At 35.6% G+C, this 66330-nt stretch overlaps 3 protein-coding genes across 7 annotated transcripts in view; 2 read left to right on the top strand and 1 right to left on the bottom strand.

Moving 5' to 3' along the window:
- The first annotated feature begins 6111 nt into the window (after positions 1–6111).
- LOC132054273 (uncharacterized) lies at positions 6112–35267 on the top strand. Of its 4 annotated transcripts, XM_059446317.1 has the most exons (24): positions 6114–6320; positions 22897–23027; positions 23926–24010; positions 24535–24588; positions 24945–25036; positions 25125–25228; positions 26337–26412; positions 26586–27039; positions 28386–28724; positions 28819–29028; positions 29168–29278; positions 29370–29442; positions 30899–31014; positions 31111–31399; positions 31553–31710; positions 31796–31920; positions 32151–32268; positions 32748–32803; positions 32954–33044; positions 33125–33302; positions 33398–33466; positions 33558–33661; positions 33744–33806; positions 35122–35267. In XM_059446317.1, exons 1-24 carry the CDS (start codon positions 6279–6281, stop codon positions 35227–35229), a joined length of 3246 nt encoding a protein of 1081 aa, XP_059302300.1. In that variant the 5' UTR covers positions 6114–6278; the 3' UTR covers positions 35230–35267. The 4 variants fall into 4 exon arrangements, with proteins under 4 accessions (XP_059302311.1, XP_059302300.1, XP_059302303.1 ...); XM_059446320.1 differs by lacking the exons at positions 6114–6320; positions 23926–24010 and having other exon boundaries at positions 22894–23027; XM_059446325.1 differs by lacking the exons at positions 6114–6320; positions 22897–23027; positions 23926–24010; positions 24535–24588 and having other exon boundaries at positions 24945–25044.
- A 21384-nt stretch (positions 35268–56651) lies between these two features.
- Positions 56652–59983, top strand: LOC132054258 (omega-3 fatty acid desaturase, chloroplastic-like). The gene is made up of 8 exons (XM_059446302.1): positions 56652–57560; positions 57872–57961; positions 58059–58125; positions 58528–58620; positions 58704–58889; positions 58983–59063; positions 59300–59437; positions 59521–59983. Exons 1-8 carry the CDS (start codon positions 57058–57060, stop codon positions 59698–59700), a joined length of 1338 nt encoding a protein of 445 aa, XP_059302285.1. The 5' UTR covers positions 56652–57057; the 3' UTR covers positions 59701–59983.
- An 891-nt stretch (positions 59984–60874) lies between these two features.
- The window catches only part of LOC132054263 (N-(5'-phosphoribosyl)anthranilate isomerase 1, chloroplastic-like), an 8528-nt gene continuing 3072 nt past the window's right edge, over positions 60875–66330 (bottom strand). Inside the window, exons 2-5 of one of the 2 annotated variants that reach the window (XM_059446307.1) lie at positions 63238–63294; positions 62288–62658; positions 62046–62209; positions 60875–61380 (exon numbers count right to left, since the gene is read on the bottom strand). In XM_059446307.1, the coding sequence (XP_059302290.1) occupies positions 61155–61380; positions 62046–62209; positions 62288–62658; positions 63238–63294 (818 nt within the window). In that variant the 3' untranslated portion in view covers positions 60875–61154. The remainder of the gene's footprint in view (positions 61381–62045; positions 62210–62287; positions 62659–63237; positions 63295–66330) is intronic. The other variant, XM_059446309.1, reaches the window with a different exon arrangement.

The following is a 66330-nucleotide window of genomic DNA, read 5'->3' as shown; positions in this document are numbered from 1 at the left end:
TTTCCTAAGTGTCAAAGCTATGATATACACTCGATATATACCAAGTATGCATTCGATGGAGAGCAAAACCTTAGTGGCATACCCTCCAACTATACTTGATATACATCCCAATGAATCATTTCAATTCCCAGAAATCAAAACTAGAACAGGACCCTCAGAAATTACATTTTTAACCCAAACTTTGGACTTCTAATTGGTTTTAAAAGCATAGGAGGTCTCTGAATGTTAACAAGGCTAATCGTTGATCCTGACACCGAAGAAGCTACTATAATTCATTTAGATTCAATCTAAGCTCTCAACACTAATCCCAGGATGCAAACAAAGGTCTAGAGAGGTGTCAAGTTACCAAGTCAAGTAAGGCAAAGTATTAGAAAGTTGCAAGTAACACAGAAGCCACAACAGCAGGAACATAGAAACCATAGAGGATTCATGGTGATAGGGGCAAACAACAACAATGTAGGAAAAGGATAGGAGAAGATCATGTCAAACCAAACCAAAGAAACAAACAAAACAGGGCATAGATCCTATACTGGTTCCCAGTTTTAGAAATCAAAAACCAATAAGTCAAAGTGAATGGCCAAGCTAGTTCTGAGGTACAAGGGTCAGGATACTCATTCCTAGGCTCAAAATGGACACAATAGACATGGTTCAGTTTCAATGAGCAAATATGGGCAAACAACACATGAGACAGTATTCAAATCAACAAGTAAATAGTAAAGGAAGTGACCATCTCAAAATAAGCATCACACTCAGTCTTCTAAAACAGTTTTGATCTTATTCTGGTCTTCCTCTACTTGGCTTTAATGGCCTATGTGAAGCAAAAAATCTCAAACACACTATGACCCTATATTAGTAAGAGCATAATCTACAAAGAGCAATTTTCATGGAAACTACAAATAAGTAGAATACAGAGAAATATCATAAATTCAGAGATAAGATCAACCTAGAAACTGTCCCCAGTCCCTCCTATTTCAATTTTGAGACAAAGCCAAGTTCTTTATACCCTTCTTATCCCTATTCTTTTTCCAGTTCCAAAAAAATGAAGCCAACAATTGCACACAAAATCCAGGACACTTAGACTCTTCTAGGATCAAAATGGACTACAAACCTTACAGTTTTCATGTTTTAACCAATTCTCCACCTAGACAGTCTCAGATTCATTATACAGGTTTAGGAAAGATCATTTTCTCTTCATGTGCTTAGCGAAGTTCAGAAATGACAAGACAAGGCAAATAGGGAAAACAAATAAGTGACTAGTCTAGTTTCAATCAGAGCAGATAATGTCAAATGATTTCCAGAAATTCATCTTTAGATCATTCTTAAGCTAACTAATGGTTAAAATCATTTTTTAGTTTCATTAATGTCGAAACAAAGTGTCACAGTATCAAGTAGCAGGTCTAAAGTTGTTTTTTTCTAAACCAATGTTAACTTAAGCAAGTCTAGGTCATATCACAGGTTTATTGCTATTTTCCAGGCTTCTAAACTCTAGTTTTAGTCCATTCTCAAGTTGCAAAGGTCACAAATAATCACTTAGGAACATCTCAGTACATATCCAATCTCATAGAGCATTAACTGGATCCCTAAATGAAGATTTATATTAAGACTTATTCAGAATTTACACACAGAAATCCAAAACAAGAAGTAAGAGTCTTGTTAAGTTACAAAAAGCTATTAAGACAAAATCAAACAGGTTCACAATAATCAGGGAGAGAATAAGTCTATCTTAAGTGTAAACATGTGTCAAATAGAGTCATAGTAAGTCATAGACAATAGGAAACTCTCATGGAAACACTTATGAGTCCAAAGGAAACTAAACTGTGGCCATAAATGTCATGATTCTATCCTAGGTCTTAAATGGCATCTAGGAAACAAGAATATATAAGCAAAATCGTCAAGTAATAGGAAAGGGGAAAAGGACAAATGCACAAGCAACTTATAACTATTGAACTCACCACTTCATTTTTATCCCTTCTTAACTCATCAATATTCCAAGTTAAACAGAATCCTTAAGGATTTTTCAAGTTCATATTACTTAAGTTTCAACAAACAATCAAGCCTAGTGGCAGCTAATGCTATGGATTCTAGGCTAACAAAATCAAGCAAGCATAGCAAATAACCATTCAGCCAGAGACAAGAAAGAGACAAACAATTTTAGACCAAGCAAATGCATGTAGACAGTATCCAGAACATAATGCACCCAACAGATTTTTTCTTTTTAGAGTCAATTTCTCACTTAGAGACCATGATTAATCTAGGCTAAGGCAAAGGCAACACTCAGTCAAATAAAGCTTTTCAAAGATTCAGTTTTAGGAGGTTGATACACAGTTTCCACAAATACAGTTCACAATTCCCACTTTAACAACCAATTCATTTGACTGATTGAGTGAACAAACAAACAGGACAGGATTTAGTATTTCAGATCCAATATCTATTCCAAGTTGCAAGGCAACAACTAACAAGGATCATATAAGAGCAACTCATGACACAAAAGTAGGTTCCATTTAGTTTCTAATTTCCAGACTTAGGAAAAACAATCAAAACTACAGATTACAATGTAACTCATGGTCACGGTTTAGCATTCTAGGGTCAAAACAGGTTCATTTTTTACAACTTAATCCTTAAAGGCCATGCTTGGCTAATACCAGTCTCAGTTTTCAAAAGACAAGTTCTGAGAAGTGTCAAACTATAAGTTGGAGCAAATAATAACATTCAGAGGCAATTTCCATCTTAAATGGATCACAATGGTCCCCAAGCAACATCTAAATGAACACAGTTTGGCCTAAATAGCTGATTTCAAGGTAAGTTTTCCATTTTAAGTCACATAATCAGATAATTTTCTACAAACATTATGCCAACTTACAGAAAATTTTAGGCAGAGGACTTAGAGGGTGTATGGTCTCTACTCTAGGTCATGAAGATGCACTAGGAGCAAAACACATAGCAGATTGTACAAAGATAGGTTAAACAAGCTCATATTTTAAGCTACTTTTTAAGTAAAAGAGATACAAGATTACAATTCAGTGAGGTTCTGCACCTTTAAAGTCATTTTCATGTTCTAATTATGCAAATCTCAGATGAGGCAAGCATAAATTCCCCATGGGATCGATGAAAATTCATTTTTTAGCAAACACGGAGACTTAACTTTAACCAACTTCTCATAACAATTCCAAAGTTTCAAAATTTCTATAAGACACACATTAAATCCATTTTTTATTCCCATTAAACTACCTAAACAAGATAGCAAGTCAATCAAAGCCATTCAGTTTTCACTTTCAAAACTGTATAGACACTTGAGCAGTTTTTCAAGCTTCAAATTAACAAACTAGATTCTAGTGATGATTTAAGATCTTTTCACCCAAAAAAAAAAAAAAAAAAACTATAAGTATACCAATCACAAATCAAGTTATCAAGCACTTAGCACTATTGTATATCATTTTTAGCATTTTGACAACAGAGAGAGTGACAAACCATAAACATCAAACCAAAAACAATTTCAAGATATTTAGTTTTTAAGAAAACTTCATTCAAGTTTTAACAAACAGCTTCATAACTCATTTTAAAGGAAAAGCTTACTAACTTAAGACAGTTTTCAACATATCAAACAAGTACTACTCCAAAATGAACTTAAGTGACTAATAGTGATCATATTTAACTAATTCAACAACTGGTATGGTCTAGTGACCAAATAAATCAAAGTAAGTCATTTTCAGACTTTGAAGAATAATTTTCCAATAATTATATGTTACAGTCTCAAAAACCACATATTTTCACAAAACACAGAACTGAGAAGTATAAGATTATAGCCTAAATATAGATTATTACCAACTAAGACTGCTTATCATAACCATCTAACTTGCTACCTTCAAACTAAAATTTAAAAGCCTCCCCATTTTAGCTATTTCTTCTCATTTTATTAAACTAACAAGGCATTGTATCTACTTGACAAGACATGATTTAAACTTAACTTATTTTATAAACTTGAATAACAAAAACAGAATAGAATAACAACATAAAGAGACATACTAATTATTTATGGCATTCTAAATATTGAACAAGCTTAAGACAGTAAATAATCAAAACTGAAATAAAACAAAGATTGAAAAAAAGGATTTACCTCTGGTTGGGGCAACCTAAAGACCAAAATGGGATTGAATCTTCAAACTTCAAACCACTAAACCCTTTTGATCTTCAAAATCACCTTTCTTTATATTTTCCTTCTTATATATTTCTTGTATATTGATTGTATATTTTCTATATTTGTAATAATTTTCTTGACTTTGTATATATATAGTAAATAGCTTTGTATATTTCTTGGCTTTTTAGGTATATATTCTAAATTTTCAAAAAAAAGAAAGATCCCCTTCTTCATATTTTCACTTACTATTTATAGACTTCCTATTCTAGGGAATCCTAGGAATGAGAATGGGACACCTACCCTTAGATTCCCCCCCCCCCCCAAGCCCAAATTTTTGTACCCTATCTTTAAAATTCGAAATTTATCAGATAAGACAACGCACAATAACAACTAATTGTACCCTAAAATCCACATAAAATCTAATAAAATCAGAAAATACTAGGATAGTACAAACATAACAAATTTTGTACCATTCTAACGGTACAATTGTACCAAATAGTACAATGAGGATAAAATTCCCAAATTTTGTACTCAACCATGAAGCATCTAGGAAGTTTCCCCTATATTCTTTATTTTAATGCATATGGTGCACAAGATGGCCAAGGGCTCGAAGAGCCGCCTCGCCTACATGGCAACCATAAACACATAAAGAAACCGAGTAACAGTCCTAATATGATTCAATTTAAGTATGAAAAAACAAAATTCGAATGAAAATAAACCTGGAAATCATGAGTATTCATGATTGGTCATAAAAGCCCTCAAGAATTTGGACAAAAATGGCCGAAAATTGCCATGAATTAGCCATGGTTAAGGAAACCCTAGAGAAATCGCAAATCGCCTTACGAAGGAGACGAGGGAGTCGGGTGACAGAGAAATGAGAGTGTGGGGTGTGAAGTTTGTTTCCCTTTTTTTAAAAACATTAACCCCCCCCCCCCCCCCTATTTTTAAAAATAACAAACAAGACCCCCCCCCCCCCTCCTTAAATTAAATCATTTTAAACCATATATCAAAAAATACTCATTTTACTAAGTAAAATAATTATTTAAGCAAATTAAAATTCAAAACTCGCAAATTAAAATATTAGCTTTAAAACAAGCTCAATATTGACGTAGTTCCGGGGGATATTTAAAATGTGAAAAAATGCGATCAAAATGAGCCGTAATTAATACGTTGTTTAAATTAACAATTTTTCGGACTAGACGGAGCGGGATGAAAATAAATAACTCGTATTTCTTATATTTGTCAGTTTTTCAGGAAATAATAATTAAATGTCATTTTTGCAATTTTCTCGGGATTTTTTAAAATTTGAAAATTGAAACAAAGTATCCTTACTCCGTCTTCGACTAGGGAAATTTGAAAATTAAAATGCGCATCTCATGAGGTGAAAATTAGGTGTCAATAATAAAAATATTTCTATAGAAACGGACTAAAACGGACAATAAATCACCTAAGATGGGACAGATGGAGTATAGAGTATTTCGGAAGCATATTCCACCAAGTTCAAAACAATTTCTTCCATTCAAAAAATCTAAGACCAAACTTGAAATAATAATTAAAAGATAAAAACTATGAAAAAGTTTAAGAAATATTTAAAAATTACATTACAATAAATATTCATATGCATAAAATATTTTTAAAACTTGTATACATGTAATGTCGGGTTTGTTTTCAGTTTGATTATTTTTAGTTAGAACCAAACCAAATTAATTACGATCATGATCTTTTTCTTAATACAAAACCAAATCATAGCCGTGTTATTTTTTCAATTTGGTACGGTTTGTCGGTTTTCTCTATATACTCGTAAGATGGAGTATAGAGTATTTTGGAAGCATATTCTCCCAAGTCCAAAACAATTTCCCCAAATAAAAGAAAATGAGCACGTAATTGTTTTCTGCACTAATTTTTAATTTTTTATTTTTTATTTTTGTACAAAAAAAAGCAAAAGAAAAAATTGATACTAGGATGACGTAATTGCTATTATTCACTTTTACACTGCTTGCGAAATCCTCATTTCCAACTGCCACGCCAAAGTTGAAGATGAACCATTTTACCCGCAAAATAACAGCAGCACCTGCACAACAACAACAATCAACAAATTGAGCCGAAACTCAACAAAAGATAACTCTGTGGATTCAACAGCGCCATGTTTGCTAAATTCTTTGAAAAGCTCAATCCCACCCTACAGGTCAATTGTGAATATTTGCATATTAATCTCTTTTCTCATTTTTACCACCGCCTGCTTTGCTTTCCCGATCTGTGTAAATGTTGGAATGATGCAATTATTATATTATTTTGTTCTGCTGAATTTGTTTGATTAGGAGAGGGGGAACCGGTGACAGACGTTTCTTGGCTTCTTTTTTTGATTAATGTTTGATCTTTTTATTCTTAGGGATTCTATGTTACCATTTATGTAGTTTGTCCAATCTTGTATAAATCTGACAAAAAAAGGAAGGAGAATCTGTTTTACTTCTTTAGAATTATGCATTAATAATTATTGCTGCAAGAGAAAAGAGATCCACCCACCGAAAGAATGATCATGAATTTCGACATAGGAGTATTTGGTTGAGTGGAAAGGATTAGAGCTTTTATTAGCTTTATGTTTAGTTCCATGAAATGGTCGATAAAATAGAGAAACCTATTGAATTACTTCCCTTAAGTGAAGTAATGGCTACTATTTTTGGTTGTTTGAGACGTAAAAGATACATTTTCCTCATCCTCGTCCAGTTTCAAACAGGAGAATAACTCTTTAAGATGCTCCGTTTTTTTACGAAGTTACTGTTTTATAGAGTTGGCCAGTCAAGAACTCCCATGTCCAGAAGATGAGAGTAGCAGAGATGAGGATGTTGAGATGGATGCGTGAGCATACCAGAAGAATGAAAATATTCGGGATAAGGTGGGATTGGCCGTCGTGGAGGACAAGATGCCCCGATAAGGAGATGTGAGAGGTTGGCCATAGTGAGCTTGAGGAGGGGTAGAGGTAGGCCGAAGAAGTATTGGGGTGAGGTGATTAGGCAGGACACGGCTCAACTTCAGCTCATCGAGGAGATGACCACTGATAGGAGAGTGTGGATGTCGAGGACTAGGGTAGAAGGTTAGTAGGTAATCGAGCGTAGTTCTTCCTATTCTCAGAGTATTAGTTTTATTCTTGTGTTTCCTTAGTTTAAAATACTATTATTACATGTTGTTTCCTTAGCCTCGATTATCTTATTATCTTGTTATTGTTTCTACCTATTGCGACTGCCTCTTTTTCACTGTTCTTTGAGCCGAGGGTCTATCGGAAACAGTCTCTCTACCTTTTCAAGGTAAGGATAAGATCTGCGTACACACTACCCTCCCCAGACCCCACTTGTGGGATTACACTGGGTTTGTTGTTGTTCTTTGTTGTTGTAGAGTTGTTAGCAAAACCTTGGTCAAGTGTATACTAAAATATAGAAAACTTATGTTTAATTTCCCTTAAATAGCATCCAGTTAGCAAAGCTAACTTGCATATAGTATACTAAAATTGTAAAGAAGTATATAATAACCAACTAAACTCCGGCACCCAAATAGTGGCTTCTTTTTTCTTGTCATCTCCTTTGCCTCATTCCTTTGCGGTAGCTCCCCTTTCTTCTACTTCTCGAATCTTTTAATAACCAAAAGTCCATCTTTTCGAATCATTTATGTCCTTAAGTTTGACGTACTCCATACCTCTCCTTTTTGTGTCCTCTCTCTCCCTACCTTATATATCTCATAAGGGCCATAGTTTATAGAATTCTCAAATACTTCAGCTCCCTCCTCACTTACTAGAATTTTGTCTTGCTATTGTTCCCATATCCTAGTCAGTGCTTGCTTCCCAACTACTTACCATCCTCTTTTACTCCTTATCATCTCAACCTTAGAGTCCTTTCATAGAATGACTACTGCCCCAAGAACTCACTCCTTTTCCTTTTATTTCTTAGCGTGGTACTAGTATGTAGAAATGTTGGGGTCAAGGGTTGTCGCATTTTACGAAAGTAAATCTATCTATATTATTAAAAAGGTATAGAACCCCAACACAAAATGTTCATCGACAGAAAGTAAAGCAGAAATCCAGCGACAAACCTGAGTACAACACAAAAGCAAGTTCAAATCAGTTGAATAGATGGATATGGAAGCTTCTCCGGTGCCAATCTCGACATCAACAAGCCGCTCCGACCACCGCCGCTTCTAGACCTAGTTTCCTAATCTATTTTAGCTCAAATTATTTTCATTTGGTTTTTGTTGTTTTGTTTTAGACCCTTCAGGCATATACCGTTTTTGTTGTTTTATTTAATAATAATAAAATAGCCCTACGTGATGAAAAGCCTAGTGACCTTTAATTTTTTTTTTAAAAAAAATGTTCATCGACGTAAGTGCATTCTGTGTTGGATAAAATTGTAATATAATATTTTATTCACATTGGAACGTAAAAATTATCTTTATACTTTAAAGACAATTCCGCTTTCTAAGAAAGATATTTTCTTCTTTAATTTAAGTTTAGGTATGTTATGTAGGATGGAAGACAATTTGATTCTTTCTTGAAAATGTATTTTTCTCTTTTATTAGAGTAAATGCATTTTTGGTACTAAAAATAAGTTGATTCCTTCTTGAAAAGGTATTTCCCTTTTATGTCCGTTAGTTGTTAGGAGTTGAAGACAATTTGATTCCTTATTGAAAATGTATTTTCCTCTTTTGTTCATATTAGGAATTTTAGGAATGCTTTTGCTTACGTTGAAGTTCAAAGTTTACGAATCTTTTGAGGGCAAACAAAGTGACCTACCGAAGTTTAAAATGAATTGTTTAGCTCTATACTATTTTTGGTGTAAACAAGAAAAAGTTTTAGGTCAAACTGAAGATATTTTTGATGTTTTAGATTACTTGTAAGGAAGAATATAGATAGGAGATCAAGCTGTAAGGTGTAACATTTTGAAAGGGGGACTACATTCTTTTTGATGTAGTATACCTGTGGATATAGTTAACTGTTACCATTATCAAAAAAAAGTTTACGTATCTTTTGATCATTTTTTTGCGCGGAGTGCCCTTCTTTTGGGGTGGTCTTTAAATTTTGCCCCTCATATTTGAAATCTTTAAAATTTGCCCTTCGGCTAACACCCATAGGTTCCGATTCGAACCCGCGCGCCGGTCAAAATTTTAAAAAAAAATTCGCAAGCGAGTTTAAATTTCGCTATGCCGGACCGGCATACTTTTTGTTGGAATTACCAAAGTTATGCGGACCGCGCGCGCGCGCCTTGTGGGCGGACTTGGTATAAGTATGCGGGTCCGTATCTTTGATAATTCCTTTCACAAAAATATGCGGGGTCCCGTATAAAAGTTTGCCCGTTAAAAGTATGCCCCGCGTAACTTTGTGAAGGAATTATCAAAGTTATGCGGACTGTGCATCTTATACCAGGTACGCCCCGTAAGGCATAAGTATTCAAAAAAGTGAGTTCTTCGCATAATTTTTAACTACATGCCCATCTAATTAAAATAAACGAATCAAACTTAACAATATTAACACGTACGCCACGATTGACAACCTCATCATGAATTGCATTTGCACTGTATCGTACCATTTCACTGACAAGAGCATGTTTATTCTGTCCGAGAAGTAAATCTTAGATAAAGCCGCACTGATAATTACGGTGTAAGTAAGCTAGCTATAGATGGTCGATCAAGCACACGAACGCCATCCTGATGTCGAAACTTTAGGTCCTCCACGTGATACACCTAGCAAGCTTCCACAAGAATGATGAATATTTTGAACCACTTTCTGGGATAACTGGTAACAAAACATGCTATGACTTATCACTCAAATATTTATTTCTGTTAGGACCCGGCATAACTTTGATAATTCCTTCACAAAGTTATGCCGGTGGGGGCATACTTTTAATGGGCAAACTTTTATGCCGGATCCGGCATAACTTTGTGAAGGAATTATCAAAGTTATGCGGACCGCATGCTTATGCTTAAGTCCGCCCACAAGGCATAAGTATGCGGGTCGGCATAACTTTTGTAATTCCTTCGCGAGTGTATGCCGGGCGGCATAGCGAAATTTAAACCGCCTTGCGAATTTTTTTTTTTTTAAATTTTGACTGCGCGTGGGTTCGAACCTGGAACCTATGAGTGTTAGCCGAAGGGCAAAATTTAAACATTTCAATTATGAGGGGCAAAATTTAAAGACCACCCCAAAAGAAGGGCAATTCTGCGAATTGCCCTCTTTTGATTCAAAGTTTGAACACAATTTAACCTTCTTGGAAAGTGCCAAGTTTATTTGATTCCAGGTCGGAAATGAATTATCTTTACTTCTTTATAAAAAGTTCCTGCTGTAAATTAGTCTCTTAGAGGGTGTCTGGATTGGCTTTTTTAAAGAAGCGTATAAGCTAAAAGCTAAAAGCCATAAGTTGGGGATACCCAACTTTTAGCTTTTAGCTTTTATCTTATTTTTGTACTTTTTTGGCCTAAAAGTAAGTGCTTAAAAGCACTTTTTACATTTCACAAATACCACAAAAGAGCTTAAAAGCTATTTTTGCCAAAAAACACTTAAAAAACCCAATCCAAACACCGTCTAAATATTATTATTTTTTTGAAACTGGTAACTGTAAAAAAAAAACACCGTCTAAATTTCAAAATCACTATTGAGAATAGATTAGCAGAGCTGCAATACTTAAGAGCACGATGGCTGTTAAAGAGGTTCAGGTTGTATGTTATGGGATATCAAAATTGGGAGAGAACTTGGTTACTAGTTCAAATGAAATATTTAAATTTTAGGCCTACTGAGCAATCATAGTTGCGGAAAGGATGCAATCCATGGTGATACAAATTTCAGAAGTTGTGAGTTGGGTGCTGAAGATATTGAGCTTATTAAGATATTGTAAGCTCGAGTGCAGAGAATGAGAGCTGCTCTAGCTCAGTCCCAGAGGATAGAAGCTGGTTCAGCTAAGTTGGAGTAATATAGCAGCAGTTATGCTACGTCAACAACACTCATATGAAGCAGTTACAACTGTTAGTTACATGAGATAGTTAGTTGTGAATAAGATTTCTGATGATTGAATTTTAGCTGATTGATGTACCTATAAAGCCCTTGTAGTTAGTTGATACTCAGCCAACACAATCCATACCTTTTCCTTATTAAATTCTCTTCAGTTCATCTCGTGATCCCTTTGGAAGCTTTTGGATCAATTGCAATCTTCGAGTTCTTTCCATTTATTGACATTTCAACTCCAATTATATCAATTGGTATCAGAGGGGCAGGCCACAATTTGGAACCTTTTCTGATAATAGGTGGCAAAGCAAGTAGGAAATAGGTAAACCTGACTAATGAGTGCCCTTTTTGCTCCACATTGGTCGGCTATATACATGTACAACCAAATCAAGATAAGATGGGACGGTCATTAAGAGCCGCAGTGGGACTACCATATTTAACCCTCCAAGAGAAATTGCTAGGCGCATGTGCTCCAAATTGTACAAGATTTTTCAAAGCATATGACTTTTTATGCCCATGACGTGTAGGTGTCAGATGAACTATTTCTCTCTTTGGCATTTTGGTTTAACACATTTAGGCAACTAGTACCTTTTCTATAACACAATCCAGTGAGGATGTGCTAGAAATGTTCAGAAGGATCATGACTGATCTACCAAACCTCATCAACAGACAGAATCAGGTCTGTTAGAAAGTAAGACAAAGGAAAAAAAAAAAAAAAAAAAAGAGAGAGGCTCAGTTTGATTGTTCCCTCAAGCTATTGGGGTTTAAATAGCTAAGTGTACATAATCGAAGAAAGGAAATCAAAATACATAATTACAGGAGTAAATCAAGCTATACTATAGTTACAAGATTCTAGAATATTCTAGAATATCTACGAGATTCTAACACTCTCCCTCAAGTTGGTGCATATAAATCATATGTACCAAGCTTGATATAATTATAGCTAATACGAGAACCAGTGAGGGATTTGATGAAAATATATGCAAGCGAATCATTTGACTTCACGAATTTTGTAACGATGTCTCCTAAGAGTATTTTTTTCTCTGATGAAGTAACAGTCGATCTCAATGTGTTTAGTTCTCTCATGAAACACCGGGGTTGATGTAATATGAAAAGCAACTTGGTTATCGCACACAAGTTTCATCTGACAGATTTCTCCAAAGCTCAATTCTCTGAGAAATTGTTTAATCACAAGTTGCCATAGCCGTATTCAGCTTATGCACTAGATCGAGCACCACATTTTGTTTCTTGCTTTTCCAAGACAACGAATTACTTCCTACCAAAACACAATATCCAGCTGTAGACCGTCTATCAGAAGGTGATCTTGCCATATGTGCATCCAAAATCTAGTCATGACTTTGATCCTCAAAAAACAATCCTTTGCCTGGTGCTGACTTAATGTATCGAACAAGACGAATAACTTCATCCAAGTGACTATCATATGGAGGGTCCGTAAATTGACTTACAACACTCACGGAAAGGCAATGTCAAGTCGAGTCATTGTGAGATAGTTCAACTTACCAATTAACCGCCAATACCTTCCAGGATCACTAAGGGGCTCCCCCTATAATGGTTGCAGTTTAAAATTCAGGACCATAGGAGTGTCAATGGGTCTACACCCTGTCTTCTCCAGAATGTCTAGGGCATACTTACACTGTGAGATGACAATTCTTGATTTAGACTGCCTCGAACTCAATGCTTAGGAAATACTTCAATCTGCCTAGGTCCTTCATCTGGAAGTGCTGAAAGAGATGTTACTTCATTTTAATTATACCATCCTCATCATTGTCCGTGATGACTATATCATCAACATAAACGACCAAATAAATGCACAAATTATGAGACTTACTTAGAGTATAGAATGTTCAATCTCACTGCGAGTCATACCAACCATGCTCGAGGAGACTTTCAAACCATATAGGGACCGACGCCGGCATACAAGGCCACTTGACTCCCCATAAGCAACAAAACCAGATAGTCGCTCCATACATACTCCATCATCAAGATCACCATGGAGAAAAGCATTCTTAATGTCCAAGTAATGGCGAACAACAACCATTACTTGGATTAATGGCTAGCTTAACAGGGAGGAAAAGTTGGTGTGGTACTGATAACCAGCTCAAAACAGAAGTTCATTTACTTATGGCTCAATACTGCTAGGGTGGATCATTCTGGTGATGAGACTACTATGCAAAGATTAAAGCAGCTTATTTTATTGGAAGTGGATATGGGATGGTGTTGCTGCATTCATCAAAGAGTGTGATATCTGTCAATGAAGTATGATGGAGCTACAAGCCTAGAATTGACGCGAGCCTTGTCTAATCCTAGCACAGTCTGAGCAGATGTTCCTATGGAGTTCATAGGGGGCCTTGTGAAGTCTAGCAGTAAAGTTGTGATTTGGCTATTAATGGATAGGCTGAGTAAATATGCCTATTTTGTTTCTCTTTCCCATCCTTGTTGTATGGTGGCTCACGCACTCCGTGACAACATTTTTGAACTACATGGCATGCCTTCCACAATAATTAGAGAAAGACTACTCTGTTTTTTTATAAGTCATCTGGTGCAATTCTTTGACTTTCAAGGCATCCAGTGATGTCATTCTATCGCCTATTATCCCCAAGCAAATGGCTATCAGAAGTTCTTAATAGATCCTTTGAAACATACTTAAGATGCCTCACCTGATTGGCTTAAATATCTACCCTCTCTGAATGATGGTATAATACGACTCATCATTCTGTCGTAAAATTTACTCCTTATGAAGTAATGTATGGAAACCTTCACCAATTCAGTTATCCTACCTATCTGGAGAGTCTTCCTCTGAAAACCGTTGACATGTGCTTGGATGTTGTGAAAGCTAAGCTTTTACTTATTAAATTTCATCTATCTAGAGCTCAGCAACGCATGAAAAACGTGGGCGATCTTTATAGGTCTGATAGAATCTTTGTTCTAGGTGATTGGGTCTATCTTAAGCTCCATCCCTATAGGCAGTTGTATTTAAATATCATAACATGTAACAAGCTGCACTCTATCTACTTTGTCCCTTATCAGATAGTGGCTAAAGCTGGTGCTGTTTCTTATACTTTATCTTGCTTCCTTTTGTCCGAATACATCCCACTTTCAATGCCTCATTAAACCTTATGATGTTCTACTTGCACAGCCTCACCATCCACCAACCACTCCTGCTTTTTTTTTTTTTTTTTTTTAAATTTAAGCCATCACCATTTGGTTGTGAGCCTAAGGTGTGGGGGGGTTTGGCTTGACCCCTACCATGTTATATTTAAGTCAAAAGAACTTACAATGATTAGAGGGGGACATGGAACCTTGCCTCTAATCTACAAAAGAGATTGACAATGCAATCTAAAGGGAAGGAAGTAGCCTATACAGTTTCCTTTCCATAGCAACAATGTAATTTAACTAACAAAAAATTTACTTTTCTCATATTTCCTCCAGAAAGTAGGTACCTGCCATTTATCTAGTTGAAAAAGTCCCTTTGCCTCTCTAGAGAGATCTTGAGGAGAATGATATAAAGTCCAGTTTCCACTAGTAGCTGCCAATTTTGCCAAAAAATCTGCCACCTGATTGGCTTCTCTAAAACAATGAGTGAATATGATGTTGAGTATTGTGTAGCAAACAGGAAGTACTGGTAATGATGTGCTTCAGTTGCTAGTATTCTTATTTTTAAACATGTTTGAGATGACAAGGGAGTCTAGTTCAATATGCAAATTGTTCAATCCATGCTGTATACACCAGTTGACACCATACTTAGCTGCAAGGGCCTCAGCTTGGTTGTTGCTATTACAATCAACAGGAACAAGAAAAGCAAATATGAGATCTCCATTATCAGATCTCACCACACCCCCCATGCCTGCTTTGTTGGTATCTTTGAAGAAGCTTCCATCACTGTTAACTTTAATCATACCATTAATAGGTTTCTCCCATGAAATAGGAGTGATCTCACGACAGGACTGAGCCTCTCCACTTTGTTGCACAAGCTAATCCAGTTTTCCTCAGTAGTAATTGAAGGAAAGATCTCTTGAATCACTGCCTTTGTGTTCCATATACATTGAGTAACCATCTTGTAATGGTTGGATTTGCTCATATCACCATACCTACAAGCTGTCCAAGACTTCCATATCTCCCGGCAAATCAGAACTGGAGTGGCTTGCAGAATCAATTTATGAACTTTGTTCTTGGGCTTCAAGTTCCACCAGTTACTAACGACTGCTCTAATTGGCAAATGTTGATGAGCAATCCCAAGAGGTGCACCCATGGCTTTCCAAATGCAATCAGCAGCCTTACCCTTCACAAGGACATGTTGCTTGTTCTCAGGTTTAGGGACATAACAACACACACAATCAACTCTATCTTGAGTACTAGCATGAGCCAAGATCCTAGGGAAGGGTACCTTGCCCATAATCATTCTCCAGCAAATGAAGGACATTTTGAATGGGATAGATCTATGCCATATGTTGTTCATATAAGTGTCAGTGGTTCTGTGTTTTCTAATCAGATTCCAAGCAGAGCCATTTGAATAAATCTCATCCTTAGTAGAAGTACAAATTGCATAGTCATCCCTCCCTTCAATCTCAATCTCAATAGAGGTGATGTGCAGTGCCACTTGACTTGGTAAGGTGTTATACAGTTTCTGAGTATTCCATGTGTGATCCACCATAAAGTCCTGAACCTTAGATTTGTAGTTGCTTCTTGTGATGTAGTCTGAACAAATTTGAACAAGAGGACCATTTTTTGTCCAATTGTCCGACCAGAAGCTACAAGTCCCCGAGTTTGTGTTCCATTGTATGCAGTTCTCACTTTTGTCTCTGGCCCAAAGAAGATGTTTCCAAGCTTGAGAATTACCAGGTAGCCACTTCTTTCCCACTGAAGCATTCTAGGACAGTATTTGGCAGTAAGAAACTCAGCCCATATAGATTTCTTGGCTTTGAATTGCCACCACCTTTTAACTGCAAGAGTATTAGCAATATCACCCATGCTCCTTGTGCCAATTCCAGCTTCATCTTTAGGAAAACAGAGATTCTCCCATGAGCTTCAATGATACTTGTTCTTCCCATTGATAGCTTCCCAAAAGAAATTGGCAATATGCTTCTCCATGAGCTCCAGTGTACCTTAGGAGGATTAATAGCAGACAAACACAAAATATATATAGGCAGAGATTGTATGACACTTTTAATGAGCACTTGCCTACCTCCACAAGATAGCATATTACCTTGCCAGGCATTAAGTCTCTTAACAATTTTAGAAACCATGCGATGTTGATTTGATATTGATGATTAAGATTGATAGCTAAATTTTAGGAATATATTGTATTAATGTAATTGATGAGGAATTGATTGTGTAATATTGTCTTTCCTTATTTAGACTTAGAACTCATGTATAAGTACCCATTCTTATGGGTTGTATAATTATTCAGAAATACAAGAAGCCTTTTCTTTTTGCTAAAAATCTTCACCTATGAATATGACCTTCTTAGCCCTTGGTTCAAGCTTTCCTTCATTAACATGATAATAAGCTGGACACCCAAGTACTCGTAAGTATGAATAGTTAGAGGGTTCACCTGACCATACCTCATTCGGAGTCTTGAAGTCAATGGTCGATGCTAGAGATCGATTGACAATATGAGCAGCAGTGTGAACTGCTTCGGCCCAAAATACTTTGGACGTTTAGGCTTGTAAGAGCATACAACGAACCTTTTCAAGAAGAGTTCTGTTCATCCTCTCGGCAACTCCATTCTGCTGTGGGGTGTGCCTGACAGTCCTATGTCTTGAGATTCCATGAACCTTGCAGGAATCATTAAACTCTTCATTGCAGAACTCCAAGCCATTCTCTGTGCGAATATATTTGATTTTTCGCTCCATTTGATTCTCAACCAAAATCTTCCACTCTTTAAATGCTTCAAAAGCATCACTTGTTGCCTTCAAAAAACGCACCCAAACCTTTCGTGAGAAATCATCAATAAAAGTGAGAAGATACCTCTTTCTCGCCGATGGAAGTTTAGAGGGACCTAAAAATACGAATGGATGTAGTCAGCACCCCTCACTTGTCTTGTGCTTGCCGATCTTTGAATCGACCTTCTGGCGCCACACAGAACGCAAGTGCTCACAAAATTCAAGTGTGCTAATCTTCTCACCTTTCAAAAGGTTACGGTTGCTAAACATCTCCAGTCCACGTGCGCTCATATGACCCAATCTCATGTGCCATAATCTTGCCTTGTCATCATTAGATAACTGCACTGTAGATGCATTTACAAAGCCAACAATGGTGCTTCCTGTCAATGTGTAAAGGTCATCCTCCAGCTTGCCTTTCAGCATGACTAAAGAACCTTTAGTCACCTTCATAGTTCCTCCTTCGCTCATGTACTTGTAGCCTTGTTCATCCAGAGTACCCAGGGAGATCAAATTCTTCTTCAGATCAGGAACATGACGGACTTGTGTAATAGTCCTCACGGCTCCATCATGGCAGCGAACCCGAACTGAGTTAATGCCAACTATTGCACAAGTTGCATTATTGCCCATTACTACGGTTCCTCCACTTTTCTCATAGCGGCTAAACCAGTCTCTTCGGAACATCATATGCAGAGTACAAGCAAAGTCTAACACCTATTTGTTTCTATAACTTCCATTATTGCATGATGTTGTAAGTACATAATCATTATCAGAATCATGTACCTAGTCGACTGTGGATGCACTCACCTTTTCCTTGGACTTTGACGTTGGGCAATCTCATTCAAAGTGCCCATTCTTGCCACAGCCCCAACAATCTGCATTCTTCTTGTTCACACGAGACTTTGATATGTATTTTGATTTGCTCCTTCCCTGTTGGCTAGTCCAGCCTCTCACAAAGAGCCCACTTGCCTGATCATCTCTGTCTCTTTGAAAATGCCTCCTTACATCACTAGAGTTAAGTGCTTGCCGCTTGCTCAAGTTTGATAGGCTCCTTGCTATACATCATTGAATTCTCGATATCACGATATCCTGAAGTCAATGAAAATAAGAAAGACACAAGCGTCTCTCGTCCTTTTAATTCTGCAATCTATAAGTCCATGACAAGTTTATTGAACGCGTCTAAATGATCTTGTAACGAAGTACCTGACCCCATCTTAAATGTGTGAAGACGTCGTTGTAACAACATCCTTGTTGTCACCGATCGGTCCTTGTAAAGCCCTTGTAGCTTGTCCTATAACTGTTTGGCTATCTCTTCGGTACTTGTACTCAGTTCACGAAGCACGTTAGGTGCAAAGGACAGTTGGATTACACTCAATGCATCCCCTTCAATCTTCTCCTTGTCGGAAGCCGATGTACCATCGGGATACTTTCCGTCAATAGCATGGATTGAACCTTCCCTCCGCAGTAACGCCATCATTTGGATCTTCCAGATATTGAAGTTGTTGCGTCCGCTGAATCTATCGATTTCAAACTTCATGGAACTCATCTTTGCCTCCTTTGATCGTCAAAGAGCCCTAGCGCTCTGATACCAATTGTTAGCGGAAACGTAAAAGAAAGAACACAAGATTTAACGTGGTTCGAATCAATCAAAATGATCTTGCGTCCACCAGAGAACAGTTGCTTTTATATTATTAACAAAGAAAGGAGAGAGATCCCAATTACACCTAAGAGAATTGCTCTCTCAACTCTTTATCACTGCAAAGGATTTATGAATTTTTGGGATGATGAACAAAGAAGAATTGCTTCTTCTTTTAAAGGAAAACAATGACTTGGGCTCCAAGTGTGCTACATGGGCATTTCAATTCGCCTCCACATTTTAGCATCCTTTGGCTCCAAGCAATGCATCCTTTGGCTCCAAGTAATTGAGTGTTCTTTGGCTCCAAGTAATAGAAAGTCATCCAATTAAAATTGGCACATGAGTTTTCTATCACATAACAAAAACCAACTTTTTCACTTTTCATATCTCCTAATTTGTTTCATGACAAGTGTGATAGAATTATTCCACTACTAATGATAACAATGGTATTAGCATAAGCAAGGTGAGTAATTTGAGGACCATTCTTATGCATAGAAAAAGGAATGAAATTGGAATTATTCAGAAGATTGTTTAAAGATCTAGACAGAACTTCAGCAACAATGATAAAGAGGGAAGGGGATAAGGGATCACCTTGTTTAAGACCTTGCGAAGACTTGAAAAACCCATGTTTGGTTCCATTAATGATGATAGAGTACCATACATTGGAGATGCTTCTCCAAATCAGATCAATCCATTCATCACTGAAACCAAATTTGTTTAAAACTTCAGTAAGGAAGGACCGGGAAAGCCTATCATAGGCTTTGGCCATGTCCAATTTTAGAACAATATTTCCACCTTTGTTTTTCTTAGAAATCCCATGGATTATTTCTGGAGTGAGCATTACATTGTCTGTAATAATCCTTCTAGAGACAAAACCACTTTGGTTTTCAGAAATCAGATTTGGCAATAAAGAGTTAAGCCTAATAGCAAGAATTTTGGAGATAATTTTATTTGTAAAATGACTCAAGCTAATAGGTCTTAATTCTGAAAAGCTAGTGGGAGTATCAATTTTAGGGATTAAGTCAAGACAAGAATGAGTATAGAACTTAGTAAGCAATTTACCATGGAAGAAATCATGAACAAATGCAATGATATCACATTTAATAATATGCCAACAAGACTGAAAAAACTTACCATTTTAGCCATCTGGTGCACTGTCCATACTCAAACTGAAAACAACATATTTGATCTCCTCCTCCTCAGGAACTTTTGTCGACATGTTATTGTCTTCATTAGAAATGATCTGAGGGATATATTCAACTGCTACCTTCATCAGGAAGATTCAAATTGAACTGTTCCTTAAAATGTTTGATAGCAGCTTTTGCAACTTTTTCATCCCCTTGAACCCATCTTCCTCTGTGATTCTTAATTCTGTGAATCTGCAATCTTCTTCTCCTGTTCCTCAATACACTATGGAAATATTTGGTATTGTTATCCCCATCTTTAAACCACTGAAGTTGTGTCTTCTGTCTCAGCATTGAGTCTTGAAAGTTTAACCATCTCACATACTCAGCATAGCCTCTGTTAAGATCTTGCCTTCCCTGATCAGTATTGTTCATCATATCTAATTCTTCCAGCAGTTCCATCTTAGCTTCCCCGTCTTTAACATGCTCATTGATATCACCAATGTTCTGTCTAGGCTAAAAACTTAGAGTTCTGCTAAGCTTTTTTAACTTACGTTGTAGTCTCCACATAGGGTTCCCCCTAACATTCTCATTCCAACATTCTTGTACAGTCTCCATGAAGCCCGGAAGATCAACCCAAAAATTAAGGAATTTGAAGTATTTGAAGCGGCCCTGTTGAGGGTTATGACATTTCAGGAGTAATGGTCTGTGATCTAAACCAGACCTAGAGAGATGTTTAACTACATTACTCTGAAAGGATTCAGCCCACTCATCATTCACCAAAATTCTGTCAAGCCTCATCCATATTCTCTTGCTAGGAATCCAATAGTTACACCAAGTAAACTTTGGACCAGTGAAACCAATATCATTCAATCCACAAGAATTCATGCAGTTAATAAAATCCAAACTTTTAGAGGCTCTATGAGAAATACCTCTAAGTTTCTCATCTGGATCCATAATAACATTGAAGTCACCTCCCATACACCATGGACCATCAATAAGGTTGTTCATGTCCACAATGCTATCCCAAAGATCTTTCTTTTCCTCAAGGGTGCACTTAGCATAAACAGCAGTAACAAAGGAACCCTCGTCACTAGGAGTGTCTTGAAACTTGAGAGCAAGTTGTCGTTCAGTGTTGGCAATTATCTCTATCTCTGTATGGTCAAAGCCTTTCCAAAAGCACCAGATTTGGTCATTGGAATTAGCCCTACAGTGATGAAAACTAAAGTATCTTTTGTAACCAGTGATCTTGCTCATATCCATAAAGGGCTCATATATTGCTACAAATGCCAATTTATTGATGTTGACAAGAATTTTTTGTCTGAGAAATGATTTTTTGGACCTCACCTCCCTTATATTCCAAAAGATTGCACTAATCATGGATGAAGGGGGAGGCACTTTGTCTGTGAACTCTGTTCTTTCCTCTTTGTGAAGTTGTAGGCTTTGTTTTGGTGTTCCTAGCTTTCTTTCTGTTTCTGCTTCTGCCCCTTAGGTCAGTAGAAATGTCCTTTTTTGACTTTGAGCAGTATCATGTTGTTTCTGGAATCAGTAGATTCAATTGGCAAAGCTTGAGCTCTACCAAATTTCCTATCTTTCTTCCTGCCTGTTATACATCTGGCCTGCATATCCTTCAGCTTTTAATTTGAGCTATCAATCTTGGACTCTTTAGAAGTCTCCTCCATCTGTTGATTTTTGTTACTCTTCTTTATCAAGTTTTGATTCCCTTGAGAATCACAGTTGATCTCAGTTAATAGGTCAATTCCTTTAGCATTTTTTATATTGGATGGCAAGGTGGAAGATTGGATTTCCCCTTCTTCTAGCTCCTCCTCAATTTCTTTGAAATTAGCCTTTTGATCATTCAGATTATCCTTGTTACCATCATCATCATCACCATCACCATCATCATCCTCTTCAGTGTTGCTAACATGAGTAATCTCCACTTGACTATCAATGTGGATAGTCTTGTTATGGTTCTCATCTGCCTTGCCAACTTCTGTATGTTGCTCTTCATTCCTTTGTTCTTCCTCATGATCATCCCCTTGTTGTTCCACCACATGTTGTTTGTAAGGAACAGCTTTACTTCTTCTTAATCTTTTAGCAATTTCCCCAGGAACCAGTCTTGAACACCACCTTGTTCTTCTTTTTTGGAGTCTTTTTTTGGTTTTTTATTCTTCACCTTGTTTTGAACCTCTTACTAGGCATTTCCTTCTGATCCTCAGCATTATCATTCTTTGGGACACTGGACTCCCCCTTCTTATCACCAATTCCTTGATTAGACTTATGTTGTTGTACTGTAGTATTCTCAACTTCAGCTTCAGCATTTTTGTTCTGGGCTTTTGTTCCCTCAAAATTCTTTTTGTGAGATTCTTTCTCAGTGTCATAAGAGTTGTTTTCAGTCTCTTTGCCCTTAGCTATCCCTTCAGAATCTTTTTCTTTAAAATGGGGTAAGCAGTTTTCTTCTGGAGACAATACCAAGAAGGGAAAGGTAAACTCTATACATTAGGTGCAGCTAATTGTTGTTCTTGAATCGCTCCAATAAACAAATAAAATAGAGTGGGTCAGGAGTTCTACCAAGTGAAATGCAACACAATGTAAGAGCTCGCTTCATCTTATAAGATCCTAAATCAAGCACGATACTGTCTGTAGTCTATTTTCGTTCTCTTCCTGCTCATGAAGGGAAATCAAAGAAAGTGAACTCTCTCTTGAGCTGATGTTGACTCTTGTAGTGTCGGCATCTTCGGATCTAGTAAGGATGGAGGAAGCAAAGAAGAACCAAGTGAATGATGTTTTCTTCTTTAAAACCCAAGGAATAGACTGCATTGAAGATAGAAAACATGAAGGGAGAGAAATGGTAATTCTAGGTTTCACTTGTGCTGCTTTGCCAGTGCAAGAGATGATTAATATTGCTCCCATGCATTCATTTCCTTCTACCAGTGCAACATATGTTACAGTTTGATAGTGTATTTAGAAAGTCTTCCAGCTTGCATGAACAATACTAGCTCACTTACCTCACAAACTAGAACTAATGTCTGGTTGCATAGTATATAATTCAATCCTAATAGTCTCTATCTGCTGAATTTATTGTACTGTGTTTTAAAACTTTCTTACCACATTGTTCTCAGAATAATGCACCCCAAGGAAGTGAGAAATTGACACACCTGGAAGCAACAGTTGCTGTTCACTATGGGATTCCATCTACAGCTTCCATTCTGGCGTTTGACCCTCTTCAACAACTCTTGGCAATAGGAACATTGTGAGTAAAAAGCATATTACTTTAAATGCCTTTGAAGATTCTTATGATGCTGCTTTGTTTCATCTACCAAAACCTTTTATTACATGTTTTTGTACGGCTTATAAGAAGCAGATGATAGTGCATTATTTGCCCCCTTCAGTAACAAGGTACAGAAGCCTCTCAACTTTAGAAGTAGCACAATATTTTAGTTCATCTGGGGAGTAATAAGTTCCTTGAGAGAAAGCGAACATAACTAATGACATGAATTTTTCTGATATTCCTTGTGATAGCCTTAGCAGGATCCCATCATTGGTTTCTTCCCAAGTGCACTGAAATAATCATTACATATTCTCATGGCTCAGCTGATTATAGTGCAATCTTTCAGTAGGTGAATTAGCACCAGTATTAAAGTAACCATTGTAGATTATTCCCAAGAAGTGCAGTCTACTTCCCATAGCATCCCATTCTCATTTAAGAGAGGTAGAAAGCTTCAAATGATCTCATGATTGTTGCATAACCCATTCTTGCTGTGAACCAGTATAAACACTGGGAGGCCTAATGGTAAAAAGCGAGGTTGCACAATACTTGTGCGATAGATACATTTTATAGTATTTTCAAGGCTGAAGCATCACCATGTAAAACACATATTAGGACCAATTGCCATAATTTTCAGGTCACATGGACATAACATTTTGCCATTGTAAGCAGTACAAAGAAGCTGAATTTATACTCCACCCTATAAATATATGAAAGTTCTTCGGCCTCAAATGTAGTTCAAAAACATGTCATTTCAGCATCCGCATTCATGTGCAACAAGTAGGAATGCGTAGCTTGAAGGAACTTCCATCAACTAGAAATGTCCCATCCTCATTTCTCTGTCCTAATTCTTTTATACAATAAATAATCATTATAATTACAGGGATGGAAGGATTAAAGTGATTGGTGGATCTAATGTCGAGGGCCTTCTTTTGTCTCCAAAGCCATTGCCATTCAAGAATTTGGAGGTTTGTAGTCTGAGCTGCACGAAGTCTCTGTGCGTGTGTGTCTGCACATATGCACTTTTCTAAATTAAGACTGCGAGCATGTGATTCTTTTTGGTGCTGAGGCTCTCTGTTAGTTTATAGTCAAAGTATAGGACTGATTTTTGTCTAGGTTGTCTTTCTTCTTCTTTCTTTCCAAGGGACGTTTCTCGAGAGGTTTGTTTATCGCTGTTGATTTGGTTTTGGAATTTGGCATTATCAACTGATGAAATTCATATCTGGTTTCATGATATTTTTGGCAAGCTGATGCTTGACTCTACACTTCCAAATATTTTATGCTATATAATTTACTACTTCGGTGATGGTTAGCATGCACTTCAAATGTGTATGATTATGAGATTTAGAAATGGCTGTGATATTGGTAAAATGAAATAGTAAAAATGTGCTGTGCCCATCTGGAATCTGTAGTTTCAACCATTATACTTTCATGGTGCATAATGGTTGGTGCTCTTTTGATATAAATATATTTTTCTCTTACCTCTTTCCAGTTCCTGCAAAACCAAGGATTTTTAGTGGGCGTCTCAAACGGAAATGAAATTCAGGTAATCTTTCTGCTATGCAATCTAAGCTAGTAAAGACTGGATTCCAATCTGGGCATAACTTATAGCGATGTGCTTTTACTTTGAGGGAAGCTTTTGATCTGAGAGTGGTAGGCAAGTTAATTCACACAAGACACATATATATTTATTTGCTTAAGAAGGTAAAATCATATTCATTCAGGTACCCAGCAAAATCTTCTCTCGCATTCATGTGTCTTTGGGGGAGATAGAATTACTGTTAGTCAGCCATGAATCTGCACCTCTCTTCTTCTCCTCTGTCACTGCTTTATATCTTCCCCCCTTTTCCATATGCTGCATTCATCTCTCTTTAACAGTCAATTTCCTTTAACAATTGACAGGTTTGGGATCTAGAGAACAGGAGAATATCTTCTAGTTTACAGTGGGAGTCCAATATTACTGCATTCTCCGTGATCTATGACACTCATTACATGTAAATGGGTAGATATTGTTGTTTCAAAGGATTTTGTTTGCCGTACAGTTAGTTTGTTGTTTGATACATGCGATATGACTGTACGCAGGTTCGTGGGAGATGAATATGGTTACCTCTCTGTTCTGAAGTATGAGGTCAGAGAAGGAAGCATGGAACTGTTGCCTTATCACATCCCTCCGAATCTTATAGCTGGTAATGGGATTGCTTTAAGAAATCTGGTATATAGTAGGTTCATATAGTTAAAGCATCGTGGCTTTACCTGAAATTATTGATTCGATGTTCTTTTCGTTGCATCTTTCTCCAGAGAAACTTAAGATGATGTGAAGCCATTATGTTTCTTTCTTTTTAGTCTTCCATTTTAATTACTGTTGTGCAAACCTTTAGCTAATTTTGACTGAGGGAAAAACCTATTGCTATATCTTTCTTTTCCTGATGCTTTATCACTGTCATTTTATCTCTTGTTCGGAATGTTCTTTTGTAACCCGTTCTTATTCTTGGATTTATCTCTAGTTTTGACACAGTATCTCAGATCTGCATTAGTGAGACCCTGGTTATTTCTCTTGTTATACGTATAGGTTTTAGGGAAAACTTACGGTTGATCAATTTGCAGTCATGTGATTATGCACGGAAAGACTATTTAAACTAGTTGACAAATTTTTTCTAAGCTCGATTGCATTTCTAGTCACAAACAAAACTACTGGAAAACTAAAACTTGAACTAGAGGCCAAGCGGGGAAGTGTTATTTGACATGCAGTTCCACCACTAAGAATATCTGCTATATTTTATTTATGATTAGCATCTAGGAAGCCTTAATTAGCACATAGGTTGATGATACATACAAAAACATTTACGTTGACTCTGAGGGCGATGTATGACAAACGGTACACCAGCCTGTCTTTTGGAAATTTCTTTTAGTTTTGAGATGCTCCTGAATAACTCAATTGCTTTGTCAGCGATGGTTCATATTTTTAGGATTTCCCAGAGGAGTGCATCATCAATAAGCTTATGATTTTACCATGAGAAATACGAATCTTTCGAATTAGGAGGTAAAAGAGTAAAATGGCAACTAATAATTAGAAACTCTTAAGGTCAATATGAGTAAAAATGCATTTCCGTGGAAGTCTTCCCTTTTGGTGTTGACTTGTAGGAGTAAGTCAGTATCCTGCTCTTTTCGATCTTCCACTTTGTGTAAATTGAAGTGTGGTTTTTATCCCCTAAAAGCAAGTGTACAGATGAATACAATTTCTGTAGACTAACTTATGTGAATGTCTTTTCATGTTCCCATAACCATGTGTTGCAGAAGCTGCTGAGATTTCAATTCCCGACCAACTAGCCATTGTTGGTTTACTTCCCCAACCTAGTTCACAAGGAAATAGGTAAGAGATGACCGAAATTTCGCCGCTTATATTCTCGCGTTTAGTTTTCCATTTTTAGAGTTGTTTTCAGCATGCACATTATTCTGCTTCTTATCACACATCTATTCTTGGTATCTTCCGGCACTCAAATACTTTTTAGGTTCTTAGCATTGTTTTTCTTTTTGTGTCATCAGGGTCCTGATTGCTTATGAGAATGGATTAATTATTCTCTGGGACATTACAGAAGATCGAGCTGTTCTTGTTAGAGAGTATAAACAACTATCATCAAAGGATGAAATTGTTGTTTATGCTCCTAAAAATGCTAGTGAAGAGAAGTTTCGTGCTTCATCAGATAAGCAAGAGGGGGCAAAAGAAATAAGCTCACTCTGTTGGTTGTCATCTGATGGGTCGATTTTGGCTGTTGGTTATGTTGATGGCGATATCTTGTTGTGGAATTTATCAGTTCCTGGCAAGAAAAGTTCAGAGGCTGAAGCTTCGTCTAGTTATGTCAAGCTGCAACTCTCAGCAGGAGACAAAAGACTCCCTGTTATTATTCTGCGTTGGTCTGCTAACAATGCACAGAATGGTTGTGGGGGCCAACTGTTTGTCTACGGTGGTGATTCAATTGGATCAGAGGAGGCCTTGACGGTAAGCACTAATCCTAATGTAATTTCTCAGCTTAGTCTTTTCTTGTCTTCTGTTAGCATTCAGCATATATGGCATTTATAAAACTTGAGACATGCAAAATCAAAGCTCAAATTATTGTGTTTTTTAATGAAGTGGATCCAGATGAAGTGAAAAAGATATGGAGGACAATATAGTCTATCCTAACTGGCTTGAAATTGAGGTGTGGTTGTTATTATTGTTGTTGTAATTGGTAAAATACGAAGGAGTAATTTGACTTACACATCTAAAAAGGGTAACAAAAAACTGATTTTCAAAATTTTAATCAAAGTGTTGAGACTATACTTAAGTAAATAATTAGAAGTGTACACTCCCTAATAGCTTAAGCTTTTAAAATGAGATGGTCACACACTTCAACATGGTACCAAAGCAGACAGAGGTCGTCGGTTCGGGTTTTGCTGCCACCTGTAATCAAAAAGAATTTACACATTCTTGGCCCTTCAAAAAATAATCAGGCCCGCACCTGAGGTGTCATGTTGAGAACATAATTAAGTTTATAGAAGTGTTCTCTCTCTAACAGTTTAATCTTTTAGATGAGATGGTCACACACTTAGCGCTATAAGTTTGTTAGGCAAAGGTAATATCATGGCATGTACCTTTTTTATCAGTAAAAAGAGAGAGAAGGGGCGTTATTATTTTTTTAATTCAAAAGGCTACCATTGTGGTGCGGGTTTAGGCTATGACCCCAACCTGTTAATTTCATCACATCATCGCATGGTTTAGATTTGCATTCTACAAACTTGCGTGGCTATCTTAACTAATACTCCCTCCGCTTCAATTTATGTGAACCTATTTCCTTATTAGTCCGTGCCAAAAAGAATGACCCCCTTCCTATGAATTTACCTTTATGCAATGATTTATAGCCACACAAAATATATGTGACTCATTTAACACCACAAGTTTAAAAGCCTTCTCTTCTTTCTTAAACTCCGTGCCCAGTCAAATAGGTTCACATAAATTGAAACGGAAGGAGTAGTTAATTTTGGATAATTAGCATGTTAAATTGGTCAAATAAAAAGTACAACATTACAAGAATGTGGGAAAGCTCAAAATAGTTTCCATAACGTAACTAAAAAAACGAATCATATGGAATTTTTAACATTTCTCGCATTCTTGTAGAACCATATTTTAACCTAGGTTTTCTACTTTTTTGTATACTGCTTGTATACGGGGATTTTCCCAATATTAATAAAATTAGTTACCTTCTGAAACAAAGAAGAAGAAGTATATGATTTTTTGTGGTATCTAGTTTGATGTGTGCCTACACTTATGCCCATTTTTTTTGGTTTTCTTCTGTTTGTGTTAGGCAGGTTCTGAATCTTGATTGGTCCTCTGGGATAGGATCCCTGAAATGTGTTGGACGAGTAGACCTTGGACTTGAAAGATCTTTTGCAGATGCCATTGTTGTGTCAAATGCTAATGAAACAGGAATTAATGATGCTTCTTCCTTGTTTGTGTTGTCAAATCCAGGGCAACTGTACTTTTATGATAAGACTAGCTTGTCTGCTTTAGAATCTAACCCAGAGAAGAAGCATGCAGATGTTGCTGTTAAGTATCCTACAGTTGTACCTACCCTTGAACCACGTATAACTGTGGCAAACCTATATCCAGTTGATAGGAAATGGAATTCCTCAAGGACTCCGTCAGAGGTATTAGACGCTTTCTAATTTGAATCATTCAATACAAATCCATTATCGTGTTGTTTTAATAATCTTCTTCAACTAATATTAGTTGTTTCTTTAGGAAGTTATGAATGAGCAACTCCGTCCAGCTCATGGTGTGACTGAATTGGAAATCAAACTGCCTCTAAGTAGTAGTATTCCCGGACAACTTCCTCCTACTGAGGATTATGGAATCGAGAGAATACTTGTTGCTGGCTATCTGGATGGATCTGTCCGTTTGTGGAATGCAACATTTCCGGTCTTTACACTTATAGCTGTTCTGGAATCTCAGGTCTTCGCATTTTGCATTTATTTCACTCTTAACTGATAAGTTACTGCCTTGATGTGTTCTCATATTCACCTATATAGTCATAAAAATAGTCTCTAGTTTCATTGGCATGTCGATACTTACTGAAAGCTTAAATTTCAAGTATGCTTCCGGGGTGGAGGGCATTCAAGACACCGGTCCTAGAACAGCAATATCCGCTTTGGACTTCTCCTCCACAGCTTTAACTCTTGCCATTGGACACCAATGTGGCCAGGTAAGACCCATCATGTTTTCAGATGGCTACATCTTTGAGAATCCAGTAACACCAGTTGTGCGTAACTTACTGAGACTTTTGGTTTGTGTAGGTGTGTGTTTATAGCCTCAATGGGAAGTCTAAGACAACTGACTTGAACTTGGCTACGGATGCTGAACAGGATGGTATGCCTTTATGTTCTTAACTTTTTAAGTAACGTACAAAGTGGTGGTTAGACCGACTATGTTGTATGGGGAGGAGTGTTGGCCAGTTAAGATCTCTCACGTTCAAAAAATGAAAGTTGCCGAGATGAGAATGTTGAGATGGATGTGTGGGCACACCAGGAGTGACAAGATTAGGAATGAGGCTATCCGAGACAAAGTGGGAGTGGCCTCGGTGGAAGACAAGATGCGGGAAGCTAGACTGAGATGGTTTGGACATGTGAAGAGGAGAGACACAGATGCCCCAGTGCGGAGGTGTGAGAGGTTGGCCATGGATGGTTTCAGAAGAGGTAGGGTAGGCGAAGAAGTATTAGGGAGAGGTGATTAGGACAGACATGGCGCACTTCTACATCGAGGACATGACCTTAGATAGGAGGGTATGGAGGACTCAGATTAGGGTAGAAGGCTAGTAGATAGTATCGTTTATCCTTTCATATTAGTAGTCGCATTATCGCGATATAAGTTCTTGTGCTTTGATTTCTGCTACTATCTGCTATTTTCTGTACTTTGATAATCTTATTTTATCTGTGATAGCTACTGCCCCTTTGCAAACTGTTTCATCATGGCTTAGTCGCTTTCGTTATTTTCATTTCCATATCGCTTTGAATTTTCTTAGCCTTATCTGACCTCTTTTTATGCTTTCTATTGAGCCGAGGGTCTTTCGAAGCACCGTCCTACCTTGGTAGGAGTAAGGTCTAACGTACACTACCCCTCCCCAGACCTCACGTTGTGGGATTTCACTGGGTTGTTGTTGTTGTTGTGTTATTTTGAAGGCTTAACACATAGCCGACCCCTTAAACTTGTCAAGATATTCCATTTAGACACTCAAACTAAGCGCTGTTCCAATTAAACACCTCAACTCCTAATAAAGTGTTTCAATTAGACACTTTCGGTTCAGATTTTGAATTCTTTATTTTTTTTTTGCGTATATTTTCATTCGTCTATTAGGTAATTAAGTTAACAAAATAAAATATGTCATCTCCTTTAATTATATGCATCAACCTCAAGTCAGAAATGCCTGGGATTTTACGGCTTATTGAGGCGAAAGTGTATAATTAAAGGAGATGACATAATTTATGTGGTTAACTCTACATAATAGATGAATGAAAACACACGCAATTTTGTTTTTCAAAACTTAAACCGAAAGTGTCTAATTGAAACAATTTATGAGGAGTTGAGATGCTCAATTGGAACAAGGCTTAGTTCGAGTGTCTAAATGGAATATCCTAGCACGTTTTAGGGGCTACCTATGAGTGATGAAACGAATTTCATGTCATTTCTGAAATGGTAGCTAACCTAATGAAAGAATAAACAGGTTTATGTTTTCCATCAAGTTCTTTGTCACTACATATTATCACTCTTACATTCATACCATCTCGTTCTGCATCATTATGGTGATCCCTACGTAGTTCGTTTTCAGTTCAGCTCTGTCCAGGTGATACTGGATTTCAGTTCTCCGTCATAAAATCTCCAGTATGCATCCTAAAATTTGTAGCTGTGGGTGCCAGACTGGTTGCAGGATTTGAAAGTGGCCAGGTAGATCAATGCACACTGTCTTGTGATCATTACTAATTGTCGTGGCAGATACTTTTGGAAATCTATCAGATGTTAATGTTTCTGTTGTTCTGTCAGGTTGCCATGCTTGATGTTAGTTCATCATCAGTCTTGTTCATTACGGATAGTTTATCCAGCTCAAGTTCCGGAATCACTTCTGTGGCTGTGAAAACATTGGGTGATGCCCGTGAAGACAGTGTGGAACACAGTGAAGAGGGAACAACAAATGCATATGTGAAAGAGGTTATTTCAGTATTAACCAGAGATGCAGAAATAGTATTGCTTGATGGCTCCACTGGCAAAAAAATTAGCTCCCAGGCAAAACAATCAAAGGAGATGTCAACTGCTATATCTCTATATTTTTTAGGCAAGCATGACTTTCTCATTTTTAATCAATTTATGTTGTTAGCTCTGTATGAAAACGTTTATGAAAAGGAAAAATGTTACTAGGTTCATATTTTAGTTCTTATCAATAATGAAAAAGTTATTAGCTTCTTACGTAACTTTTTGTTGTCTGTAGATGGCATCACATCTGTCTCAAAAGAGTCGCAAAAGCATTCTTCAACGCTAGACAGTGCTGTACAGCCTGAAGATTTGACACAGAAATGTATGGATTCACAAATTTTACTTTGTTGTCAGGATGGCTTGCATTTGTTCTCTTTATGTTCTATAATTCAGGTGCCTTTCTTTTACAATTCACTACTGTAGCATTTCGTGTTATTCTCCTAAATTCGCCAGTTTGTAATAGATTATGTAACTATAGGACGATATCAACCCTGTACATGAAGTGAAACTTCCTAAACCGTGTTCTTGGACTTCCATTCTTAAGAATGACGCTGAAAATTATGGACTGATTTTAGTATATCAGAGTGGAGCAGTTGAAATAAGGTAAAAGGATTTTATTTACATCTTTCTTTAGTATTGTACTCTTCTCATGCATACCTTAGCAGTGAAATGAAAAATACTGGCTTACAGGCATGTTCTGATTGTATGCTTTTGGTGATGGATTTTATTTTTTCCTGAGATTACCAATTCTTCGAGATTCATTCGTCATTGTTCGAGTATTTGATGTATGTTTATGGAAAACTTATGATTAATCTTATCCAATCTCTTGCCAGGTCCTTGCCAGATCTTGATGTCTTGGGAGAATCCTCATTACTGTCTATACTTCGGTGGAATTCCAAGATAAACATGGATAAGACCATAAGTTCTCCTGGTAAAGCGATGATTTCACTGGTTAGTATTATTTTCACTTCGTTCGTCCCTTCTGCTTAAAAAGATAGACTACTTGTTTGACTCCTGTTACTGCTTGTTTGACTCCTGCTACTGCTTGCTATTTACGTTATGGAACTATCAACAACATTTCATTAGTATAGTGTTTCTCTATGATATATTGAAACCAATAGAACTGCTTACGGTTGCTTTCCCTGCCCACGCTCCAGATATAGTTAGGACAACTTCTAACTCTCACCATAATGCTTCTACCCAGTTTATGGTTGTTGTAAATATTTTCCCGACAATTACAACTGGTTAACAGTCTATGACAATGTTTCAAAATGTCAAGCAATTATGAAACAGTCCTGGAAGAATGAGGCAGGATAACTTGGTACAATCTAAGGGGTTATGATAGGCTGCTAAGGGCTCAGTATTAACTTCACTCTTGATTGTGTTTTCCTTGTGCTAATATTTTTGCTAAGCGTTCTTTCAATTTGTAGGTGAATGGGTCTGAATTTGCTGTCTTTACACTGTTGGCCTTCGGAAATGACTTCAGGTCTGTCACTCTTATTTATATTCTGTCTTGCATGTAATCTCCATTCCTAAAATACTCGGCCTGCTGCCCAGAGGGCGATGCAAAGAGTTTCCCCACACATTCATGAGCTCTCTGTTTATGATACAAAGGATGACAATGACCTGTTTATAGGATTCCGGAAGCTTTACCTTCACTTCATAAGAAATTCCCTGCGGCTGCTGCAGACGATGTCACTACATCCCAACATCAAAAGAAGAAACAGGTTCCTACAATGTGATAGCGGCTTCTATTTTTTGTCTTTTAGTAGACCTTTTATGGAAGGTGATTTTCTGCTTTTGCTAGAATGTTACCACCAGTATTTTTGGTGGCATAATGAAAGGGTCTAAAGGACAGCAGGCTGCTGATTATGTTAATGTTCGAGATGCTCTTGTTACTCATCTGGAAAACATATTCTCTAGATTTCCTTTCTCAGACGCAACAAATGCAACAGATGACCTTGGAATCCTGGAACTGAAGTTAGGTATTTTCCTTGGCCCAACTATGCCCATTTTTGAAATTTGGTTATGGTCCACCAGTACAGATTTTCCCTTAACTGCCTGTGTTCTTCTGTTACAGATGATATTGAAATTGACGAACATGTTCATGTTAATTCATCATCTCTCAGCAGTGATGATGTCAAAATAGGTATTTTTTGATGCTACACAGTCAATAGAATCCTATTTTTATTTCCTTCTTCAATCCTTGATGAATTTGTTGTTTTATTCCACTCGTCCAGAAAAGGAAACCGATAGAGACAGGTTGTTTGAAGGTGGTTCTAGTGATGCCAAGCCAAGACAAAGAACTCGTGAAGAAATCATTGCTAAATATAGAAACAAGGGGGTAATATTATCTTACAAATATATCTAACTATGAATAACTGCATTTGGGCATTTGCATTTACTGATTTGCTCATTACTTGTAGGATGCTGCCTCTGCTGCAGCAGAGGCAAAAGATAAGCTTCTCGAGCGTCAGGAGAAACTCGAGGTATGTCTTAAAGCAAGTTTTAGTTAACCTTCCTCGAGCAATTTAAAGTGGTGGTTATTTCCACGAAATGACATTGAAAGAAGTCATTTCGGAGATGCTAAGTTGTCACATGTCAAAATCGTGAACCTTGACACCTATAGTAGGTTATAATGAGCTGAATTCTCGCCTCCCAAAGTCTAGTATCATCTCTTTACCTCCTTGAAAAGACATTTTTGTACTTTAAGATGCCTGGCTCTACTTTAGAAGACCTGGATGAGGCGTAGTTTGTGGCATTGTTTTAGATCGCAGTAATCTTTCTCTTAATTTTAATTGGACAATTGGCTTCTTGAGTGCAGTGTTTAGGCTAGAAGCTTCAGTGGGTTGTCCCAACCTCATGAATAATTCCTCCCTTTCCACGTGTCTTTATTTGATGGAAATGGACTAATTCAAATTAGAAATGTATCATGAGAAATTAGCAAACACCATTTATCTCCTCCATAATTTGTTTCATCTTAAGCTCCAAGAAAGACCATTTGATTTTTTCGGATCATGTAGTGTTATTGAACTTTATGGCTTTACTAGAAAAGAAGGGCACCAGTGCTTCTTTGTCTCGGCATGGGTTCAATGTTTTGTCACATTACAACTGTTCGGGTGTATTTATTATGTCAGTAAAAACTTCCCTTGATGAAATCCTATTTATACTCTTGGGTTACCTTTGAGATTTTGAAAATGTTTCTCCAAGGAGAATATTTTCCACTAATTAGGGGAAAATGATTTCCGTTAACTTTCCCCTTAAAAGTATCTCCAACTCTTTTTCTGTATCACTTGCTTCAATCAATACACTTAGACACTGTTATCCACTTCAATACCCAAAAACATTAATTAGAACACTATAGTCATATGGCAGAGCTAGGGTATCGCAAGGGTGTTCATCAAAGTCCCCTTCATTAAAAATATTTACTATAGATATAAGATATAAGGTCAAAATTATCTTTTATGTTTATATAGGAGATGTTGAATCCCCTGACTTCTTGGTATGTTTACTTTTAATATTTTGAATCTCTTTACTGAAAATTTTGGCTCCACCACTCATATCCTATCATACACCTTGTTGGGCTACCATTTTCACTTTTATATGATGTCAAAACACTAAAAATCATTCAAGATAAAACATTCTCCTCCATAAAAAACGCACCCCTCTTTTACATAGGTGTCTTTAACGTTCTACCATCTTTTCCTTGTAAAATCTGCTTAATCTAATAATGCTCAGTTCTGAGATTGAAATTCTGATAACCCTCCTTTTTGGTTTCCTGTTTCCTGTAACTGTCTTTACCAGAGGCTCAGTAAGAACACACAAGAGCTACAAAGTGGTGCCGAGAACTTTGCGGATCTTGCAGGTGAGCTTGTCAAGGCCATGGAGAAACGCAAGTGGTGGAACCTGTAAATCTGTAATAGTATGGCAGGTTAACACACACACACACACACAACAAAAAATGCATAATTGTGCATATTGTAAACGTGTATGAATATGATCCATTTCTCTCTATGTAACATGGTACAGAAAAAACGAATTTTAAAGCGCATAAAGGATTAAAGGTCTACAGTGAATTGTTGACTTTCTTTAGTTGTTGCACAAGGAAAATTTATAATTTGACTAATTTGTTCCAATTCACCTCAAATGGCCCCACAAACTTTAGAAAATACATTAATTAATAACTCCCTGTTAGAGTATATTACATGGTCTTTAAATTGACCACAAGCATGGACGGCACTTGCCATAAATTACACGTTCTGATCAGAATATGCCGTGAAACATCTCAAGGCGGGGAATTTTGTGTAGAGAAATATAGCGAAGAAAAGTAAATCGGAGAAACCTTCTTACCCAAGATCGTTCTTAAGATTGGAAGATTCAAGCCTAAAGACATGGAAAGTAAAAAGGAGAATTTGATTATGGAAGAAAGGCTTTCTTAGAATTGGGCTGATAACGATTTTTGGGGTTGGTTTTGGCTTGGCTTGGCTTGTATTGGTAGTATTAGCTTACAATTAGGGTTAGTTTGGCTTGATTCAAATGCCTAATGTCATTCCTATTTATACTTGTGCAGGGATGCTTCTAGATATTATTCTAGATACATCCATAAAAAAACTAATCATCTTTATCCCCTACCACTACTCTAGAATATCTAGATTTTTCTTTAGTGATAATTATCCAAGATCACACTAGACTATTCTATAATTCTATCCTCAACTATAAATATCTAAGTGTCTAGAATTTTTAGGACAATTCCTAAATACAATATATATCAAAGATATTATATTATAACTTTCTAGAAACTCTTTTAAATATCTATGATATTTTTGTTCTTCCAAAAAATTTACTTTAATTTTTTACACTCCCCCTTAAAGTAATTTTTTGGAAGCTATCCCGAACTTGTCGCGGAAGAACTCAGACGAATCTTTTGGACGTGTCTTGGTGAAGATCTCAGCAATGTTTTCCCGACACTTCTTCCTTCTTCAAATGATGATGGTTTTCCGCCGATAATTGGGCCTCCAAAGAAACATGAATATGCCTTGATAAAATTTTCATCTCTCGTAGATGCGAGTCTTGCCCATTATTTCTTATTGGCCTTTGCGAACCACGTGAATCATCTTCATGCCGAATTTTACATTCTGAGTTTCCGTACTCCCCTTTCTCTTAGCTCCTTAACAATTGTGTTATATGGAGAAACACCGAGTCGGTGACGATCCGACCATTAATTTCCGCGAAGACTTAGCACTACCGTAGGATCCACCACTAGAATCCTTTTTCGCCCTCCTCAATGAACCGTTTGTCGGCTTCGAGCATCCGAGAACCATGTTATCCGTCTCTCCATATGAAATCGAGCCTTCAACGTCAACCTCTTCATTTATTTTACCGCCGGCTTCTCCATCTCGCTTTCGCATTTGATCGAGCTAGTGACGAGTCCGATATGCGGCGTATGATTGGCCGCAGACCCCAACTTCCACTACGACTCCCTCAATGCTTTCTCTAGAATGGTCACCATTTTCATATATAGTTTTAGAACCTTCATGCTCGTGTTCTACTTCAACATCCTCCACGTCCGTACTTTTTATTACTAATTTTAAGATCTCGCTTCGTTTATTTCCTCGATAACGCCACCACGTCACTAGTACCGAACGTCATTGGAATCTTCTTGCTTTTTGATGACACCCGTTGTCTTCCTTCTCCACGTAATGGACCGTATTATATCCCGAATCCACGATCCACCTCTTTCGAAATTGGAGAGAAGCTAAGGCATCTACTACTCGAGTCTCGCCTACAAAGCACCTTCCCGTCTTCTTCTTCAGAGCTCTCTCGGTTTGAGCCATGTAGCTTTCCTTGGCTCGGCAAAATCTTTTATATGTCCTACTTCACCACATCGATAACATTTAATAGTCTTCTTGCCATTATTAGAAGACTCTTCCTTCTGTCTTCGCGAGCTTGACCCCTCATGGAATTCGAGAATGTGTCATCTCTCTTGAGCTACTTTGCTTTGGTCTTCCTTTAAAATTCCTCTTGTAAGCTACAAGAGCGTTTCCTTCCCCTTCTTTGATAGACACACTAGCTATCTGTTTGGCTAGTAGCTCCTGTGATGACAACAAATTCTCAAACTCCTCCAAGGATGGTTGTTGAGCCCATCCTTGAATTGATGTAACAAAAGGAATATATTCTTTTTTTAAACCACGAATGATAATTCTTCTCATTCGTGCTTCAGAGATAGCCTCATCTGGATTTAATAATGAGATCTCTGAACATAAGTTCTTAATCTTCAAAAAATATTCGGCAATAGAAAGATTACCTTGAATGGTATTAGCCAATTCATTCTCCAAGATTTGTAGCCGCGCTTCATCCTTCTTATTGAACAGCCGATCAAGGGTCCTCCATATTTCATGAGCTGATTTACACCTTATAATATGATCAAATAAACTAGGAGAGATGGACCTCTTCAGGATGAACTCCGCCTTTGCATTAATCTGCTTCCACTTCTTGCATGCGTCGCTATTTTCCGGTCCGTCAATAGGAGGACTTGTGTAACTACCATTAACAACATCCCACAAATCCACTCCCACAAGGTATGACTCCATACATGTCTTCCATACCTTGTAATTGACCGATTCAACAACTCCATCGGCCCATTAACACGGCCGCTTAAATCCATTTAGAGAAACCAGTTGAATCTACCCAAGAACCGATCTTGAAATAAAATCCGTAAGCCAACTACGGCTATGGCTCGATACCATGTAGAAATATAGAAAAGAAAAGTAAATCGGAGAAACCTTCTGCTAGCCCAAGATTGTTACTAAGATTGGAAGATTCAACTAAAGAAGAGGAAGCTATGAAAAGGAGAATTTGATTATGGAAGAAAGACTTTCTTAAATTGGCTTAAATGACTTACAGTTGGGGTTGGTTTGGCTTGGCTTGGCTTGTATTGGTAGTATTAGCTTACAATTAGGGTTAGTTTGGCTTGATTACAAATGCCTAATGTCACTCCTATTTATACTTGTCTAGGGATGCTTCTAGATATTATTCTAGATACATCCATAAGAAAAAACTAATCATCTTTATCCCCTACCACTACTCTAGAATATCTAGATTTTTCTTTAGTGATAATTATCAAGATCCTACACTAGACTATTCTAGATAATTCTATCCTCAACTATAAATATCTAAAGTGTCTAGAATTTCTAGACAATTCCTAAATACAATATATATCAAAGATATTATATTATAACTTTCTAGAAACTCTTTTAAATATCTATGATATTTTTGTTCTTCCAAAAAATTTACTTTAATTTTTCACATTTTGATCTTGACTTTTATGTCATCTTCCGACCAACCTAATACTATAAATAAGAAACTAGCTCCGATTTCCAATAGTTGATGCACTTTTAATCAACATTCAATATGTTGAAGCACTTCTCTCCAATTCTCGTTGATGCACTTTGTCACCCAAACTCAATTTTTTTAACTCACTTCTCCAATTTTTAGAGAAGATCGTTCCTTCCTTCCTCTTGTGCATATTTTCTTGCACCTCTTTAAACTTGCAATATTTTTGTCGGTCCTTCTCAGCATGATTATTTTTCATGCATATCATTGGCCTTGTGTTTGCCAAAATAATTATCACTAGCCAGACGGGCGGCATATATGAGTTATAGCCCCCTGCTGACAGCGGAAACTCTTTGATTCTCTACCAGGATCGTAGAAGCTCTGATACCAATTTGAAGGAAAATATTTTATTGATAAACTGTACGAATATCTACAATATCTCTTGTTCTCTCTTTTTTCTCTTATTATGAAAATAGATAGCAGCATCCCTATTTATAATAGTATGAAACCTACTTTAACTCAAAAAAGGAAAATCTATTCCTATATTAATTTGACTATAAATCCTAACTAGACATGAACTAAAATATCAAATCCTAATCAATTTTAATTTCCTACAACTTTGAATTATTATTTCCAACATTTGTTTATTGACAAATACTTTTCATAGAGAAAACATTTTAGAATTTAACGTAATTAATGAAACGTTATAAAATGTCTTTGTCAAAAATATATTTTACCACACACCCCCATATTGAAGAAAAGCAGGAATTGTGGAAATTGGGTGTGACTGTCTTTCTTTGGATTGTGATTTGATCAGCTAAGTCTGAAACAACATAAATAATTTACTCACACTTGATATTTACACCAAATATCAGTTTGTCACGATTAGTGATAACATTGTTAATTAATTACAATTAAGTGAAAACCGTGTATACAACGAAGTATGTCATGTATTTAACTGGTTGATTTAATACCGTGTGTCAATAAATTTATCCCCTTCAACAACAGTTTCCCCCAACGTGATTCTCATTTTATTATTTCTGCTATTTTCTAAAGAAGTTACTTTATCAACGTAGTGCAAATTAAGCATCCTTTTCTCATGTCACCATTAACCAGTTCTAATGTATCCATTACGTCCTATGGCCATCAATATCATTGCCGTCCATCAAAATTCAGCTACAAGAAGTGAATGCATACTTTATCCCAATTTTCTTTCTTTCGTGTCCTTAAAACTCATTTTTAGGCAAAATAGCAGTTAAGAAAGAGCTCTTCCAATTCTGAATATCAATTTTGAAAAATAATATAAGAATGAGTTAAATGTTATTTCCGGAATAGCTAAGCTCACCGTCCAAATGGGAAATCTCTTTTTCCAAGTCACGACTTTTGTTTAGGATGACCCAAAAAGTAAAATCAACAAGAAGTATGTATTTTAAAAATACACGGGAGCAAAGACTATTTGACTAGAGACGTGGCATGTACAGAGAGTACAATAGTCAACAGCAAATCAATCAATGCCAGTTAGGGGTAGGCGTTTGGGCCATCAGATTGGACATGAAATTTTCGGTTTGAATATTCAGTTTTCAGATTGAAGAAATTACAATCCAAATCCAATCCAAATAAGTTCTAATTGGATTGGATATTTTAAGTTCGGTTTCGGATTATTCGGTTTGGATATTTCGGATTTGACTCTTGAAACTTAAGGCAAACTTATTAGGAAAGATATTCATGTGTTAGTTCCACAGAGGTAAATCTAAATCTTAATTGCTCAGTAAAAAAAGTATTCCGGTTCAAATTAGGATTAACAAATCCAAGTCATGTCCAACATAGTAAATTCATACCAAATAAAAGCATTCTGGTAAAGTGGAAAGGAACAAAATAAAATCTAAGTAGTCATCTGGAAAAATAACAAAGAATTTTGTCATTGGTGACACTAATGTGAGACTTTTGAGACTTGAGAAGTAAGAAAACCCTATATTATATTCGGTTTGGGAATTTGGCACAGTGTGCCAAGTGTTAGACTAATTTGGCATATATTAGCCAATCTTTAATAAGTTGGGGATAAGGCACCGTTACCCCCCTGAACTATACCCGAATTTGCTACGACACACCTTACCTTTCCCAGGGTCCTATTACCCCCCTAAACTTATTTAAAACGGAATAATTACCCCCAAAATGCCCGCTCTCATATGGGAGAGTGACATACACTCTCCTTGCCACATGTGTATTTATTTGTTTTCTTCTTCTTTTTTAATTTTTTCGACTTACGTGTCAATTTTTTTAAAATAAAAATAAAAAAGCTGAATTTTCATTAAAAAAAATGAGTTTTAAAACCCGTCTTTTTTTTTAATTTGAAAATTTGATTTTTTTTAAACCCATTTAAAAAAAAAAAAAACTAAAAACATGGATTAAAAACTGAATTTTCTTTTTAAAAAAAGGATTTTTAAAACCCTTTTTTTAAAAAAAATTGAAAATTTGTTTTTTTTTTAAAACCCGTTTTTGAAAAAGAAAAAAAAACTGAAAAATGATTTTTTTTTTTTTAAATATGGAAAAATGGATTTGTTAAAAATATGGAAAACTTGATTATTTTTTTAAAATGTCTTAAAAAATCTTGATTTTCATGATTTCATTTTCTTAGGACACTTTTATTTTTCAAATAAAATCCGGAAAAGTGTTTTTCTTGCCAAAATGTGAAAAAAACTGAATTTTTATAAAATTTTGAAAAAATTAATTATTTTCTTAACATGTGGAAAACCCTTGTTTTAAAACTAAATGTGGAAGACTAGATTTATTTTCAAATTTTAAGAAAATGCAGATTTTTAAGAAAAAAAAAAAATTAAGTTTTCCCTTTTTTATGTTTTCACTCTCTCAAGAGAGTGAAACACACTCTCTTTGCCACGTCGAGCGTTTGGGGGTAATTATTCCGTTTTAAATAAGTTTAGGGGGGTAATAGGGCCCAGGGAAAGGTAAGGTGTGTCGTAGCAAATTCGGGTATAGTTGAGGGGGGTAATGGTGCCTTATCCCAATAAGTTGGCATAAAAAGGCCAATATATATGTTTTGGGTCAAATATTTTAGCACAACATGACCCAGAACCTTTTGAGAAAAAATAGCTCTCATCTTCTCATTCTCTCTCTACTTTGTTCTCTTTATACGTTGGTTTCTCCATTTCTTTTGTCCACTTTATTTTCTTAGTTTCTCATTCTCTCTCCAAAATTCCCCCCACCACTTTCTTCTCCTAAAATCATTCAATTAGAACTCCCATTACAATTAGAACTTCCACTACAAGAATCTTGTTTTTAAAAAAAATGGATTTAGTGGAGTTCAAGAGTCGAATACATTTCTGATTTTGAACATTCCAAATTCAAAAAATTTGATGGGTAATTCTGAATCTGAAGATTCTGATTTCAAATATTCTGATATGGATAATTCTGATTCTGAATCTATTCGATAGAATTCGTGCATTGGATGATGAATGCAATTTTGAGTTGTATACACCTAATGAATGCATATGTTTGGGTTCTTGTTTTTTTATCGCATTGCTATTTTGTATACATATATTTTATACACCTTCTAGTTTTTTTTTTCTTCAGGTTGTTATAGTCACTGTAGACAATAAAATTCGCGCCGAGAAAATAATAATCAAGACAGAAAAATATCGCAACAATCGTTGTATTTGATTTCAGAATATGAGTGTTACAATCTCTATAATTCCTCTGATTCGTCTTTTCAACAATAAATTCAAGGGCTTTTGAGCTTATTCTTGAACTTGATGGATTTGATCTTGACTTGTACTTCAATTCAAGGGCTTTTGAGCTTGATCTTGAATCTGGTGGTCTTGATCTTGAACTTGTACTTGGATTCAAGGCTTGAAGCTTGATCTTGAATCTTCGTCTGGGTCTCTAGAACTTCTAGAGAAATACTTGAATGCTTGAACGCTTTTAGCTTGTAGAGAAATCTGCGGCGTTTGATCCACGAGCTCTCCCTGGCTTCTTGTTAGAATTTCTAGTCCCCTTTCCTGAATTATGAGACCCCTATTTATAGTTGTAGGATGGAGGAGTTGTGATAAGGACAGGCTTTTTCGACCAATAAGATTTAAGGCGACATGTCGATATTTGATTGGCGAACATGTCACTTGTACACGTGGCACATCTTCATTGGCCTTTGATTTGACTAGGCATGCTGCATCATTTTGACACGTGGCATGACGCTATAGGCTCCTTTACTTGACTTGGCGTGCCACGTCATTTGACATGTGGCACCAACTCGGGCCTCTTGAATAAGATGACATCTTGGGCTTGACAAAGTGGGCTCGTTATTTATAGCCCAAATGAATGGACTAGCCCAATAGAAATCGGATCTTTAATTAAATCCGTATTATTGGACTTAAATAATTAACCCAATTATATTAATCCGTAATATTTATTTGGACTAATATATCTTGAATTTACTATAATCCGAATTTCTTACGGATTTAAATTCAATAAAATTTCATTATCTACAGTCACCTAATGTATACATATGTTTGATTATTGTATTTCTTGAATCTGTAAAAAACATATATTGTATGCACATTTTGGTTATATAAACGAAATGTATACACATGCCGGGTTTTATTGCATATGCTTGTATACATCTATTGTATACACGTGCTTGTTTGTTGAATACAGTTGATTTATTGTTTGATTTTAGTTGGGTTTGCATAGACATATTGTATACACCTTCTGATTTGGATACATATGGTTGTGCACATAACAAATTGAACTCGTTTTTCTAAATTATAAAAGAATACATCAATTAAATGTATACATCAAGTATTCTATTCGACGACTACATGTATACATAAATTATTCTTGAAAAGGAAAACAACTTATTTTTTATTTTGTACATCAAATGTATACGTAAACTATTCTCTGTAATCAAATTCATGTTACTTCACAATATATATCATAATGTATACATGATACTTCATAGTATACATCAATATGTATACATGGTACTTCACAATACATATATATATGTACATGGTACTTTATAATATATCATGATAGATTTTCGATTTTGATCGGAGAAATTTAAGAACATGGAAGAAAAGAGAGTGAAAAAAATTAATGAGATATATACAGTAATGGAGAGATGGAAGAAATAAGAGAGAAACATTAAAGAGATTTCTTTACTGGAATTTTCTATTTGTTGGGTTCCTAGAGATCTAATTTTAGGGATATCAATTGTATCCTTAATTTTAAGGATACAATAATTTGAAATAAGAAATTATCTTTATTTGAATACCCTTTACTAACAACTCTCCACTTTTTAAGTATATAATAATTGGGTAAAAATTTAATTAATATCTGAAATTGGTATCCATTTGTGACATCTTATCTTTAGTTGCATTTTTTTAAAATTATTTTTGTTATTGATAGGAGTTTTTAATCAAATACATAAAAAGACATCCATTACCCTATTTTTGGGGTGAGATTAGGGGGGAAATATTCCTTCCCCCATTTTTGATCCGGCATAAGACAAATGGCTACTCAATGCCATTTCTTTTAGGTTTCATTTACTAAATAAAATATTTGGTTAAAAATATGCAAATTTTATTTAAGAGTTGTAATGTATGTCAATTCCCCATTTGGTTTAGTAGAGAATTGTATATTAGATTTAATATTTTATTGGGTAGGGCGCCGTACTAATCTATTGGACCTTTAGAAATTAGACTTATTAGTACTGGGCACATATGATATAGGTAGGTCTAGATAAAAGGTATAAAAATTTCGAATTTTCGGATATCCAAAAATCCGTAGTACTAAATCCATATCCAATCCAAAATTCATAAATTTTAAAAATAAAATCCGAAATCTAATCCATAATCCAAATATCCAAACCAACTATTAAAAAAGTTCGGATTTCGGGTTCGCCCAAACTGTGCCCACCCCTAATGCCACTTGGATCAGAGATCGGAGAATCTCCCACTTTTTTTTTTTTTTTTTGTCAATATTCTTAGTCTCATCGTTTAAGTATTACTAGTTTACTACCATGTATAGCATTTGTTTAACTCTATAACTCGTCCATTAGTTTAAGAACAAAATAATAAACGAGATAAATTGGACAAAAACTAAAAGAAATCCAGAAAAGGATGATGAGAAGTAAAGAAAAGCCTCACTCAAATTTTGATACTCCCTCCGTCCCAAAAAGATGATCTTACTTTCCTTATTAGTTTGTCCCAAAAAAATTGGCACATTTCTATATTAGAAACAATTTAACTTTATGAGATGATTTATAGCCACACAAATATCTAAGGCTTGCTTTGGACCACACATTTTAAAAATCTTTCTTTATTTCTTAAATTCTGTACCAAATCAAATTAAGACAATCTCTTTGGGACGGAGGAATTTCATTTTATTTGTTCATTAAGCAAATAGAAGAAATAGTTTCGACGGGTTAAATGACGTATCCACGACACTATTCGAAGAGTTGCAGAGAAATGAGGATATTATCGCAATAATTCTGGAGCACAGAAAACTATTTCTGTACACTCTTGGTTATTGACCCTACGCACTCAAATAATGGTCAACAATCCACTATCAATCCTATTTACTGGCCAATCATTTCATGTGGTTTGAAGTATTTGAAATTGTCATCTCAATTTTAGAGCATTCTAATAAATCATTTCCTAAGTTGTACGGGCCGTTAGTTGGCGGAGATTATCCAACTATACACTACATAATTGAAGGAGTTTCAGGCCAAATTGCCGAAAATTAAGGATGACTATTTTTTTCATTCGATAAGGCACTGTTTAAATATGGGGAAACTTACACAAATGACTACAATTTAGGATTTTTTTTTTTTAGGCATAGCTACACTTTTACTAATTACATTTCGTAGCTACAGTAACGTGTATTGAAATTCGGTTGTATTCCAATTCTATTGTATTTCGCTGTATTCAATTCGGATGTATTCATTCGTAAATACTTTTACACTGTATTCAACTTATTGTATTTAAATTCGGTTGTATTCAAACAACATAAATGCAAAAAAATACACGGATATTCAGCTTTATTCAAAATTCACTGTATTCATTTGTATATATATAAAAAAAAAATCTCAAAATACAAACGAAAAATACATAAAGAAACACTCTATTTTACACTAAAAAAATAACGAACACATTGAAATACACTTAGATCTGAGATACAAGAAAAAAAATACACTCGGATTTGAAATACAAGAAAAAAGATACACTCAGATTTGAGATACAAGAAATAAAATACAGCCAGATCTGAGATACAAGAAATAAAATACAGCCAGTTCTGAAATACAAGAAATAAAATACATTTAGATTTGAGAAAATACACTCAGATCTGAAAAAAAAAAAAATCGATCGATTGGCCATGGATTCCAGCCATAGAAGATGACGGCGGGGAGGAGAGAAACCAGCAATTTTGAAGGAGAAGCCAACAGTGGATCTAGCTAAATCTGATTCAATTTCGAAGTAAAAGCCAACAATGAAGCTCTATTTTAATGGTGGAGCTCTCTTTCAATGGTGGTTATGAGAAATATACTCAAAAAAGTTGATAACGAGTAGGGGCGGATCCACCCTATAGGTTGGGGGTGGCATGGCACCCCCTCGATAAATAAATTTTTTATATACTTTGTAATCTGCTTAAATTAGGTTAAATTTTTTATCCTGCCACCCCCAGTCGTAAATTAGACAAAGGTGTCACGGCTGGTAGACAAGTTTGAATCTATCTTGAATATTTTTCGACTCCCATTTTTCTTTGCGCTTTTTACTTCCTTTGCACCATTTTCGGCCCTCCCAATTTTCTAGTTATCTTTTTATTATTTATATTGCCTTTCCTCTTTTCTATTATTTTATACGTAATTCTACAGCGAACACACAAAGAAACTTCAAAATCCCTTAAATTAAGCATTTCTCTTAATCTCAAATCTGTGAGTATTTAAATCGAAAAACTTGGGTCTCAATGGGAATTTTGGATTGAGATCAAAATTCAATTTTTATTTATTTATAATTTCTTTTGTTTATTACTCCCTTCGTCCATGTTTACTAGTCTATATTTGACTTGGGACACTCGTAATAAGCAATAAATAAAATGAGAAATGAATTGGAGTACTTAATAATAAGGGTAAAATAGGTATAAAATGATAAAATATGTCTTGGTTTTTCAAACTATATAACTTACAAGTAAAAGTGGACATATATTTTTAGTATAATGGACAAATAAAAATGGACGGAGGGAGTGTATTATAAAAATTTATGTTATTCTATAATTGTTAAATTCAATCTAAATCACTTTACTACTTAAATTGTGATGGAAATTTCGTAAAAATCTTTAGAAAAAATATGAAATTTATGATTTATTTTTGAGAACTTGTAGTTTATCTAATTCTACATTTACTTATGGGGAGTATTTACCTATTAAAGAGTTTTTCTATTATTTTTCTTATTTTGATTGGCGTAATTCCTTTATTGAAGATGTTGTTTTACTTGTGCAAATTCATTTTTAATATACATAAGAGATGCAAGTCCCTTGGTGAAAATGTTGATTTTACTTTTGTTGTTAATGAGTGTGATTCCTTGTTTAAGATGCGAAAAATATGTTCGTTTTTTAAATTTTTGAGGTGCAATTTTCATATTTGTAAATAAATAAAAAACCTATTAAGTTGACCCGAATAAACTAAAAAGAGATGGACCCGACCTAAATATACGTTCCTAACAAGATGTATATTGAAGAAAATTGTGGCACCCGCCACCTTCAAATCCTAGATCCGCCTCTGATAACGAGTCAAATTGGCTAGATCTGCAGTGAAGGATGAAGTCTTGTATGTGTGACCACGTTTGTATTGCACATGAGATATCAGTTAGAAAATATTCATCTTTTTCTTACGGAAAAATTTATAAGGTGACAAGTGACAACCAAGTCCTAAACTAATTAAGTTCGGGAAAAGGGTCAAATTTACCCTTCAAGTATGGTTTATAGTTTAAATTTCTTTCTTCGTCAAAGTTTGGGATTAAATTTGCCCTCCCCGTTAGGATCTTGTTATATTTTTTTTTTTGGATGGAAATATGACTTGGACTAAAAAATTAAATGCATGTAGGCTCCACATAAGCTCCACATAGACTCCCTCCGTCCTAATTTATGTGGTATTCTTTCCTTTTTAGTCTGTCTCAAAATAATGTCACCTTTCTATATTTAGAAGTAATTTAACTTTAAAATTTTGATTTTACCTTTAATGAAATGATTTATAGCCGTACAAATGTCTAAGGTTTGTTTTAGACCATAAATTTCAACAATCTTCCTTTCTTTCTTAAAACTTTGTGCTTAGTCAAACGGTGCCATATATATATATATATATATTTTTTTTTTTTTTGGTAAACCGTAAATATTACTATTAACAAACAAAAGAACCATTACACCTAGGTGCCACATAAATTGGGACGGAGTTTATCGAATATATCTTTCAGTCGTTTATTTGATCATTCAGTTGTTTCCTTGCATCATAAAAATGATTTTGTTGCACTTTCCCATGTAGAACCTGATTGCTGTGAAGCACGGGGTACAGAAAATCACAGGCATTACAGTGTTTGACTCGCGTGAGAAGAAAACATATGATTCTTTGCTGGAGTTGGAGGTGAGTTTCAGCTCCCAGAACAGTTATGGAGGATAATGCTTCTTTCCAATTTCATTCCCTTTTTGTTAGACCTTTTCTTATTGTTGAATGTGGTTGCGCCCGTCTAACACATGATTGTCCACACATTTTCTTTTGTTTAATTGTTGGATTACCTTTAGTATAGATCCAGACCACTGTATATTCTCATGCAACATAGTGTTGACAAGAACATTTTGTCTGCTGGCAACTAGTGTCCCTAAGAACCGAAGTTTGAAACTCAAATTGGGTTAAAATAATTGGGTTTGGGAGTCTATGTGAAGCTTATGTGGAGCCTACATAGCTAATTTTTTAGTCCAAGTCACATTTCCATCCAAAAAAGGGCAAATATAACAAGTATCCTAACGGGGAGGGCAAATTTGATCCCAAACTTTGACGGAGGGCAAATTTAAAAGATAAACCATACTTGGAGGGTAAATTTGACCCTTTTCCCAATTAAGTTCTGGGCAATCGTATGGAGAGAGATTTTGGTGAATCCATTGTTAAAAAGAGAGAGAAAAAGGAGAGAGAGTTGAGGGAGAAGAGAGAGAGGGTTGAGGGAAAAGATTAGATACAGTAGAATAATTTTGATGCAGGGGAAGGAACCGTATGTTAAGAGGTATTAGCTACCATATGTAATTAAAGTAACTATAGTTACTAAATATAAATACATCTTATATGTTCTCTACACCACATAAATTTTCCTTATGTATCTGTGTAGCATAAGGCCCAATAAAAAAGAAACTATTAGTCCTAAACCCTAAAAAGTATGATACGCGGAAGAGATATTCCACAAAGGTAAACTTAAAAATTAAATTTTGGTGTAGGATTCCTGATTATAATTTTTAGGTGTAGGAGCCAAAAAATTACTGATGTCACTGTTGATTAGAAGGATGTTTCAGTAAAACCTATAAGATGGTCAAACCAGCTTGTAAATGCCTTTTGATTTATTTACGTTTGATAAACTTAAAAGTGTTTATACCTCAAAATTTGTCATAAGTCAAGTTAGACTTGTCAGCTCATAATCACTTTAGAATTAGCTAAGATTTGTAGTATTTTGAATAAATTTGTTATAAAATTATTATTTTTTATTTTGAATAAAGCTAGAACAAAAAGTATGCAGTATTTAACTCTTTTTTAGTGTAAACATTAATATTTATTTAACTATTTATTTATAAAGTGCTTTGCAACCTTAATATTTATCAATTACTTTCAATCTGTTAAACTAAAATGGTTTTAATAGTGCGTTTGCACACTTTAAATGTATATCTATAATATCAAAAGCTCCAATGGAAGTAAATATTCTTTTAGATGCCGACATAAAAATTGACTTTCGATAAGATGTGAAAATTTACTTTTAATTTAACTTTTGAAACGTAACTTAATTTATATCGCTAAACAGTTCAAAAGATCACATTTAAGATCAGCAGAGATTAGTTACCGTGAATCTTGTGAGGGAATTCCCAAATGAGACATGAGGAAACAGTAAATAAATTATTTATATCTAATGTTTACATCAAATTAATCAAATCAATTTTGTTGATTACAATTTTAAAATTAAAATGCATCATTACATATATACACACACACGACACTTATTCATATTTATTAATTTTAATATACAAGTATAAATAAACTTTTACGCAATGAGCGTAGACAGGAGGTAAAAAGTTAAAACGACCCTCCAATAAGGCATGTGGAGAGATAATTGGAGTAAACTATGTCATAAAATAGTTTAAACTTTAAACCGACCACTTTACTCAAGGACTAGGTCTAGATGTTAGAGTCATGCCTTTAATACCGTGTGGTGCAAGAAAAATTATTTTATAGGACGAAATTCATATGTCAAGTCAATTCCAAATCGTTTATATTGTTGCATCATCCGATCACATTCATCATAGTGTATTTCACCTAAAATAATTTGACCAATATTTTCTCATCACTGGTACTTAGACCATTAGTCACAGAAAAAAAAATAGTAGTATAATATACGAGTCAGTGGTCTGTTTTGGCAAGACTGTCAATTATTCGCGCTAAGTAGAACAGTCTTCCTTAAACTAGATTTTTGCATGGAGAATTTCAATATAGAGTCTTGGATAAAATAATATAATTTTTGATTGAGTAGATTATGAAAAAAAGTCTTTGCACAACTAATGTCGTGTATGTTAGGCGTACAAAACAAAATACAGTACTATTTGTTTTGATTCTTGCCCATCAATCTTATTATTATTTTAAATGCAATATTTATTTTGATCGTTAAATTTTATTGTATCGCATTTACGTATTGTTAAATCTATTGTTGTATAACATAAAAAGTGTCCGTTTAATAAAGATCGATTTAATGTGATCGCATCAGTACCTTCTTCTTTTTTCTCATCTTTGTCCTTATTATTTATAATCCTATTTTATCCTTTATTTTTATTTTTTTATAAAAAATGTATCTCGCCCTACTCTTAATTTCTTGGTTGTAAACTTATTTATCAGATTGGTGGTGTGTGGAATTATGAAACTACTAAAAATAATATAATATCCAAATGTTATATTCATTAATACAATACAATACGATACACTATGAAATAACTTGTAACAACTAAACAACCATCGAAACAAGTTATTAGCTGGCACTTTCTAGTATAATACTTGTATTATTCATGCAAGAATTTGTATATTAATTTATATTGGGCAATTTGCACGATTGCCCTTCATACGGGCTGGTCTTTAATTTTTGCCCTTCGCTTAAAAAAGTGGCCGAAAATATCCCGAGGTTCTGTTCAAAACCCAGCAGAGTCAAAAATAATAATAATTTCGCAAGGCATAGGTTTCTATGAACAGGTGAGGTTACATAGAACCTATGCCGGATACTCTAGACTTTGCCTTGTAAGACAAATTTTGCCTTAAGGCATAACTAAAAGTCTGTCAGAGATGACAGACTTTGCCTTATAAGGCAGACTTTTAGTTATGCCTTAAGGCAAAGTTTGCCGCATAAGGTAGACTTTTGGCAAAAGATCTTGCCTTGAAAATTTGTATGTTTTTACTGAGCGGAGGTTAGAACCTAAAAAACTCGAGGTATTTTCGGCCACCTTTTTAAGCGAAGGACAAAAATTTAAGACCAGCAATTTGAGGGGCAAATATTATAGACCACCCCCAAAAAAAGGGCAATCCAATAAAAAAAAAAATTATATTAGATAGAATGTGAAATAAAATTATATAATTGGCAATAACTAAATCAAAGTATTTAAATACAAGAATGCTTTTATAGTAAGTAAATTTTACGGTAAAGGATCAAATATGCCATCGAACTATAGGAAATGGCTCATTTATGCCACTCGCCAATAGTTTGACCCATTTATACCATCGAACTATAGGAAATGACTTATTTATGCCACTCATCAATAGTTTGGCTCATTTATGCCATCGCCGCTGCCAAAATGACTCATCCATGTCATTTTTCATTAACGCTGGTTTTACAATACGAGATATGACACGTGACCTCCAACTAAATTATAGTTGTGGGTGGCGAGATATGACACGTGACCTCCAACTAAATTATAGTTGTGGGTGGGTAGGGTGTATGGGTCGGATTTTTTTTATTAATTTGGGATTTAAAATTGGGCTGATTTAATTAAACAACGTAGACCTCTAATTAGAGGCCACGTGTCATATCTGGTATTATAAAATCGGCATTAATAAAAAATGGCATGGATGAGTCATTTTGGTAATGGGCGATGGCATAAATGAGCCAAACTATTGATGAGTGGCATAAATGAGCCATTTCTGATAGTTCGATGGCATAAATGAGCCAAACTATAGATGAGTGGCATATATGAGCCATTTCTGATAGTTCGATGGCATAAATGAGCCAAACTATTGATGAGTGGCATAAATGAGTCATTTCCGATAGTTCGATGGCATATTTGAGCCTTTTCCGTAAATTTTATATATAATGTTCTTGTATTATTATTTACCGAATAATAAATTTTTACAGTAGTGTTTTTGTAAAATTAGGATGTAAACCTAATGGCCCTGAAGAGTTAATTCCCTGAAAAGTCACTCTTATTTAAAAGTTGCCTATTAATATCACTTTTGTTTCTTTTAAGACTATAATATCACTCAACTATTACTATTTTTCTAAAAAATACTAAGCACATAAAACCTTATTTCTCACCTAGTTGGCATGTCACGTCACATAATATTGTTATTTTTTAATGATAAATTTATTTAACTCATCACACTCATTAACCCAATCCAACCCAAATTCATTTAACCAACCCAACCCGTATTCAAACAATTCTAGTCAAAATATTATTTTAAAGTATGAGAATAGTAATTAGAAAGCGATCTTCGATGTGATTAAATTTTATATCTGATTTTATATTATTGAATTATAATTTCTCTACATTTATGATCAAATGAAAGCACCCATTAGATCCTAATCGATTAAGATTTATAAGGAAAATAACATTTGGTCGATGCCAGAGCCTACTCAGATCAGAACAAAACTAGTTGATTCTTTTTGGCCGGTCACGTGAACAAGTTTGCAAACACTTCTACTCAACTTTGGATTGTAAGTATAATTTTATTTTTCTCTTTGTGGCATTTTATTTTAGGACAACTTACACAAATAGCTATAATTTAGGAGTTTCTAATCATCCATAGCTACCTTTTTTAATTTACAATTCGTAGTTAGTTAAGGTCAATTCGCGTGTATTTGAATACACTGTTCTATTGTATCTAACATTATCTGATGTCGCGTGTATTTGACTGTATTTGAATACCTGCAACTTTAATTTCTCTGAATACACGTGTATTTAAAATGATTGTATTCCAGTGCATTTAAATACACGATGGAGCTGTGTATTTTATTGTATTTATATATTGATGTATCCTTTTGTTTTAACTGTATTTGAATGTACTCTAGCTCCGATCAGCAAGGTCAGCACCGGACGTCGCAAGGTTGAATGTATTCGACTGTATTTCAATGTATTTTAGTAAAATTTCAGATACAAAATTTCAAATACACTGTATTTACTCAAAAAAATTGTGTACAAACATATGTATATAGATCATTTAAACAACACATACAGTCAAATACATCCATTTTGTCCCCAAAATACAATCAGCCAAATACTTATAACTTATATTTACATAAAAAAAATAGCAAATACACTCAAATACACTTAGATCTAAGATACAACAAGGAGAAGAATCCATGGATTCCGCTATCCGTCCTGAGAAGCTTTCCTCTCCGAAGCTTCTTCTAGTTTCCTCAACCTTTCAATAACGAATACACTCAAATACACTCAGATGTGAGATACAAGAAGGAGAAGATCGGCATCACCGGTGGCTACGACTGCCGCCTTAGCTGCAGCAATGCTAAGGACCACCACGTGTATGACGACGTTGGAGCCGAGGGAGAAGAGAGAAGGAACTGAGACAATTTTAACATCTTCGCACCTTGAATACATAATCACCAAAGCTGAACCAACTATAAGATTAACTTCAATTTTGTACTTTTCTACATACGAATGAACCCATTTACCGAGCTCTAATGCACCCAGCTGCACACAAGCAGATAGAACACAAATAATTGTAACTTCATTAGGCTTTACACCTGCCATCTGCATTTCTCTAAATAACTCCAATGCAAAGTTCGTTTCACTATTTCTAACCACCATCAATCATAGCTGTCCAGCAAACATTATCCTTGGTAGAAACCAGACGAAATTCATCCATTGCCTTATTCACTAACCCATGATCAAGATAACATGATATCATAACAGTAGAGGCAACAATATATCTTTGAGGCATTTCATCACCACCTTCTTTGCATCATTAAACTCTCCGCATTTTTCATAAAGTTCCATTAGCTTTAACCTCACGAACCTGTCCGAAGCTTTACGGTTATGATGTTCATTATTCCTAATCCGATCAACTTGTTTGAAGGGAGCTCGATCTCAACCGATCCGGATCCGGTGAGAAGAACTCGATCTTAATCGATTGTGTAGGGTTAGAGAACTTGATAACCGTCCAGATCTGAGAAGAAGCCATGGATTCTGGTATCACCGACGGCTACGACTGCAGCCTTAGCTGCGGTGGCGCTAAGGAGATGTCGGAGCCGAGGGAGAAAGAGAGGGAACAGAGAGAGAGAGGTGAGAGAAGAACGCTTGAAACACTAAAATAACCTTATGTATTTGGTATAACTATGATATGTAGATTGAAAATTCACTGTAGATATGAAAAGTAATTAAATTAAATAGTAGTTACTAACCATAAATACTTTTTAGAGTTAGTTATGCCAAGTAAATATTCCTTTATTTTATCAGGCAGAGTATTAGTCTTTCAGACTTGGACGAGAAAATGACAAAAATGGTCCCTTATATTTGGGGGAGGTTTAAAGTGGTCCCTTATATATATATATATATATATATATATATATATATATATATATATATATATATATATATATATATATATATATATATATCCTCTCGTTTCAATTTATGTAACCCATTTTTGAAAGACGATATTTAAGAAAGAGTTAAGACTTTTGAAACTTATGTTTCAAAATAAATTTTGAATATTTGTGTGATTATAAATTAATTTCATGAAAATAAATTTATTTTTAAATTAGGAAAGAGGTCATTCATTTTGATACGGACTAAAAAGGAAATAGGTTCACATAAATTGACACAGAGGAAGTATATATTAATGAGCAATTTTGGTCCTTAACTTTATTGAAAGTGAGCATTTTTTATTTCCATCAAATATTTTAATAAATTCTGTCAGTTAGATTTTGGAAGAAATGTGAAAAAATATTTAATCAGAAACAAAAGAAAAATCTCATCAAACCCTACAAACTACAAACTACGATATAAAAAATGCACTAAACACCAAAATGGACAACAAAAGAAAGAGACAGAAGTTGCACTTCGGAAATTTGCACGATACTCTATAAAATAAACAAAAAATAATACAAACTGCAAAATTACACCTCAAAATGTGAGTTCATGCTAAATTCTTTTTTTCACAATTCTGTCAAATATAACAAAAAGTGATTGTTAAATAATCAGTACTAGAAAAGTTAGCTTCTTTAATACTCCCTTCGTCTAAAAAAGATTATTTTAGTTTGACTTGACACAAAGTTTAAGAAATAAAAGAAGACTTTTGAAATGTGTTGTCCAAAATAAGCCTTAGATATTTGTGTGACTGTAAATCATCTCATAAAGTTAAATTGTTTCTAAATATAGAAAGGTGTCAATCTTTTTGGGACAGACTAAAAAGAAAAGGAAGATAATCTTTTTGAAACGAAGGGAGCACTTTTTAACCGGGTATAAATAGGTATAAGACATAATTTGAGTTGGTTAAATGAGTTTGAATTGGGAAATAGAAATTTAATAGCTCATTGACCATTTAAACTTTTGAGTTTTCGAATCTCAGCGTTGTTTCATTAACATACTCCTATGAGAGAGCCAAGTCTGACCACGTCACTCTTTACACCTCCACACGTTTTTGACAGGTGACTCCTCTTTTCTCAAAAATATCTTTTCTCTTTTTAATAAAAAGAATTTTGGTGGCCACTGCTCATTTGGGTTATGAGAAAATATTTAGGGTTATGAGAAAATCCCCTATGGTCATTCTCATATGTACCGACTCCAGCTAAACTCAGGCGCCTACCTTCAGTTTCCTTCTCATGGTCTATAAAATTTTATATTACTTAGTAATTCCCGAATTAAGTATTTTAGTTTGACGGCGGACAAAGTATAAAGGATAAAAAAAAATTGAATTTTATAATTTAAATTAAAAATGTGTATATTGTATTAAAATATCTTTTGAATCTTGTGATTTTAATTTTTTTTAGAACAGATGAGAAAAAATTACCAAGGCTAAAAAATCAACAATTAATATTTAATCAAATTTTTAAAAAGTGTTTTTTCGTGTATTTTTCCCAAAAAAATATTTTTGGGCAAAAGTTATTTGTTTTTAGTTTCTAAAAATTACTTTTGCTACCCTCTAGATATTTTCTCTCAAAAGTTTAGTTAATACCTTGCTTTTTTCTTTAAATAAGCACTCATTAAAAAAAAATATTTTTTTAAAAAATAAGCTTGACCAAACAAGCTACAAGACACTTAAATAAAAAAAAAAAAAAAAAGACACTTAAATCGAGGAATAGTAATTAACAACTAGTCAACCAGTTTGATCTTATTATTTCAAGCAGTAAGAAAAGAAAATTAAATTCTCGAGCTTTATGCTGACGGTCAATGAAGAACTCAAAATACCAACAATCTCACACGCTTACTAGTGCGTGAAATAAATAAAATATGGACCCCAACTTCCTTGCTTCTTGCATACAAATCACGTTCTTCCCTTTTTATTTTTTAGTGTGATGTTAATGCCGATATGGGAATAGGAAAAGCAGTAGAAACACAGGTCTGCAAATAGCGGTATTCATCAACTATATATTAATACGGAGAAAGGTCCCCAACAATTGCACCATGAGAAGATAAGAGAAACAAGACAATCAACAAGTTGAGATTTTTGTAGCTCTAATTGAAGCACGGAATTCCCTTTGTGTTATCTTCACATATCCTCTCCTCCCTTACCCTAAATACCAACCAAAGAAATTAATTTCAAGACTTGACACAAAGACCCTTTTTATATTTTCTTGTATTAGCATTAGTTTTTCACATCGAGAGAGAGAGAGATTCAGAGTTTAAACAACATCTCTCTTTCCTCTTTTATCTCCCAAAATGGCAAGTTATGTTCTATCAGAATGTGGTGTTAGACCACTTGCAAGAATCTACCCAAAGCCTAGAACAACATGTGTACCTTCAGCCACCACAAATATTAATCTTTCAAAATCAAGAATCACACATACAGATCTGAGAGTTTCTTTATTGAATAATAAAGAAAGAAACTGGGCATTAAGGGTAAGTACCCCACTTAGGATCCAAACTGTGGGAGAAGAAGATAATAAACAAACTGAGAAAACAAACAACAACAATAATAATGGTGAATTCTTTGACCCTGGGGCACCACCACCATTTAAGTTGTCTGATATCAGGGCAGCTATTCCTAAGCATTGTTGGGTTAAGAATCCATGGAAGTCTATGAGTTATGTTGTGAGAGATGTTGCTATTGTCTTTGGGCTGGCTGCTACAGCTGCTTATTTCAATAATTGGGTTGTGTGGCCTCTTTATTGGTTTGCTCAAAGCACTATGTTTTGGGCTTTGTTTGTTCTTGGTCATGATTGGTAATCTATCTTCCTAATTTTCTTACAATGTTTTGATTTTTCTTTGCGATAATGGTCATCTAGACTGTCACTTTTTCGCGAGTTTCACGTCTCAATTATCAGTTGTTCCCTTTTCATGAAAACTGATAGTTGGTCTAGTCAGCTTTGAGGTAGTTTTTAATATGTAGATAGTGATAGTTCAATTAAAAAAATGGAACAGTTGATAGTTGGAGTTTGAAACTCGTGAAAAAAAAGAAGATATTTTATAGCATTGTTTCTTTTTCTTTTTTTCTCAAGCCTAATTTTTGCTTTTCTTTGTGAATTGTGTGCAGTGGGCATGGGAGCTTTTCAAACAACCATAAGTTGAATAGTGTTGCTGGACATATCCTTCATTCTTCCATTCTTGTTCCTTACCATGGATGGTTTGTTTCTTGAAAACTCTCCTTTTCTAGTAATGGATTTTGCTTTCTTGAAGATTATTGCTTTATTAATGAATGGTGTATTTGATGATGGTTTCAGGAGAATAAGCCATAGGACTCATCATCAGAACCATGGACATGTTGAGAACGACGAGTCATGGCATCCTGTAAGTTTCAGCAATTTCTCCAACTGTTTTGTTAATAATTTCAAAAACTATTGAGATAGTGGTTAAAAACACACCCGGACAATCATTTTTTCCCGAGTTTCATACGCCAACTATCAATTGTTCCCTTTTCCGACGTGAACTATCACCATCTATTTATTAAAACATACCTAGTTGAGTTGATGGTGATAGTTCAGGTAGGAAGGAAACAATGATAGTTGGCCTAGTCAGCTTGGGGGCGTAGCTTCGAGATGTGTACATAGATCAGGTAGGAAAAGGGAAGGGAAGATAGTTGGGGTATGAAACTCCGAAAAAGTGATAGTTCAGTGTGTTTTTGACCATTATCTCAAAACTATTTGCCTGTTCTGTCCTCCTTGACTTTTGGCTGTTCATTTGCTTTCCCAGTTACCTGAGAACATATACAAGAGTCTAGATGATGCCACAAAGAAATTGAGATTCACTCTACCCTTCCCCTTGCTTGCATATCCTTTCTATCTGGTGAGTAATTCATACTAGCATCTTTAAAGTTCCTAAGTTTGAATTGGCAACATATTCTTTTTAACTTGAATTCATAATGACAGTGGAGTAGAAGCCCTGGAAAGAAAGGTTCTCACTTTGATCCAAGCAGTGATTTGTTTGTCCCAAGTGAGAAGAAAGATGTGATCACTTCAACTTTGTGCTGGACGGCAATGGCTGCATTGCTCGTCGGTTTGTCCTTTGTCATGGGTCCTGTCCAAATGCTTAAGCTCTATGGCATCCCCTATTGGGTTAGTCCATTTTTTCTGACTTCCTTTTTTCCTATTGCCTAGCTTTTGTTTCTTCTTATTGGACTCATTATTTGAATTCAATTCAACATGTAGGGCTTTGTCATGTGGCTGGATTTAGTTACCTATTTGCATCACCATGGCCATGATGATAAACTTCCTTGGTATAGAGGACAGGTATAATAGTGATTGCTGTTAGATTTTGCTATTATAAATACCAAATGATAGGCTGGTAATATGTTTTAGTGTGTTCTGTCTCTAGAGATTCTTAGCATAACTGGTCTAATCATTTCTTGAGAAATATTAGCAGTAGTATTTTATGAAGAAGCCGATTCCACTTGCTTGGGATATGAGCGTAGTAGTTATTTTATGAACCAAAAGTTGGGAGCTGATAATTAATATGTATCAAACAGGAATGGAGTTATCTCAGAGGAGGGCTTACAACGCTTGATCGCGATTATGGATGGATTAACAACATCCACCATGACATAGGGACACATGTGATACATCATCTCTTCCCTCAAATACCACACTATCATTTGGTGGAAGCAGTAAGTATATCACATTTTATGTAAATATTAAGCTGCTCCAAACAGTGTCTTAACATGGATTGGTTACTTTTTTGAATTTGCAGACTGAAGCTGCTAAACCAGTGTTAGGGAAATATTATAAGGAGCCAAAGAAGTCAGGGCCTCTACCATTTTATTTGTTGGGATATCTCATAAAAAGCATGAAGGAGGATCACTATGTTAGTGACACTGGGGGTGTAGTATATTATCAAGCTGATCCCAACCTTTCTGGCTCTCAGAAATAGTATACCAAAATGCCAGTTAGGCAGGTGATTCTTTTTCACTAACATTATGGCCATTGGAAGACCCATTCAAGTGAGTAAATTTGGCTCCCATTAAAGAATGGGCAGGGCATATAAAATTCCTATAGAAGAGCAGTTTAAATTGTTGCCATAGTGTAATAATTGAGTGGAGAAAGGATTATTGTCTTCAGGACCTTATAATCCTCCTGTTGGGTAGGCCAGGAAAGTATATTATTTTGTAATTCTTGATTCTGAAATGATTATAAAAAGGTACTCAGTCCCACCATCTTTTTTTTTTTTTTTTTGGTTTTTTCTGTGCGTGGATCCATTAACATCACTTATGAAGGCAAAAGATATTTTTGCCCCAGGAACGTGAGGGGAGAACATGATTTAGATTAATCGGAAAGAAGATGAGAGGTGGCTAAGTCAGGAGAGGGGAAGGAAACAACAAAGGAAATGTCATTTTCAATAATAATCAATTTAAAAAACATTTTACATGTCATATTGAATAAGGGTGGGCATTCAGTTCTTCGGTTCGGTTTTTTTCAATGTCGGTTCGGTTGTTTGGTTTCGGTTACTGGTTCTGCCGAACCGTAACTATAACAATGGTGTCGCCCCCCGATAATCTTTTCCCTCAAATCCCACATTATCATTCATTCATTTGGTGGAAGACTTGTTTATCTGACCAAGTAGCATACAATTAAGTATAACTGTGGAGAACAAGTATCGACTCCAACAAGCTTAATGGATCTCATAAATGGCAATGGAAACGTCAATCTTCAATCGAGTATGGTAAAACATGATAGACAGGTGCTTAATTATACTAACAATCAGGCCATTGGACTACTAATTCGAGCCTGCATATTCACAACTGAGGCTAATTGTTCGACCAAGTGATCTAAAAATTTTCATACAGTATATTATAATAATTGACTGGAACAAAGAAATCTATCTTATTTTCCTTTCGTCTTCCGCTGGTTGGCCAAGAAAGCTTACTATCTGTATTCAGCACATCTTTTTGTTGTGCGTGGCTCCCCTAAGATCACTTATGCAGATTTTATCACGCTAGAATTGCACAAGAACGTGACTACATTGATTAAGTCAAGCAATTCGGAACGAAGAAAAAAAAAAAAAAGGAAGGGTTAGGGGGTAGGAGAAGGAAACAACAAAACATCAATTTTCAAAACTAACATTACGCAGTTTATTGGTTGTCGTCAAGGTAGTCAATCCGTTCTCTATCCAACAAGTCACTGTCTATAGCCAATCAGTTGAACTACATGAGGGAAGTTTCACTCTTACAAAGAAATGGATGTTTTTCTAAAAATACAAACTAGATGTATCATGAGATATTAGTCTTTGCCAACACTCACTAGCAGAGAAATTACAAGAGGATCAGCACCAACATTGCAGTTGATTTAACAATCTGCACTAGGGAATTTGTAACTATTCAATATTGACTAAAGGCGTAAAGATGTCACTGCATTCATAAATGATAGTATCCGTGACTCATCCTTTTGGATGCCGTCCTGTCCACATATGCCACTACTGACATCCACTCCATTGGGTTTAAGAGCAGAAAGAGCTTCACAAACATTCTCCGGGTTAATTCCCCCAGCCAAGAGCCACCCATGTTTGCTTCTAATTGATGGTAGCTTAAACTGAGCCCAGTTGAACCCTTTGCCGCTGCAAAAGTGTGTTAATACATAGTTGAACAACAGTAGCGGGTTCAAAGAGAACAAATAAGCTTGTCAGGAAAAGGGAAGGGCGTGGGGACGGGGAGGGGGGAAGAAGGAATCTTAACATGGAAAATTTCAAACGGATCGTGTTTTAAACAAAAATTGAATAAGAACCACTGCATTTGAACTGACGAACTTCCAAAATTTTAAAAGATCCTTTTTTTTTGCGGGGGAAATTTTTTTCCCAAGTGAAATTCATCTGTTTAGACCCATTTTCATTTCAGTAGAATCAAACATCAGTTTTCATCTATACACGGCACATAGACAGGTAGATAACAATTTTTATTTCATAATTTACAGCCCAACACTACTCAACCTTTGCTATGAATTCATCTTCTCTAAAATGGTCAGTGTCCACATCACTGTTTAGTGGTTTGATTCCTATCACATTAGACTCAGTTGCTCGGTCGTGCTAAGTTACAAAAAACAAGTTTGCTGAATCGAGAAAAAGAGTTTACTAATACTAACCAAATGGAATTACATCTTTGTTAATTAGCTCAATATGGGGTGGGATTAAGCTTAGTCCAAAAGAGACAGTGTATGATTACAAACACAGCCATGCCAATGACAGGTATATATATATATATATATATATGTAAGGAGAAACAGTACCTGCCACCTTTGGCACTATCCACTAGAATCCAATCAACCAGAGAAGACTCCTCATCAGAAATAGAGTTCAAAAGGCATCCCTCTTCATTTGCATGAAGTACGTATACTAAACGTTTCTCCCTGACTAAAACTGGAAAAGCATCTCGAGAACCATTTCCATGAAGCTGCTCAATTTGAACATTTTGTGGATTTGAGTATTCAAAACACGAAATTCAAGATGGTGAAAGATGACAGTTGCACACCTGCACCAATTCAAGATCTGCTGCATCAGAGGCCCTTAGTATTGTGTCAGCATTACCATCTACAAACACCCCAACTGGCTGAGCTCCATATTCTCGCACAACCTTTGAGATTTCCTTTGCAGTAGAAAGTGAAACGGAACGTTTTGAGTTAGGCCATATGATTATACCAATAAAATTGGCTCCAGCTTCTGCTGCAAGAGCAGCATCTCTAGCTGATGTAATTCCACACATTTTGACTAAAGTCCTACTTTCTGTTTGCTCTGCTTGAGCCGAGACCCCTGCTGACTGATTTAAGGTGCACATAAATCTGTTCCTGTTGGAAGTCCTCAATCGTGCTCTATTTGTAGAATATACTTCTACATCCAACAGACCTGTAAAAAAAAGAGTTTGGCAACCAGAATGATGTATCATTTCTAATATATTGTACTTCAACCAGAATTCTGAACCGGTTTTAAAAGAATCTGAAGGAAAAGTCATAATAAGTTACTTTTAAAACACCTATCAATTGCAAATTTGCATCTTTTGCACATATTGTTAATAGGAAATAGAATAAGAGAAGGTCAAAAAGGAAGACTTTTCTTTGTAAGATTTAAAAAAGCTCAAGAAAAATGAAATAGTGGAAAAGCAACCAAAGCGTAACTAGAGAAAAAATGTTAGGTTGAAGCTTCCTACCCCAGTACTTGTTAGCTTCTCTCTTTTGCTTTTGTGAAAAAGTTAAAAGGACAAATAGAATAAGTAATAGCTGTTGTGATTGCTCATTGGTCTTCACATCACGTGCTTTCTGAAGAGAATCCAAGTTCTCAGAATTCCCAACTTATTATCTTCTTAAACTACAGATAATTTCTTAAAAAATGTTACTCTCTTTCTTCTTGTTTTACTTTGTCTATTTCCTTGTAGGGTGGAGGTACTATAAGTACAAAGAATGCCATATAATCCAAACTTTCACTTACCTTGACTTCTGGGAATGCCTACTACTCTTGGTTGAAGCTGAGTTCCCATGTTGAACACTGGAAAACAAAGTACGGCTAAGACCAAGTAAATACTGACATACTGACATTAACTGACACAATGTTATGTGCTCTTATGCCACTCAAATAAATTATTAAATGAAAAGGGCCTTAGAAATTGGCAGAAGTAGATCTTTGAGAACATTAAACAAAGGTTAGCTGCTAAATAACAGCTCTTAGAAAACGTAAATATCATAATGGCACGTCCACTGGGCTTACAATTTTTTTTTTTTTTTGGTATAAAAATAGGAACTAGGAAGAGCTTTCAGGGTGACGATATGCATCTTGATAGAGATCCAAAGCTCTTTTGCAGACTGCTATTCGGGTGCACACTGCACGGAGGAACACCCCACATATCTTTAATCTAAAATCTATTAGTCTCTGGATGAGATGACACTTGCATAACTTGATAGTTTGAAGTTGTCTATTGCTTCTCATACAGTACTGACACACCCCTGGTGCTCAGCCCTATTAGAAAAGGTGTATGTATAAAAGAAGGATAAAGAGAAATATAAGTTAATGCAGAACCTGAGAGCATCTTTTCTTCCTAATTCTGTTCTACCACTGTAGTGCTATGCGAGAGAGGAGAGATGCCGTGAAAAAGTCCTGCTACTCATCAAATAAATGAACTGGTCAAATAGAGAAATTGGTGACACATTCTAATAACTAGACTAATCATCTTATACTAGCTATTCATTCAACAAAGAAACCCTTTAAAACTGGCGATTAGCAGACAAGCAACTAAAATCCAGAACACTGCAAAGCAACATAAACCATCAAATCGCGGAGATATCCAGAGTGTCTCGCTACATGATTAAATTCTAGAATAAGTACAAACTAAATATAAACAAAGGATATCTTATGTCTGTTCGGAATCCAAGGGGTCGTTTGGTGATGCAAGGATTGGGATTAATTAGTTGAAAGACAGCTGGACGTGCAGACGCAGTCAAGTTAGTTACTCTTCCAGAAGTTAGTTACAGTTGTTAAAGCTGTTAGTTGTTAACTGTACTGTGTACTGAGTTGTAGTTGAGTAGTTACTGAATTTAGGATCTATTCTTCATTCATGGATTGTATAAATACATTGTACTCTTGTAGTTGAATTCATTCATGATAATAATACAAGTTACTCTTCTTCTCTCTAAACTCTATTCCCTATTCTAGCTTAATTCTCGGTTGAACCCCTGAACAAGCAATCATCTTCTTCGAGCTACAAGCTCCTAGACTAACTATTCCATTCGGGATTACTTTTGTGCATCAATTGGTATCAGATCAATTGATCCTCGGCATTTCCATTAGGACTCGAAGCAAGAACTATGATAAACCAGTAGAAAAAAATGGAAGACAAGCTATCACAAATTCAGGAACAGTTGCAGAAATTGACGGAGTGTATGACTAGTATGAATGAAAGGAAAACACAGACGAATAAGAAGTTGTTGGAAATCAAGGAAGCCATTGGAGTTCTGACTCAAAAGGGAAAGATAAGGAGCAGGTGAGAGCGGAAGTATCAACCAACAGAGTCTGTCCAATGGATGATCATCTTGAAGGTCGAACCTCAAAATGGTTCTGCGCATAACAGGAACAATTCTTCAGCAAGAGATCCTGAACTTCTTGAAGACATGCTTCTTGCCACACATTTTACAGAAGATGAAGGTAATGTATATTCTAAAATTGGAAGAGATGTAGTCACTCCTTACATGTTCGATCAAATGCCTGAGAGAAATGGGATGTCAACGAATACCATGATATCTGATTATGCATCTTTGGCTTCTTGGTACTCTACTCAGGTTGGTAAATTTAATGTGAATTCTTGTAATGCTTTCAAGATGGAATATGAGAATATTATTTTGGATAATGAAAAGGAGAAGCATCACGGAGTTGGTGCAAAACAATGGGGATTGGATAAGTTTGTTGTTAGTAAAGGCCAAGAACAGTTCTTTCATGTCAAATATGATCGAATTAGGTTTCTGGGGGTGAAAAATGCATTTAATAATGGAACTTGTGAAGTTTATTCAAGAGCTGCTTGGAAAGAAGTGCTCTCATCTTGGAGACCTGATTTGCAGCTTCATGAAACTTCAGTGATCTCTAGTGAAGAACAGATATGGTTACAAAGACAATTTGAGAGGAGGAAATTCTGGAGTGTATCAATTTATGTGCTATGGAGAAGGCTCCTGGACCAGCTGGTTTTCCTATGTTGTTTTTTCTCTCTTTCTGGGAAATGTTGAAGGAAGATATCATAAGCACTGTCCAGTTCTTCCATTCTAACCAGACTTTTGAAAAAAGCTTTAATGCCACCTTCATTGCTTTGATCCCTAAGAAAATAGGTGCTGCTGATCTGAAGGACTACAGGCCAATAAGTTTGGTAGGTGGAGTCTACAAAATTATTGCAAAGCTACTAGCAGAAAGGTTGAAGAAAGTGGTGAGTAAGCTGATCAACAAACATCAGATGGCTTTTATAAAAGGGATACAATTTATGGATGCTGCACTCATAACTAGTGAATGTATTGATTCAAGAATGAAGGGAGTGGAACCTGGTGTTATGTGCAAACTTGATATTCAGAAAGCCTATGACCATGTAAATTGGAAATTCTTAATAAATACTCTCAGGCAGATGGGGTTTGGTAGTAAATGGCTGAGCTGGATTGAGTTTTGTATTAAAACTGTCAGGTTCTGTTCTTGTAAATGGAGAACCTGTGGGTTTTTTACCATCTGAGAGGGGTTCGAGACAGGGTGACCCTCTATCTCCTTTCCTTTTTATTCTGGCAATGGAAGGATTTGATAGCATGATGAGAATTGCAATACATAATTAGATGTATCAGGGGATTTCAAATTGGTGGTAGAGCTGGGGAGGAAATGGAGATCTGTCACCTATTGTATGCTGATGACACTTATTTTTTGTGAACCAAAGGCTGAACAGATCTGCTATATCAGATTGACGTTGATAGTTTTTGAAGCTGCATCAGGTTTGAAGGTCAACTGGGGGAAAGCAGTCTATTCCCTGTCAAAGAAGTCCCTCATATTCAAGAACTGGCAAGCATA

This window comes from Lycium ferocissimum, chromosome 1 (genome assembly GCF_029784015.1).
Source record: "Lycium ferocissimum isolate CSIRO_LF1 chromosome 1, AGI_CSIRO_Lferr_CH_V1, whole genome shotgun sequence".
In the NCBI taxonomy this organism is placed as follows: Eukaryota; Viridiplantae; Streptophyta; class Magnoliopsida; order Solanales; family Solanaceae; genus Lycium; species Lycium ferocissimum.
Note: the sequence above shows the minus strand (reverse complement) of the source record. Positions and strands in the feature narration are given on the sequence as shown.

Coding starts and splice junctions, on each gene's coding strand:
- LOC132054273 (XM_059446317.1), top strand. CDS start 6,279: ATGTTTGCTAAATTCTTTGAAAAGCTCAATCCCACCCTACAG. Junction 23,028..23,925: donor CTCTTGGCAATAGGAACATT/GTGAGTAAAAAG, acceptor TTATAATTACAG/GGATGGAAGGATTAAAGTGA. Junction 33,303..33,397: donor AATCCTGGAACTGAAGTTAG/GTATTTTCCTTG, acceptor CTTCTGTTACAG/ATGATATTGAAATTGACGAA.
- LOC132054258 (XM_059446302.1), top strand. CDS start 57,058: ATGGCAAGTTATGTTCTATCAGAATGTGGTGTTAGACCACTTGCAAGA. Junction 58,126..58,527: donor ACGACGAGTCATGGCATCCT/GTAAGTTTCAGC, acceptor TTGCTTTCCCAG/TTACCTGAGAACATATACAA. Junction 58,621..58,703: donor TTGCATATCCTTTCTATCTG/GTGAGTAATTCA, acceptor TCATAATGACAG/TGGAGTAGAAGCCCTGGAAA.